This window comes from Neofelis nebulosa, chromosome 13 (assembly GCF_028018385.1).
Source record: "Neofelis nebulosa isolate mNeoNeb1 chromosome 13, mNeoNeb1.pri, whole genome shotgun sequence".
Taxonomy (NCBI): Eukaryota; Metazoa; Chordata; class Mammalia; order Carnivora; family Felidae; genus Neofelis; species Neofelis nebulosa.
The window spans coordinates 6,043,235-6,104,722 of NC_080794.1; the positions used below are offsets into that span (position 1 = coordinate 6,043,235).

At 46.9% G+C, this 61,488-nt stretch overlaps 1 protein-coding gene, 2 long non-coding RNA genes and 1 other non-coding gene across 7 annotated transcripts in view; 1 reads left to right on the forward strand and 3 right to left on the reverse strand.

Annotated features, from left to right (window-relative positions):
- Nucleotides 1-9,752, forward strand: part of LOC131492560 (uncharacterized) — a 15,799-nt gene extending 6,047 nt beyond the window's left edge. Inside the window, exons 1-4 of one of the 2 annotated variants that reach the window (XR_009252138.1) lie at nucleotides 2,532-2,608; nucleotides 3,344-5,976; nucleotides 8,887-9,037; nucleotides 9,264-9,752. This is a non-coding gene — a long non-coding RNA (uncharacterized LOC131492560). Of the gene's footprint in view, nucleotides 1-2,531; nucleotides 2,609-3,343; nucleotides 5,977-8,886; nucleotides 9,038-9,263 lie in introns of those variants that run through there. The other variant, XR_009252139.1, reaches the window with a different exon arrangement.
- Nucleotides 9,753-20,878: 11,126 nt separating this feature from the next.
- Nucleotides 20,879-56,577, reverse strand: TOMM20 (translocase of outer mitochondrial membrane 20). 3 transcript variants are annotated; one of them, XM_058696191.1, is made up of 5 exons: nucleotides 56,303-56,577; nucleotides 50,767-50,813; nucleotides 48,219-48,300; nucleotides 22,366-22,536; nucleotides 20,879-20,989 (listed from the first exon to the last, which is right to left on the reverse strand). In XM_058696191.1, exons 1-5 carry the CDS (start codon nucleotides 56,421-56,423, stop codon nucleotides 20,949-20,951), a joined length of 462 nt encoding a protein of 153 aa, XP_058552174.1. In that variant the 5' UTR covers nucleotides 56,424-56,577; the 3' UTR covers nucleotides 20,879-20,948. The 3 variants fall into 3 exon arrangements, with proteins under 3 accessions (XP_058552174.1, XP_058552176.1, XP_058552175.1); XM_058696193.1 differs by lacking the exon at nucleotides 20,879-20,989 and adding an exon at nucleotides 44,683-44,825 and having other exon boundaries at nucleotides 21,288-22,536; nucleotides 56,303-56,571; XM_058696192.1 differs by lacking the exons at nucleotides 20,879-20,989; nucleotides 22,366-22,536 and adding exons at nucleotides 40,210-41,477; nucleotides 44,683-44,825 and having other exon boundaries at nucleotides 56,303-56,569.
- Nucleotides 55,745-55,879, reverse strand: LOC131493759 (small nucleolar RNA SNORA14). The gene has a single exon (XR_009252845.1). It is a non-coding gene; the product is annotated as a small nucleolar RNA SNORA14 (small nucleolar RNA).
- Nucleotides 56,578-59,469: 2,892 nt separating the features above from the next.
- LOC131492355 (uncharacterized) lies at nucleotides 59,470-59,864 on the reverse strand. Its single transcript, XR_009252026.1, has 2 exons — nucleotides 59,761-59,864; nucleotides 59,470-59,525 (listed from the first exon to the last, which is right to left on the reverse strand). It is a non-coding gene; the product is annotated as an uncharacterized LOC131492355 (long non-coding RNA).
- Nucleotides 59,865-61,488: the final 1,624 nt, after the last annotated feature.

Here is a 61,488-nt window from a genome sequence, read left to right on the forward strand (position 1 = left end):
GTATATTGTTATAACTGTTCTCTTTGATTATTAGCTATTGTTGTCACTCTCTTAATGCGCCTCATTTGTAAATTAAACATATCGTACGTATGTATAGGAAAAACGTGGCACACATACAGGGTTCGGTACTGTCTGCAGTTTCAGGCACCCACAAAGAAGGGGGTCTGACTGTAGAGCAACCCCAGGCTGGTCTGCTCCCCGCGTCATAAACCCACAGTGACAGAGCCCCGCTGCAGCTTAGAGATCAGGAGTCTGATCCTCCTTGAAAAAGACTGGGTTTGAGCACTGGAAGGGTCAGGTGAATTCAGATCTCCTGCTGTACGACCCACCCTCCTTCTCCGTGGTCTGAGAGGAAGAGCTCAAGAAACACAGATGCCCAAGCCCCAGAAGTAGCCTCCTGGAAGCAGGCATCTCCAACTCCCCATGTCCAAGACCATCCTTTGTGTCTCCCGTCCATGCGTCTTCCTCAGTCTCCCCGCCTTAGTCCATGGCCCTGTCCTCCAGCTCAAGCAAACGCCTAGAAATCATCCTTCATGCCCCACATCGAGTCCCTCACAAAAGGGTGTCCGTGCTACCTCCCCAGGAGGTCCTGACTCCTGCACCACCCCCTTGCATCCAGAATCACACTTGGTCCCCTGGCCCGTGACCAGGTCCCTGCACACCCCCTCTTCCCATCATCCAGGAGCAGCGTCCTTCTCCTCCACCTTGGGACAGGCCACCCTCACCGTCCTCTCGGGGCCCCTGCACAGCTGTCCCTCCCTCTGGAATGCCGGTCCGGGTCTGACTCCTTCTCCTCATTTGGGATTAGCCCATGGAGACTCCTTCTCTGATTCCTCTCTAAAGCTGCCCCTCTCCCCCACCCTCCCCTCCAGCCAATCTCTGTCCGTCACAGTATCTGCACTTTCCTCATAGCACCTGGCACCCTCCGAAATTACTTCTTCTTAATGTTATGTGTCGGTGATCTGTCTCCTACAAGCTCCTCAGGCCAAAGGCCACGTGTCCTCACTCGCCATGTACCCCTGGTGCCTGGAACAATCCCTGGGCCGGCACAGGATGCGGCACAGGGATCTGCGGACCACCTCTGAGAGTCCCGCAACTTTAAGCCAAAGGACGCCTCCCGGGTCACCGGTGTCAACACCTCAGACCAACGACAGTAACTGAGCTCCTGGCGGCCCCTCAGTGCTGTGGGAGAAGCCTGACCCTCCCCCACTTCTAGCCTCCTTCTCCAAAGGGCCTCACCACGCTGCCCAGGACCCCCCGCCCCAGGAGTTAGGGACAGGGCACCCACCGGCCCTCCGTGCCCCAGAGCCCCGGGCGAGAGAGCACCCTCTTTCCTTTCCTGGCCTCGCCACCTGGCTGGGCAAGCTTTTCAATCTCCTCATCCGTAAGACAGGGACAGAGAATGCTTTGTCACCCCACCTACTTCTCACGGGTGTTATGAAACAACTGTTTGCTCGGAAAACACTTTGAGCAACTTGGGTAAAGGTGCCTGTGGCTCAGATGACTCCTGCTGCACTCGATCCAGGCGGGGGGGGGGGGGGGGGGGGGGGGCTGTGCCAACCAGGCATCCGGTCACCGCCTTGGCCGCCTGAGGGATGGGAGGCAGGAGGCGCGGCAGCCTCTCCTGTGTCACCGAGCCTGTTGGCCGTGCTGTGGTCCCAGAATATGCCCACGAGGGGTGTGTGTGTGTGTGTGTGTGTGTGTGTGTGTGTGTGTGCGGGCGCGTGCGCATTCCTCGGCCTGCCTGACCCACTGATTTCAGCAGAATATGAGCTCTCCATGGGCCTGGACGGAGGCCACCGGACGCCCAGCCCGCCCGCTTGTCAGGAAGGCGAGCTGCGGGTTACCTGGGGATAACCTGTCTGAGCTCAGGCCGCAGGGGCGGGGACGGCCGCCCCGGTGCCAGCCTCGCAGGCAGGGAGCCGGGAACAAAGGAACCCTGTCTTGGCTCCTCGCCTGGCGAGAGCCGATCTTAACCTGCAGGCGCTCAGGTGCCCCTCACCGGCGGCAGCCGGCAGTGGCCACCACGTTGCCATGACAACCGTACCTGGCTACCCTCCCTCCGCTCCTGGGAGGGGCGGGGGTGGGGGGGGGGGGCGGACCGCCCCATCATGGACCAGGCACATCCGGGGCCTCCCAGCGCAGCTCGAGGCTGAGCAGGGGGCAAAACCCCGGCCTGGGCGGTGCGAGGGGACAACGGTCCCGTCTGCCATTCAGTCCACACCGAGTCTCCGCTTCTGGCCGGACGCAGGGCTCGGAGCCCCGACAGGCCTCGCTCCCTGCAGCCCCCTCCCACGGGCTGCTGCTCCCCTAGAGCGGGTGGCAAGGCGCTCAGCAGACAGAGAACAACAGACAGCATGTACATTTAATTATAACTCTCCCGGATAGGAAGGGCTGGCTATATACAGTGCGTCTGCCTGTTACTAATTATATTTATTTTCAAACGAAGAAGGGGGGGGGGGGAATCTTCTGAAGATGAGTCAGAAAAAAAAAAAAAAAAAAAACCTTCATTGTTATGAAAGCGGAGGAACGTCTCCTGAGGGTGTCTGTAACGCATCGCTGTCACGGCCTGACAATGGAAAAGCTGAGCGCAGAGCCAAGCTAGCCGGTAAACACCTCGTGGCGGCTTTCCTGGCCAGGGCCCTGCGAGCCGGTACCTGCGCCACATGCCCAAGCACGATCAATATGAAAGGCCTTCTCCCTCCCGGACGGAGCCGCCGCTTAGAGCCTGGCTGAGCATCCTATTCCTGCAAAGACGGGGCCGTGCGGCATCTGCTGTCACCTTAATTGGGAGGCAGCGTTCCAGTTGAAACACAGCAAAGGTTTCTCCCTCATCAAAGGAAAAGCGTCCTGACCAGATGGCTGAAATGAAAAGGCTTCGTCTTCAGCCTCCATGCAGCCAACGGTGTTATTAATAACAGCACCAAGAATGCCACAAACCAAACGAGAGCACCTAGAAACCCAAAATAGTCACCCGCATGCAGGCCAGAAGTCGCCGGCACTTGGGGGGCAGGCGCATGAATCTCTGGTTTCAGGGGGAGACGCGGCCGCACACACGGGGAACTCGCGTCCGTGTCTGTGTCCGCCGTCTGTGCGAGTCAGGTGCACATGGCTGCTTTCGGGGGGCCCGTCCGTCAGGCCCGCTCTGCCTGTCGGCCGCCTCTTCCTTTGAGACCACACGGCTGCCCTGCCCCCTCCGCACAGATACACCCATGGGGTGAGGGCCACAGGGAGCTCGAGGGGACGCATGCGCCCCAGGGAGCCACCCAAAGACACAGTGTTCACAACGGGGTTTCCAATAATTTTTTAAATAGCCACACTTGTTTTGTTTGCTTTCTTCCAGGAAGGCTGCCCTGTTCTGGAAAAGGAGGGGGAGGCAAGAAAAATGTGAGTTCATTTCCTGAGTCTTTTAAATCTTTCTCCGTAGACGGAGCACCGAGGAGCCGTGGCCGGAAGGCAGAGCGGCCTCAGGCACGCAGCACACATGGAAGGAGGTTCGGAACTTGTCCCCGCCGCGTGCTCTTTCCAGGCCATGGCAGGACGCTGGATTTAGCGATGAGACCGCACTGAAGGATCCGGATGCACGTGGGCTCTCCACCTCCCTCCCAAGAAAATGGTTTGAAGGCCAGTTGCTTTCACAATGGGTTTTTCCCGTTTGCCCAGGCAAGGCTGGACTGTGAAATCGGTTCATCCGAAAGAGAGGGCAGAAAATGGATCCGATGCCGGATTACCGGGGACACGGGAGAGTTTGGAAGGAGCCAACGCTTGTCAGAGTGCCTTTCCACACACATTATTTTACCCACTTCTCAGAGCAACCCCGTGCAGCACATGGCCGTGTGCCCGTTCCACAGGCGAGGCTCTGGGGGTGAAGCAGCAAATCCAAGGGCACCTCACCTCCCCTGCAGACAAATCATCTTTCCTGTCGTGAGCTACCTCCCCTTCGTTGCTGCAGTCAGCATCTTACGCCAAAGTTCTTCGTGGGATGGGCTGGCCCACATCCATCTGCCCGTCTCCCCAGCCAGGATGAAGACACCATGAAGCTGGGGACTTTCCTTGCTCACAGATGTGTGTGGTGGCCCGTCACGACCTTGAGCACAGTAGCTCTGTAGTATGTATCTGTCCTACGAAGGAAGGACTGAATGAATGAAAGAGTCCCGCCCCCGAAGGAGGAAAGGGGGTCCAAATGAGAAGCATGGCGATCTCTGGCGGGCCAGCTGAGATGCTACAAGGGTCATTCTGAAGCCAGGGGCACAGGATGCCCCAAGCTGAGCAAACCATGACCTGGAGGACCCAGCTGTCAGGCAGTGGAGTGGCCTTTGCCCCTCATATCCGGGCACCGTGGGCCCAAGCACAGCACATGCGGCCAGAGCACCTTTAGACAGATGCACCCTCAGGAACCCAGAGAGCCCTGCTTTTCCCTGGAAGTGGCCTGGCAAGTCAGGGGCAGGGTCTGGCATCAGACCTGTCAGTCCTTCCCAGAAATTCCGAGCGGCCCATGGATTAAAGCGAGGACCAGCTTTTGGAACAACGGTCCCCGTTCTGGTTTTGCCTCACAGAGACGATGCCTGGCCTCACAGTTCGGGAGCCTGGCCCCTGAGTAAGTCTCCCTAATCCTCACTGTGCCTTCCCCCTGCTCTCCTCTGAGACCCCAAGGTGGCTTCAGTGGACGGTCAGACAGAGCAAAGTGCAGCAGACGGAAGGCCGCACAGAAGACAGGCCTGGAAAGAGGAGGCTCCCCCACCCCGGCCGTCGTGCCTCCCTGCAGGCTGATTTTGCTCTGACAGTCTTGCGGGTGTTTGTCTTTGATCTTGGTTGTCAGCATAAGCAAGTGTAAGTGCTGACTGTGCCTGGCCTTGCCTTCAACACCACAACTGCTGGGGACACCCAGGGCCCTGCCCTCAGAAGGTTCCCAGTCCCAAACGACGCCAGGCAGCAAACCAAGCCCCCCACCCCCCGCCCCCAGAGCCCAGAGGCACGAGCCAGGCTGCCTGCCACTCAGGGCCCACTGCTCCTCTGGGCAGATGTGAAGAAGCTGGGCGCTCCCAGCCTCAAAGGGCCAATTCCTCCCTTTTGGACTCTTAGTTTCTGGTTCTGCTGGGTCACGGTTTAAGAGGAAGTAGATGCCGTCATCTCTAGGACAGCAAATGGGGGACTCGTAACAAATCACCCGTAATGAGACCGCATTCTGTTCCGGGTCACACAGAGTAAACATTAGAAACCAGACTCGGCACATCTCCTTTCTTCTGACAGGTGGCCCTTTGGAGCTGTGGCAAAAATGACCAGTCTGGGGCCCAGAGGGCCAGGACCGCCTGCGGGCACAGTGCGTGATGCGCGGCAGAGGAGACCTGGGGACACCGGCACTCACCCCTGGACCGTGCCTTCCACGACAACTTCCCTCCAAAAGGCCATTTGGCTACAACGTATCATATGACTTGTTCTTAGAGTTACATTTTAACTGACAAAGTTTAACAACAACTATGACTTATGGCCTTCTAAAATTGGCAGCAGAAAAATGAACTGAGGAAGTAATGGAAAAAAACCACAAGTGAAGCCACTCTGTATTATGCACAATTTCTGTTGTGCTTTTTTTTCCCTTCCCAGGCATGTGTGTGTGTGTGTGTGTGTGTGCGCGCGCGTGTGTGCGCGCATGCGCGTGCCCATGTGTGTGTCTGTGTGTGTGTTTTCGAAGGGTAGCAAATATTTTCCAGATACACTGTCCTGGCGTTCCCAAGCACATATTTATGCCAAGTTTATAAAAAGCAGCTGCAGACAGGGTTGACTGAAAGGATTGCTCTGCTGTCTGGCTTCCAGAAGGTGCTTCGGTTCTTAATCTGTCACCAGGACAGCCTTACCTCCCAAAACTCTCTGACCCGCGCTGCGCGTCTGGAAGAGGACAAACCCGCGGCACAGAGTGACCTGGACGAGCGCTCGCCCCTGGCTCTTCTGACCTTCCGCATCACGCGTCTGGTCCGCAAGGTGCTTGATCGTTTTTAGTCATTCAAAATCCTCACACAGATACAAAAAGGGAAGTGTTCCAAGACTCATTTCACAGATATCTGGAGGGCTCGGAGGGCCATCGTCAGCACCAGTTTCTGAGGGTTTAGAACGTCTGGGGGAGCCCTCCGTGCATAAGCTGTGTCAACCTGCCTTTGCAGCTGCTCACTCTGGGTTCAGCAGGACACCCTTCCTACGGCCTAAGACCCTCCAACCCTCCCCTTCACCCCTCCGTGGCCTCCCCCCGCTTCTGCTCGGCGAGAAGCTCCAGCCTCCACTTTAGCATGTTCGTGTTTCCTCACCACACACCCTGCAACCCCCTGGGGCATCCCGAGAGACTGCTCACAGGCACCCAAACCCAGACTCTCACTGGCCTGGGGTGGGGACTCCACTCGCCTCCCTCCTCCATCACAGGCTTAATGAAGACAATAGTCGCCTGCTTTGTAGCTCTCCTGGGGGTGACTAATTGGTTAATCTTGGGAAGGCCCTTTGAAGATGAAAAGCTGGGTATTACTCATAGGGTTGGAGGCACGCACCTGCCCCAGTCGGGGCCTGAGTCAGCAGAGAATGACCTCCCACCTGCGGTCAGCCTGGATCCCCCACTCAAGGTCAGCGCTGGCTGGCAGGAGGGGCGTGGCGAGCACCGGCCAAGGGGAAACCAGGAGGCCTCGGAGGCCTGTGCTGTGTGGGCCGCTCTGAGTCAGGGGACTGCTTCACTGGCATTTACAAGTTTAACAAGCCTTCAAAGGACTCTGCCAAGAGGGCAGCACATGTCCGAGAATATCAGGCAAGACAGTATTTCCTGGTCATTGTTCAGGGAAAATGCCTTCCTCACAGCTAACTCCTCCCAAGCAACAGCGTTTTCTCCTTCCTCCTGGGGAAGGCGAGCTGGGGCAGCCGTGGGTGGCTCTGTGGTGGGCAGACCTGAGGTCCGCGGTGCCAGGGTGGGGCATCGGTGCTTTCCCACCTTCTCTGGCTCGTGGTCCCCACCACACACATCTCTGAGAAAGAGGAAGTGACAGCAAGAACAGGGAACCAGAAGCCAAAACAAGGGATGAAGGCAAGGGTCGCTTATGACCACGCCCCCACCCACCCTTGACCCGGTGGGTCGAGGGGGATTTTGACACAGTGGCAGCTGGGAAGCCAAGAACAGAAAGCCTTTAATCCGTGCAACCTAATGCCAAGATTCCGCCTGAGAGAGCTCACTTCCTGCACTGTCTGCACATTCCTCCCGTTCCTCCCAAGCACCTTCTCCCAGTGACCCCTCTCCATGCAGCCTCTGCTCTCCCCCCACGGCCAACTGCTCCTTTCTTCCAGAAAACAAGGCCTGCGGCCAGAAGGATTCCACGCACTTCTGTTTCTCTTTAAGATCCCTAGGTCCTTAGGAGCTTTTCATGGCCCTTTCTCCTCCGGCAGATTGCCTGGAACCCCAGAGCAAACCCCCCCCCAACCCCCGACACACAGAATGATAAAGATCTGGAAAAGTAGGATGGAAGGATGGGGGTGGGGGGGACCAGAGCGGTCACTAAATCTTAACACCCAGCAGGGAGTGGATTGCAGAGGGGCGGCGGGGGGGGGGGGGGGGGGGCAGGCCAGCAGGAATGGGCTAGGAAATGATTTTGTTCTGCCTCTGTTTGGAAGGAGGTGCTTGGAAATGACAGTTTGGAGAAGATGGGGGGGGGGTAGGTAGTGTTTCAAGGGAGGCGGCCGTTCTTCCGCAGTTCTAACAGTGCCATCAAGTGGCTCTGCGTGCAGATGCAGGACAGAGCCTCCAGACAGCCCGAGCTGACCCCGTGGATGGAGGAGCAACGGGGCTTTGTAAAGGACAGTGGCCAGCGTCTCACCTCAGCCACAGAGCCAAGCGCCTTCCCCTGGAATGGTCTGTGGGGAGGGGAGGAAGTTTCCCCCCAAGTGTATGTCCCCTAAGGGAAACAGGCCATCACGTTCACCGTGCTCCTGTAAGATGCTTCATTTAGCCTCTCGGCCCACACACTGGGACATTGCTGGGAGGCGCGGGGACAAGAGTCACTGTACCATGGGAGGCACCAAAGCACATTTTCAACCTGACACATGGTCAGTGACCACAGCAAGCCTGCCTGTGCCACCCGGCCCTTGTCTGGAGATCCTCGGTGAAGGAGAAATGAGGACTGAAGGGTGGTCTGGTGAGCAGGGCAAGACGTGGTCTGGTGAGCACGCCAGAGGAAGCTTCTGGCCAGGGACACAAGCCGCCTTCTGGTGTTAACACTGACTTTCGCTGTATTCCTTTTTTCTTTTTCTTTTTAACTCTGCAAGTCAAAACCAACTCACCTTAGAAATACAAAAGTGATTTTCTTTCTAAAGAGGAATTTAAAAGAAACAGAAGGCTTTCCCAGCAGTTTTGTGTTTGGGTTACTGGGAATGAGGAGGAGACAGAGCCGGGGGGGAGCGAACGTTCCACAAGGAGTCAGGGCCCCGTGCCATTCCTAGCCCCCACACTCAGCTGCTGCGTGTATGTCTGAGGAGGTGACCTCACTCACTAATCTCATTAAAAAAATTTTTTTTTGATGTTTTTATTTATTTTTGAGAGTGAGACAGAGAGCAAGCAGGGGTAGGGGCAGAGAGAGAAGAAGACACAGAGTCCGAAGCAGGCTCCAGTCTCTGAGCTGTCAGCACAGGGCCCGACACGGGGCTCGAACCCACGAACCACAAAATCATGACCTGAGCCGAAGTCGGACGCTCAACTGACTGAATCACCCAGGCGCCCCTCTAACTTCATTTTCCTACAAAAACCGGGGGCAGAAATAGATCCACAGTTTCCAGAACTACACTCCCAGGCCCCAGGGGAGGGTTGGCAGTTTGGTAGAACTTTGGTCCCCATGCCTTTTACCAGAACAACTCTGTCTTTATCCACAGTATCGTGGCGACTTTTCAGATACCTGTCCAGACCATGACTCTCAGAACTGTTGGCCACACCGGCAGAGTTAAGGCCCCAACATGGTGTTTATACTTCATGACCCCAGACCCGGACTACAGTTGAGTACATAAGAGATGGGCAGCTGCCCAGGTGAGCCAATCTGATTCTCCCTCCCCAGAATTTGAAACTGGGTCGGGCTGGGTCAAAGTTGGTCTCTGTTAGAGCTGAGGCAGCTATATTGGGTCAGAGGACAGAGGGGCTCAGAGTGCCAGCCCCTCCCTCAGATCCCCTCTGAACCTTCACTGTGTTCCCCTACGATATATTGCTGCTATTAAAAAAGGTTGGTTTTTTTTTTTTATGTTTATTTATTTTTAAGAAACAGAGTGCTAGCAGGGGAGGAGCAAAGAGGGAGACACAGAATCCGAAGCAGGCTCCAGGCTCTGAGCTGTCAGCACAGAGCCTGATGCGGGGCTCGAACTCACGAACCATGAGATCATGACTGGAGACGAAGTTGAATGCTTATCCGACCAAACCACCCAGGCGCCCCAGCCCCTGCGGACAAGACCATCTAAACACTTCTTCCCAGATCTGAGAAACAATAAGATCACCCAACCCAGTGCAACAAACCTCATCTCCCAGAGCCACATTCTGTTTTTGAAAATAAAGGGAAGTTTCTAAACAGACCATGTTACCTTATGAATTAAAATGTTTAACAGACTAGGCATATAATGGATCAGTAAATATTCACATTATCATTTCTATTACTGGTGTGTTCAAAACTTATTTACAAATCAATCATACTTTCTTGTTGCTATAAATTTTAACTTCAAAAACATTTTCTTGTTCGTATCTACTTGGACCTCATTTATCAATAATGTGGGTTTTTTTTAACGTTTATTTATTTTTAAGAAACAGAGTGCTAGCAGGGGAGGAGCAAAGAGGGAGACACAGAATCCGAAGCAGTCTCCAGGCTCTGAGCTGTCAGCACAGAGCCTGGCGCGGGGCTCGAACTCACTAGCTATGAGATCATGACCTGAGCTGAAGTTGGACGCTTAACCGACTGAGCCACCCAGGCACCCCAATAATATTTTAAATTTTTATTTTGTCCTGAAATCTTCCATCCAAGGACTTACGTATCTATAAATATGCTAGTGCATTCATTCATCCATTTTCTTAGATGCTCTGAGTTTACCAAAGAATAGATCCCTTCACTAAGATCTTACAGGGTAGAACTTGAAGAAACCATAATTGTAAGTGCATATTTCCTAAATTAGGTCTTCTTATATTATAGAAGACCCGTGCCTCACTCCACAACAGATTAAAGAATCACACATTCTTGGGGCGCCTGGGTGGCGCAGTCGGTTAAGCGTCCGACTTCAGCCAGGTCACGATCTCGTGGTCCGTGAGTTCGAGCCCCGCGTCAGGCTCTGGGCTGATGGCTCGGAGCCTAGAGCCTGTTTCCGATTCTGTGTCTCCCTCTCTCTCTGCCCCTCCCCCGTTCATGCTCTGTCTCTCTCTGTCCCAAAAATAAATTTAAAAAAAAAAAAAAAAAAAAAAGTTGAAAAAAAAAAATTAAAAAAAAAAAAAAAAAGAATCACACTTTCTAAACTTAGGAAAAGGCTCTCAAGGTACTTGAGTATTTGTCAAACTCTGGGTCATGACTCAAAAGTGAGCCCTGAAATCAAGTCAGTGTACCAGAGGGGCACCTGGCTGACCCAGTCGGTTAAGCATCCGACTCTTGGTTTTGACTCAGGTCATGATCTCACAGTTCATGGGTTTGAACTCCACATCGGGCTCCGCAGCTGACAGTGCAGACCCTGCTTGGGATCCTCTCTCCCTCTCTTTCTGCCCCTCCCCCTCTTGCACCGTCTCTGTCTCTCTCAAAATAAGTAAATAAACTTAAAAATTTAGTGCACCAGAGCCAGCACTTTAGAATTGCTTTTTTTTTTTTAATTTTTTTTAACGTTTATTTATTTTTGAGACAGAGAGAGACAGAGCATGAACGGGGGAGGGGCAGAGAGAGAGGGAGACACAGAATCGGAAACAGGCTCCAGGCTCCGAGCCATCAGCCCAGAGCCTGACTTGGGGCTCATACTCACGGACCGCGAGATCGTGACCTGAGCTGAAGTCGGACGCTTAACCGCTTAACCGACTGAGCCACCCAGGCGCCCCTAGAATTGTTTTTTAAAACTGAGAGGCTGTCACACGCAGTAAGGCTGCATATTGTTATGTAAAACACATCCGATTTCAGGTATATAGGTGTGTGGGGGCGCGTGGGGGCGTAAAGATGTCAAATGCACATCTCGCTGGGGACATCCGAGTGGTCTGTCGGGACCACCCCTCCTCTTCCTCACCCCTTGCCTCCCCGGCCCCCCCCACAACACACGTGCACGGCGACACGTGCACCCAGCGACACCCCCACGTCGTCCCACCCGCCTACAGTTCCAGCCGGACCGCAGGAATTCCCACCCGACTGTGACCAGGCCTGCTGCTGGCCAGGCCCGCCTCATTTGGTGCCCAACGAATCTCTGTTGCACTTTCAGTTCAGGTCTTGGTTTTGGGGAGGGGGGCGGGGGACGAGGGGCAGGTGGCTACTGGGATTAGCGAAGCCCAGGAAGCAGGCTCGGAACCCCTGAGCGCTCTTGTCATGCTGGTGCTGGGCCGGGAAGAGGGGACCTGTCCAGCAGCCACTCTTCTCACAGGCAGGCCGGGCTACACAGGGTCCTGGCGCATCATTGAGTTTCACCCCTGCCAGTACAGCAGCAGCCTCTCACAGCCTTGGCCGTGTCCGCGCAATAGCAGAGAATCTAGCTGAAAAAATCAATACAAAAACAACCATTTTACCCAATCCTGTTTTTCACTGGCATCAGTGAACCCCAGGATGGTTCACGGCGTCGTACTTTGCCACTCAAAGACGAAAGGAGGAGGTGGGCTCACCTGGGACCTTGTTAAAAGGAGAATCTCAGCCCCCACCCAGGACCTAATGAATAAGAATCTGCAGAGACCCCCAGAGACTCGTGCAAGCACTTCAAGTTTGAGGAGCCCCGATTCAAAACTGCCGGTCCCCTAACTAACTTGACACCGGCTGCTGCAGCCAAGACATCGGTGAGCCATCGGTCCCCTCTGCGTAAGCACTGTCTTCCACCCATTGTATTCCCTTCCTTTTGGCAATGAAACGTGCTTTGCTTTAGGAAGAGTGATTCTGAGTGTAGTTGTCTTCGGTTCTTACCCACATCTTTGGTAGGCAAAATAAAACGTGCTTGCCTACACCCGCCTTATCGGTGAATTTTTCTAACCCGCGATCCCAAAAGCCTGGGAACAACTAGCGAAAAGGAAGCCAAGAGTGTCTTACTGATGTGTGTGCCATCTAAAGCAGAACTGGAGAGCGAGCTCCACGTTAAGACCGGGTGGGGGGCCAGCAATGTCTGCGTAATTGTGCATAGCTCCGGAAACTCCAAGAGGGGTTGCTCAGACACAGGCCCGGGAAGGGAGCAGGCCGGCTCGAACACGGCATTCCAGTCGCCAGGGATCCAGCCCAGCCCAGGCTTGCCCATCCCCGCTGCACCCGTGCCCCTGGCACATCCACAAACTAGAAGATCGCTGTAAGAGCGTCGTGGGCTTACAAAATGGCACCTCCAGCCAGAGCAAGCTGGACGCAAAATCTGGTCAAAACAGGCCCAGCACTTGGGCCTCCATAAGAAGACAGCCTCCATAGCTGGAGACCCAAACACGTCCGGGTCTGTTTTCTCCAACATTCCTCCTGAGAACTGGAGGGCCTGTGACGAGCAGGAACCAAGCAGAAGGTGGAGAAATCATGCAATGGGGTGAAGAAGAGCGTTCTTCCTGAGTTGATGGAGTACTTGGAGCGACTCTGTGATCCTCAGGAGGACCAGACAAGGGTCTGGTGTAGTGAGGAGGACAGAAACGCCAGGAAGCAGGCAGCACCTGAGCTGCGTGGCCCTTCAGAGGGAGAGATGCAGAGAATCCCAGGACACTGGGAAGCCCAGCTCCCTGCACAGGCATCTGGCCCTCTGGTCCTGACCGTCTTGACCGGAGCGGGCCGGCCCTCCTTCCCAGTGTCCTGGGATTCTCCACATTCCAAAGCCCGCAAACAACAAAGGCAGTTTTGTGGCATTTCAGAACAAGCTTGGAAACTTTTAAATGTCAGAATGAATGATGTGGAAAGACTTGTGGGAGAAGCAAAGAGGCAGAGGCTGAGCTGGGAGAATGGAAAGGCTCGGGGGTGCCACAGGGGCCGCTGGTTAACACGTCTGTGCGGCTCAGAAGTCTTTTAATAAAAGGGATACTCAGAAGCAGAAAAACATCTTGAGCTGTCACGAGAACCAGTGATGTGGCAAAAATGTGAAGATTAATGTGGTCCCGGCGGGGAAAGCTGGGGCGCACGTTATTGATTTTATTGAGGGTCTGCTGTCTGAGGGGGAGAGCATCTGATTTGCACAAGGATGTCACAGAGCAAGGAGCGCTGTCACCCCATCTGACCTGGCCCCGGGATCGGTATCTGAAGACACATGCAGTTCTGTCTTGCTAAGAACGGGAGGCCCCGTGACCCGGAAGTTTCTCACACTGGAGGCCAGATTTGTCATTCGATCTCCACCATCCACGTTAGCCCCTTGAGAGGGGATGGGACACTCTGGCTCTCCAAGCCCTTTATCATTTGGGTGATGATGCGTCATGCACCATGAGACAGGGCACAGGAGGGCCGGCCGCCCCCTGACCTCAGCCTTCGCATCTGTGAACGACAGGCCTAGGCCGAGTTAATGGTGACGTCCCGTTCGCGAGATTATAGGAGCTGCAGAAATAAGAATGCTGACGTTGAACCTGCTGAACAGGAACTCATAATTCCAGCATGTTCCAACCTCCAGAGAAGGCCTCACATACATTGTCTAAACCTCGTAACAGTCCCTCAAGTTAAAAAGTTCCATTTTATACACGGAGAGATTGAGGCCCAGAGAGATAGAGGAACTCAGAACGAAGGTTGTCACAACCAGTCAGCGCTCCCTCTAAAACCTCAGCTAGCTGCAGGAAATGTCAGGCAAGAAGGTGGTCATGGCCAGGGCCGTGGACCTCAAGCGGTGGGCCTTTTCGCTGTTCTCTCCCACTAATAAAGGCTCAGCTATGCTCTCCTGCAAAAGCTCCTCTAGGCCCATGCCCTCTGGGGACATCCCCCAGCTTTCTTAGCCCCTAAGCCCCAAGAGGAAACGAATTGTCTCTTCTCACTGGGGAGTGAGGTCTCCCCAGTGCCTGGCTTGTGTTAAACAGAGATCTGGGACTGACCCCACCCATTCATCCGGATGCTCCAGTCCTGACCCTTCCCTTCAGATCCCTTTCTTAATTCTGACAGTTCCCACGGGCCCTGCCCCAGCCAGTCCATCCCCACCCTGGCCCCAGAGCTGGTGGTCAGCTTCACCCCTGCTGGGACTAGGATGTCACCCCCCACCCTCACTGAGCACTTCCTTGCCCAGAGCCCCGATGCCCCGACCTGGATGATGGCAGCGGGGAGGACAAGGAACAGAGCCTCAGGGCCCTTATCTTCTGTCCTGTCACTAAACTACAGCCAGGGGCACCCTGGTTTAGCATCCGACTCTTGATTTTGGCTCAGCTCATGATCTCACAGCTTGTGAGTTCAAGCCCCACGTTGGGCTCTGTGCTCACAGTGCAGAACCTGCTTGGGATTCTCTCCCTCTCTCTCTCTGTCCCTCCCCACCACATGTGCATGCATGCTCTCTCTCTCTAAGTAAATAAATAAACTTCTAAAAATAAGTAAAATAATAAATAAAATAGAATAGAATAGAATAGAATAGAATAGAATAGAATAAATAAAATATATAAAATAAATAAAATAAAATAAATAAAATAAATAAAATAAAATAAATAAAATAAGTAAAATAAATAAAATAAATAAAATAAAATAAATAAGTAAAATAAAATAAAATAATAAAATAAAATAAAATAAAATAAAATAAAATAAATAAAAATACAGCCAACCACCAGGTCCAGAACGGGAATCAAACCCAGGGCCCAGGCCCCCGATGCTGCCACACTGTCTCTCTGCTGTGTGTGTGTTTCTCCCACGCACACTCACACTCACTGCTCAGACAACCAGGAACAGTGGCTGACCCCTGAGACCTCTGGGACCTCGCCCCCAGGCCTCCTCCCCCAGGCACCCTGCACCCCCATCTACACAGCCTCCCAGGGGGAGGGTGTCCTAGCTCGGTCATCAGCCATTAAGACAATAAACACACTTTAAAAAGACCCTCATCTCCCTCATAACCAACCCCCTCCGCGAGAACACGGAGACCGTAATCACTGCAAGTGGACAGCCGGACAGGCTGTCTCATCCTGTCTCACCCCGCAGCACCTCTGCCTGTGGGCAGGAAGGGGGGTGTGGGGCAGGCTCCGCGTCACCCGACATCCTGCCCGAGAGTCGTATCCAAGGCCTCCCAACTGCACGATCACCTGCCTGCACCCACACCCGCACCCGGCTCCCCACCCCCCCACAGTGCCAGGTGGCCTCCACAGCTAATGCACCCACTGGTCCAAACCTCAAAAGCACCCCAATCGGCAGTAACCTGGGGAATCGGTGCATCACCTCCGCCCAGCTCCCGATCACTAGGTGCACCGGTCACGGCCATGACCACCGTTTGTGCAACTTCCCGCTGAGCAGCAGCTGGCAGCACTGACCACCTGAGGCGCCCTGGCCTTCCCAAGGCACGTGTGTATGTGAGGTCGACACGGCCCAATCCTCCTTCAGAGAAGGGACCGCAGCAAAGCAGCCGCTCCGGAGCAAAGCTGCAGCAGGCGAGGACCACCACCGCCTGGCTCTCGGGACACCATGGGTCCCCATCCGGGAAAAGTGACCATGGCAACTGATTCCTTCCAGTGCATGTGGCCTGGACATCAGGTTAAGAGGGAGGAGGCCAAGGGGCACCTGGGTGGTTCAGTCGGTTGAACGTCCGACTTCGGCTCAGGTCATGATCTCGAGGTTCATGAGTTCGAGCCCCACGTCGGGCTCTCTGCCATCAGCCTGTCAACACAGAATCCGCTTTGGATCTCTGTCCCACTCTCTCTGCCCCTCCCACACTTGCGCTCTCCACAAAATAAGTAAATCTTGAAAGAAGAGAAGAGAAGAGAAGAGAAGAGAAGAGAAGAGAAGAGAAAAAAAAAGAAAAGAAAAGAAAAGAGAAAAGAAAAGAAAAGAAAAGAAGAGAAGAGAAGAGAAAAGAAAAGAAAAAAGAAAAGAAAAGAAAAAAGAAAAGAAAAGAAAGAGGAGGGAAGCCAAACACCCCTTTAGCTGAGTGCAGACAGAACTCAGTGGCACTGCCTGCCCTGGATAAGGGACAGTGCCCGCCTCTCCAAGGCCCAAGGCTACCGGGGCAAGCCACCGAGGCACCAGCCTGTGCCCAACAGTCTCTAGGCCTCCCGCTGTCCCAAAGTCAGTTTTCCCAACACGTTCACCAAAAAGTCATCTTACCGTGGGATAAACTGGGTGAAACACAGACACAATCTGCCCTGAAGAACCTTGCTTCTAGCAGTCATGGGCGACCGTGAGGCTGGCAGTCAGCCCCAGCCACGAGCCGCCTGCCAGAGGAGGCCCTGTCCCCACCATGAGGCTGAAAGCGAGGCTCCAAATGGGCCTCCCCCTGCCACAGGGTGGGATGCAACAGTGTCTTCCCGGAGGCAGCGTCAGCCGTCTAGCACAGAGCCAGACCTGGAAAGGACTGGGCAGAGGAGGTGGCCACAGTCTCCTTGTTAGCCTGAGACAATGAAGGAGACCAGCCAAGCCAGCCTGCCTCTGGGACAGAGGTGCAGACAGAGCCCGATGTGGGGCTCGAACCCATGAACCGTGAGATCACAACCTGAGCCAAAGTCGGACACTCAACCGAGTGAGCCACCTCATAGGAGGGGAGCACAGGCTCAGAAGCCCCTGCTCCCCCACCCCCTGCTGAGGGAACCGTCCAACGGGCCTGAATTTGCCCCTGATTCTTCCAGCAGCAGCTAGAGAATGGGGAGAGCCAGGGCCAGGTGGACCTCGGCCTGCTGCACACCCTTGCCAGGCCTTAACACCCCCACCCTCTGTGCCGGCTGCCACATCCATGAAATAGGGTAACAGCTCCTACCAAATGCCTAGGACACTTGGAAATAACGCATGCAAAGCACCCAGCTCGGTGCCTGGCATGCGGTGGGTATTCACAAGCGGTAAGCACCATCAGCGTAAGGACCACAGCGTAAGCACCACAGCAAAGCACTGCCGATGTCTCTGGCTCGAAGGAGCACCCCCGAGTCTCAGGGGCGTCTGAGTCCACGACAGAGTGATGAGCCTTGCGGGACAAAGGATGAAATGCTGATGGTCTGAGTAGGGCAGCGGGGGGCACAGGGCCCAAAAGGCTCCTCCTGCTCCTTCCTGTCGATCTGCTCAGAGCAGATGCTGAGAGAAGCAAGCAGATCACTCCTGCCCCAGCCCCCCTGACCTCCTCCCCCGCCCTGGATTCCTTAGGGGACATTCCCACCCCATCCCCACAAGGCAGCCCTCAGTGGCTCCCTCACAGGTACTGCTGGGCGCTTAGGAGTGCAGGGCCCCGATCTTTAAAGAACCACTGCCACACTCTGGCAAATGTACGCAAATCCTCTCTGGTGCTCTGGGCCTGTAGGACAGCCATTGAGTGTCCTGTGCTTATGAAAGGCCAAATCCAAACAGGGCCGAGGCCAGGCCAGCCCTCAGTAAGTCCCAGGCATGCATCAGCAGAAGGGTCACCGGCAATGAGCTAAGAGTGGCTCCTTGTGGGACCAGAGCACCTGCAGGCCCAGGGCTGAGGAAGAGGACACACGGGGTGAGCGGTGTGGCCCCGCGGAACGTCCGGATGAGCAAATGGAGGATGTAGATGCTGACAGCCGGAGGGACTTTCAGGAAGACTCAAGTCTACCCTGTACCCTGGGAAGGGGCTCACAGAGCCCACCCGATGGACCGGCGACAGCACCTAGCGGAGCTCCCCTCTGGGGCCACAGTGGGGAGCTTCGGGCAGCCAGCTGGACCCGCCGTGCCCCAGACTCGGCCAGGGCCAGGCTGCTCAGGACGCCTGCCCAGGAATCTGATTCGCTGAGAGACTCAGTCTCTTCCTCGAGAACCAGCATGAGAAGTGCACCCTCGGGAAGCAGTCCCACCTTCCTCCGTGTGGATTAGGAAGCAGAAAGTCTGCAGAGAGGGCTCAGGACAACAAACGTAAGAGCTTTGCAAGAGACAGAGAATAGAAACTAAGAGAGACACTCCCAGCCTCCCCACCGATTTTGTGAGCTACCCGATGTTTTTCTAAGAAACGCTTTTTTTTTTTTTTTTTTTTTTTTTTTTTTAACTTAACGACGTTTGATGTTTGGTGTTTGCAACAACAGCAACAGCAGCCAACAAAAACCCAGACTGGCCATGCGTGTCATCACAGTGAATTCCCGTAACATAACCCTACAGGGCAAAACTGTTATTTGCCTTGAAGACACAAGAAAACGAAGGCAAGCTTTCCAGAGCTTAGATCTGCTCCTGGACATTCAACCTTGGAAACCCACTGTCTTCACTACAGTGTCGTATGCCTCTCTGAGGATACCTCCCCTCAAGCATAAAGAAAGGAAATGGAAGGTGATGTCGTCCACATCTAAGTTTCTGCTACTGCCGACACATCTGTGCTCGCTCTAGGATGCAGCCATTGCGAAGGCGGTGTGCCGGGAAGGAGAATGGGCCCACCGGCCCTGAAGCTGCTGCAGGGAATGGCCATGACCCCTCTGAGTCCAAAGCCAACGCCACGCCCGGAAGGGAGCAAACACGCCCTCAAACGGTGGCCCACCCTCAAGTCTCCATTGCTCAGGCCTTAGCTCCTGGTTCACGTTTCTCTCGTGGCCCTGAGCACACGTGACCATAATCATCTGCTTGTGTTCCTTGTCTCCAGCTAGATGATGAGCTCAGTGATCGGGGAGGGACCACTTGTTGGGCGGTCTTTGCCTCTGCTGCAATGCGTTGTGCACAAGCAGGCCCTCACTAAATGTTTGTTGAGTGAATAAAAGAGTGAATGATACACATGAATATGCACGTCTCCTACTACGAACTTAGGGAATTATATGGGTAGTGATGGCAAGAGAAACAGTGAAGCAGGAAGGCTCGGACGTTGCACTACCTACAACTGACACTAGATGGCGCTCAAGCACACCAAGAAAGTGCTTCTGAGAAAGACCAGATGTGTGTTTTTTGTAGAGGGTTTTTAAGGAACGTCGTACATGTTGATCTATAAGGACTCCCTGAGTGAAAAATCTGTCTTGCACAGATGAGCCAGCCTCAGCAGGACACACTGTACTAATCAAGGTTCTCCAGAGAAATAGGATCAATAGAATATGTATACAAAGAGATTTCTCGGGGCGCCTGGGTGGCGCAGTCGGTTAAGCGTCCGACTTCAGCCAGGTCACGATCTCGCGGTCCGTGAGTTCGAGCCCCGCGTCAGGCTCTGGGCTGATGGCTCGGAGCCTGGAGCCTGTTTCCGATTCTGTGTCTCCCTCTCTCTCTGCCCCTCCCCCGTTCATGCTCTGTCTCTCTCTGTCCCAAAAATAAATAAAAAACGTTGAAAAAAAAAAAAAATTCAAAGAGATTTCTCACAGGGAATTTACTCCTAGAAACATGGAGGCTGACAAGTGCAAAATCTGCAGTGTGGGCTGGCAGGCTAAAGATCCAGGAGAGCTGATGGTGCAGATGAAGTCCAAAGGCCATCTTCTGGCAATCCCTCTTACTGAAAGAGGCAGGTTTTTTTGTTCTATTCAGGCCTTCAACTGATTGGATGAGGCCCACCCACATTAGGGAGAGCAATCGGTTTTACTCAAAGTTCACCAATTTAAATGCTAATCTCATCTGGGATGCCTGGGTGGCTCAGTTGGTTAAGGGTCTGACTCTTGATTTTGGCTCAGGTCATGATCTCACGGTTCATGAGATCAAGCCCCACATCAGGCTCTGCAAAGACAGCACAGAGCCTGCTTGGGATTCTCTCTCTCCTCTCTCTGGCCCTCCCCTACGCATGTTCTCTCTCTCTCTCTCTCTTTCTCTCTCTCTCTCTCTCTCTGTCTCTCTCAAAATAAATAAATAAACATTTAAAAATAAAAGATAAAACAGGAGTGCCTGGGTGGCTCAGTCGGTTAAGTGTCCAACTCTTGATTTCGGCTCAGGTCATGATCTCATGGTTTGTGGGTTCAAGCCCTGTGTCAGGCTCTACACTGACAGTGTGGAACCTGCTTGAGATTCTCTCTCTCCCTTTCTCTCTGCCCCTCCCCTGTTCTCACTCTCAAAATAAAAAAATAAACATTAAATTTTTTTTTAAAAATAAAAAATAAATGCTAATTTCATCCAAAAATACCCTCCAGTTGACACATAAAATCAATCTTTCTCCTTCTCTCTCTCTCATCCTCTCCTAACAACTGTAATGAGTGCAAAGTGCTAGAACAAAGATCTGTTTCACCCCGAAGAAATCCAAAGGCCACATGGATCAGTCAGTTCTTCCCATGTGCACCTCCCAGAAAGCAACGCAGGAAACGTGACGCATGAGCCTAATTATAAACGAAGAGCCTAGTTATAAACTAAGCTTCTGAGGGCATTCTCCTAACCTACCTGGCTTAACTACGCTGTTTGCAGAATTTTAGGCGATGTTTCAAAATTAGCTGATCATCCCCGAAGGCCTGTGAATTGACTGTAAGTAATTTAATTGGAGATGAGCAAGTGGGAAGACAGAGGGAGAAATTTTCCTCTCTTAGCTAACACAGCTAAAATCCCAGATAGGAAAGAGCCATTAGTATATCCGCTAATTGGAGTCATGTTTACATTCCTGTTGTCAACTGGCAACATTTGCTTGTTTCAAGGAAGTCTCCCTGGGTTTTGTGTAATTGTTACAACCTCTACAGAAGGCAAGTCCTGGGTGTAGCCCCTGACTGGGCAATTTCATAAATGATCCTTGCTCAAGCAAAGCACACATTTATTTTAGCTGCTACATTATTTTCTTCCATAAAACAGTCCATGGCACTGCCATCAGTCGAGTTGCGGTATTCTTTCCCGTTGAGAGTAGACAACTGTTCTCAGGGGGAAAAAAAACCCCTTTAATCTGTGTGTATGCATTATCATAGCATAATAAAAGACCTTTAGCATAATAAAAGTTAGCAAAATAAAAGACCTTTTGTTTAAAGCGAAATCAGTCCATTTGTGACAGACTCATAAAAACTACTGGAAGTATGAAAAACCATGTGTCATCATGAGACCCACTGTACTTTGCAACCCAATGTTTGAAACAAGGCTTCTGACTATGTAAGATGAATAGTGGCCTAGTGGGGTGTCTGTGTTGGGAGAAAGCCATCGCGGCCTGGAGAGACAAAGCAGCCGAAAATGTTCTTTATTGTGGTGATGTCCTTCTACCATGGCAGGCGACCTAAGGCATATTCTTACCAGGTCACATCCTAGTCCCCAACAGAAGGCTAAAATAACTAAGACCAAGTCTAAGCAACAGTCCTCACCTTGGAGAGGCGACTGCTGTCCACTCACATATGTTCTGGGAAGCCAAAAGGATGCTCAACATACGACTCCAAGTCAAAATACTAAAGTCCAGGGGAGCCTGGGTGGCTCAGTGGGTTAAGTGTCCGACTTCAGCTCAGGTCATGATCTCACGGTCTGTGAGTTTGAGCCCTACATTGGGGCTGACAGCTCAGAGCCTGGAGCCTGCTTCGGATTCTGTGTCTCCCTCTCTGCCCCACCCTTGCTCATACCTGATCTCGGTCTCTCTCAAAAATAAATAAACATTAAAAAAAGGTTTTTTTAATAAAATAAAATACTAAAGTCCAGACCATAAGAATAACACAAGAGAGAGACTGAACAGATCATACAGGAAAGGTTACAAATCATTTCCTTCCTACAGTCAAATTAGTCTCCTATACGGCTTTTCCAGAAGAAAAAAAAAAAAATAATAATAATAATAATAATAATGCTGGCCATTACTAAGGTGCAAATAGGACCAATCTAGAGAGGAAAATATCCCAAGCAGGAGTAAGACCAAAAGGTGCCCTCCTCCCCCTCACTTTGGGGGATCAACAGTTCCCTGCAGGTACTCTGTAAACTTGAAGTTTAGGGGTGGGGAGGAAGGGGTCACCCTGTCAACATTTTCTTTTCCCAAAGCAGCGGTGACATTTGTCAGGAAGGCTCCCTGCGGGGGCCAAGTGAGCGGCTCTCTGGCCAGCCCTCCGCTCAACACCTGCAGCTGCTGGCCGGTCTGGCTGGGCTCCCGCTTCGTCAACAGGCAAGCCCAGGAGAGCAGGGCAGGGGCCCGGCCAGCGCCACACCCGCCCGGCCTAAACAGATGTGCTTCCTCCGCTTGTCAACACAGGAAAAAGAATGGAGTGTGAAACCCTCAGGATCTGTGTGAGAAACTACGTGGTCTGGGAGGAAAACCTCGGAAAACCTTTTTGATGCAAAAACCATTGTGAAATGGGTTTCGGCGAGCAGGATTCCACTTTCCCCGCCGTGCAATGCGCTTTCTTGCAGTCAGGCAGGAACGCTGGCGTCACCATCTGATCCGGCTCGCTCCTTTTCCACAGAGTCAGGCTGGGGCGGGGAGGGCTTGCAGATGACTCTAAAAGAGAAACAGAACTAAATTCCAAGTGTCTCGACCCTTTGTTCTGACTAATTGATGATGTGATGGCAGTGGATTTTTTGCCTTTCCGAGTTCAGCTTCGCTGCCTCCCTCGAGGAGTACACAGTGAAATGTGATTGCGGCACTGATCCCAGCCCCCCGGATATTCTGAGAGTTTCGTATTTAACTGCAAAGAAAGGGCAGCAGGCCATATGGTGTCTCTAGGCAGAGAGGGGATAAGAGCTCTTGTTGGAGATGGACAGAGAAAACAGAGGAAGTGGACAGCTTAAAATGAGCTTTGGAATCGTTTTGTCTGTTGTTGATCCTTCCTTACTGTTTAATCCTGATGAGCTAGCAGTCTGTAAACAAGACTTTCCCTTTTGCCTTGGCCACCAGGAAGCTCAGAGCTACATTCTGGGTCCAATTATAGTAGCTTTCCTTGGCCTAAGCTTTCTCTGCATGGTGTTATTGCAAATAATTTCTGGATGTAGGTAGGAAGACGGCATTTGTGATATTCTGGCTATCCGCTATCTATTCCCCTCCTTTTGTTAACTGGATACCAAATTCCCTCCAGGAAACTATGTTTCCCTAGCCCTAGCCCATGCACTTCGGGGAGAGGGTCCCACCTCCATCTCAGGGGAGAGGCACATAACCTAGACACAAGTCAGTCCCTTGCTCTATCCTCTATCTCCCTCTCCACACGGCATTGGGTTACAGGTGGGCAGATGAGCCGGTGAGATACCAAGGACATTTTGCCAGGAATCAGGGCACTGACATCGTTCCCACTGGACTTGAGGTTGGAAAGACGCTAGTCTAAAGCCCTTACTGCTGTACCACGACCACAAGGGAAGCATCTGCCTGAAAATGGAGCTAAAGCTCGAGGATCCGTCCCTGCAGGACCAAGGGAGACGGGAAAGAAGGTCCAGGCTCATCCCGGTACCTGATGCTCACCGGCCCTGTCTAGGAAACAGCAGAGCCCCGTTCCGCTACAGCATGATCTGGATTTGCTGTCACAGTGGAAAGCATCCCAACTGACACAGGAGGTAGAGGCAAAAAGCCCACGCTTCGTTTTCTCTTACTGTGAGAATACTGCGCGGTGGGGGCAGGAATTTTGAAAACCACAGGAAACCGTAAGAAAAAAAAAAAATCGCCCCAGATCCCACAACCTAGAGAAAAGAGCAAAATGGAGTTCCCAGAATTTACTCTGAAGCCAGGGGGAAGAAAACACCATTCGTGAACACCTTCAAACACGCTGTCACACTGAACCCGACAGCATCTCGAGCTATCCCATTTAAGCCACATGGAGGGAGAGTCATTATTTCATTTCTGTTTAGCTTTGGCACATAGCTCTGTCAGGCTTCTGAGTTCAACTTAAGCTTTTTTTTTCAGCCTTCAAGTTCAAAAGGCGTTAATCTGGCCCCGCACCAAAAGCCTTTTGGCCAGAAACAGCTGAGCTGTTTGAGAGCACCTGCAATGGGCTGCATTTCAGGCGGACCTGTCGTCTCTCAGGAGCCACGATGGGAGCACCGCGCCCGCCCTGCCGCCGCTGTGGTTCTCTGCACGGGCCTGCCAGGTAAGCCGGGCCCCCCACCGCCACCCCCAGGACCTCAGGGCCCTCGCTGGCCGTCTGGGGTCCTCTGGCTCGGCAGGCAGCCACGATCGGGCAGGTGGCTTTGAATCGACGCTGCTGCAGCTGGTATCCCACAAATGCTGCCAATCATGCTTTCTGTTACTTTTCCATTACTAGAATTTTTCAAACATACAGAAAGAATACAGTATAACAAACACACATGCATCGCTTCCATTTCACAATCGTTTACGTTTTGCCAGCTTTGCTTCATTTATTTCTTTTCTGGCTGAAGTGTGCAGTTTTGAGGGTTTTTTTGTTTTTTTTTTTATTTTTGAGGGAGTCACAGAGAGGGACAGAGGATCCGAAGCAAGCTCTGTGCTGACAGCAGAGAGGGCGCCGTGGGGCTCGAACTCACAAACCGTCAGACCGTGACCCGAGCCAAAGTCGGACGCTCAACCGACTGAGCCACCCAGGCGTCCCTGAAGTGTTTTAAGGTAAACTACAGACATATTACGCATGGATGTGTCTGACTGCTCCTTCGCAGTGCAATTTCCTCTTTTAACTTCCGATTCACATTAAATATCTAAGGAGGACAATGTAAAATGATTGCCACCATTTATAAAATACCTGCACTTCACGAATTGCTCCGTTCATTCATTCTTTCATTGGCCAGTATTTATTGAGCACCTATTAGGCCACAGTTTGAAGGCCCGGGGATACAGTGATACACAAAACCGGGGGTGGGCGGGACCCCAGCTCTCACGGATGGAGGGCTTCTTCTGTGGTGGAGATGGGCATTAAATAGATCAACAAAGTAGCGTGGAACCAGAGTGATGGGGGAGGTGTTGAGGACGGACTGGATTCAGGGCCATGCAGTGTATGCAGTCAACAGGGTTTTTGGACAGACCGGATGTGAGGTGTGGGAGAAAAAGAGGGGTCAAGGATGACGGACATTTTTGGCCTGAGTGTCTGGAAGCCCGAAGGAACCATTCGTTAGGATGGAGATGACCCCAGGGACAGCGTTGCAGGATTTTTTACCTCAGGCACCGGGACTCGTCGTCTTGCCCCTTCGAAGAGTAAAGTGGTGAACGCAAAATGAGCGGCGGCAGACAGAAGTTCCTGAGACCGTAAGATCGGAAAGGAAGAAGAGTAGGAGAGCTCTCTTGACAGAGAGGCGACATTCAAAAGTGAACGGCCTCGAGTAGAGGCAAGGGTCCTGGTTTCCCACGGTTCCCCTTTGCTCCTTTTCAGGGTCGACCTCTACTGGCTGGAAAACGCTAGGTGCTGGGTTGTCCTTTTCCTGATTGGCTCATTTTCGTCATACAAGGAGAGGTCTGTGGCCACGCTGGTCCTTGTGGATCATCCGTTTTCTGGTCTACTTATTTTTAGTCAGGTCTCTTGTCAAATTCCCGAGGGAAACCCGAGGGGGAGTAGGTGGGGTCTGTGACGTTGAGAGGGACCTCATGCCTGAGGGGGTCTGCTGTGGTCAGGCTCTCCCAGCGTTGTTCCAAACTCTGTGTTTTTCTCCACCCAGGGACCTCTGGTCCTAATCTTTCCCTCTCTGCCTCTTTTAGCCTATGTTTTCCTATCCTAACAGCAGATCTGGAGGGGAAGATCGCAAGTTCAGTTTGGAATGCCAAGTCTGAGAGGTCACGCAGGAAGCTGGCTCTCTGTGTCTGGAGTTTAGTGGTGACGCGGAGGCTGGAGACGCGACTCTCGAGTGGTCAGCATCTACAGATCCTATCTTCAGCCCCGGGACTGCGTTAAGAGCACTAAGGAGCGAGTAACTGGCAAAGACATCCAAGGACTGAGCCCTGGACACTGGGAAATAGCAGCCAGTGTGGGGAGAAAGACTCCAGCATGTAGTGTCCTGAAGCCAAGAGAACAAAAAGGTTTCCAGAAGGGCGCGATCCTGTCCAGTAGTGCTGATAGGCCGTCGCAGATAAAGACTGAGAACTGACCCCAGAATTCAGCATCGTGGAGGTCACCGGTTTCCTTGGCAAAAGCTGCCTGGGTGAAAGGGCCAGGACAAAAGTCTGATAGGTGGGTCACGGGAGAAGTGGAGACAGCGGCTATGAACAGCCCTTTAGAGACATTTTGCTATAATGTAAAAGTGAGCAGAAATGGGATGCCAGCTGCAGGGGACAAAGGGTCGAGAGGTTTTGTTAAGACGGGATAAATTACACCATGTCTCTGCTACTGGAAATATCTAGCAGCGAGGGGGAGATGGTGCGGAAGGCAGGATGCATGACTGCAGCAAGGTCGACCAGTGGTCCAAAGCCAATGCCCCACCACCCCCCCTCCCAGCTCTGAGAGGTGCGCCCACAGTGTTGGGGGGATGGGCGTGGATACATAGATGGTGGGTGCAGTCGGGGTTTTCATTCTCTTTGGAAATGAATCCGAGGAAGCTCCAAGAAGTGAAGTCCTTAGTAAGCTGCAAATCTGGAACCCAAGACCCAAGTCTCTGGTTCCAAAATCTGTCCCACCACGGCTTCCCCTCTATTTTTGCACAGAACTGGGAAGTTAAGGAGTTAAAGAAACCCTCTGCCACGTTTTTTACTCTTTGCCTTTTACACAAAACATAGGTTGCTTTGAGGCACTTTGAGGCTCACGTTGGAATGAGGCCTCTTTGACAAGTCAGGGATCCTTCCAACTAGTTTCCTGTATTTCGCATTCTCATTTGGCCTCCGCTCCCACGTAACATTCAAATTTATGGGGCTCTGAAACAAGAGACTTGGCAAAAGGTTATCCTGGTACAATTTCCCGGATGCACTTTTATTTCCCCCTAAAAACATCCACGTTCAAGTATGTTCGCTTTGCCCTTGACGATCTGTGTGCACTTTGTACAGAATCTCAGCTCCGGGCTGGGGGAGGCGGGGGTCTCAGTTCCGCTCCCGAGCGCCCGGCGCGGGGACAGGGCCGCCGGCGGGAGCGCCGCCACTAGATGGCGCCAGAGCCCTCCTTCGCTCTGACTCCTGCGGGCTGCGAGTTCTCCGGGGGACCGCGGTCGGGACAGGCGCCGCTCACCACCCGCCGGCCTGGTGGGGCCTGGCGGCCCCTTCCCCAACTTGGAACTGGAGAAGGGGTCAGCTCGACGCCCGCTGTCTTCTCCGTCCACCTCTGGACTTAAAGCAGACCCGGGTCGCCTGGCAGACGATCTCCGAGCAAACAGGGTCAGAACAGCGCTGGCTGTGCAAAATTTGGATGGAATGCTGGGAGGAGGGAGGAATGTGGTTTTGTAAACATATTACCTGATACATGATTTGCTGATACTTGCCTATCAGAAAGCCTGGGCCAGTGTCCAATAACTCGGCTGCCTCGAGCCCTATGCAATGGAGATTGAATTTCCATGTGGCCCAGCTGGCAGCTTTAAAGCATTTTCAGATGAGGCATATGTATCCACACAGCTCACCTGTTACTTTTGTCTCATGGGGTCACATCACAAAGGCACAAAATATGACCCGCTTGCAGGTGCTTGAAAGAGAAGTTTGTGGCTGACAAATCCATCCTTGAAAAACTCCTCTGTGCCTCCAGGACAGCAAGTCAGGTGTCCTATCTCCACAAATGAAGAATACGGTCTGTAATTAGACTAACCCAGAACCCTTTGAAAACTGGTTAGGGGAGATGTTTTTTCTTGACTTGACGAGAGCTTATTCCTCTAACTGTAGGGTATCTGTCAAGTGCTTTTCAGCATGGAATGAACCACTGAAAAGTTTTTAAATCACAAACTATTTTAATCGCTTTAAATCACAAATTATTTTAAACAGGTCAGGGTTTGTAAGAATTGGTTACGATGGGTGTCTTCCAAGCATACTCTGACTCTAGGGCTGGCTTAGCTGTTTCCTGAAAACATCTGTATCACGTACCTTTTTTTTGTTTTTTTAAGATCTCAGTGATAAGTAATCTCTGCCCCCAGTGTGGGGTTTGAACTCATAAACCTGAGATCAAGAGTCACATGCTCTACTGACTGACCCAGCCAGGCGCCCCTCCTTATCGCAGATCTTAAGTCCCTCTGAGAAGGAAGTTTGTGTATCTTTGTTTTGGGAAAGGACAGCTGTGGTAAAGGAAGAGTATAATTGAAGAGATGAACCTTTATGGTGCCAAGTATTTTGTGTTGCTCAGGACACAGGGACCTATGTCCTTTTTTTGTTTTCTCTTTTTTGAGATGGGGGGGGGGTCTCATAGTCTCATAGGTTTGACTAACAACCTTTTCTGTCAGGCTCCACAAAATTGTTTTAATTAACGTCCTTTTAATTAATTCAGTTAGCTTTTACTGAGGTGCCCGTCTCGTGCTAGAACCCATGCTAGGCACCAGAGGGGTCGCAGTGAACAGAAGTAGCAAAACAGCACAGCCGTACTAGAGCTTACCTCCTTCCAAAGGAAGTTTTTAAACACACATCCTGTTGAGATGAGGACATTTATATCAGTTTGCTGTCCTCAAAGCATTGTGATGTAGTGTGGCTCAGGTACAAACCAGAAGATGAGCCTGAATGCATTTTTGTTTTAATGTTTATTCATTTTTGAGAGAGACACAGAGCATGAGTGGGGGAGGGGCAGGCAGAGGGAGAGAGATTGAGAGAGAGAGAGACAGAATCTGAAGCAGGCTCCCGGTTCTGAGCTGTCAGCACAGAGCCTGACGTGGGGCTCAAACCCACGAACTGTGAGATTACGACCCAAGCCAAAGTGGGATGCTCAACCAAGTGAGCCACCCAAGCATCAAGTCTGGATGCATCTTAATCACTAACTCAATGATGCTAAACAAATCACTGGATCCTTCCATGCCTCCCCCGTCACTGTGTCCTTTGTTAATAATATCCTTACCTTCCTCAGCTTTGTGAATTCAATGATGTAACACCTGAGCTGTCAAAACATTACACAAATGCAGTTTGTTTTTACAAAATACACTGTTTTTTATGTTATAACAGTACCTAAAGGGAGCATAAGATAAAGGAACATGATTACAAATGATTCTTAAAACAGAGGACTTGAAAGATTAGGCTAAAATTCTAACAGAGGATATCATTAATTCTCAGCTCTTACTGCTCTGAAGCACAATCTGAGGAATCCAGAATATTCTAAATATCTGTTAAAGGATCAGAGGTGAGGAATGTGGTTAGCCCCGAAAAGGTCCCTGACCCCCTGGCAGCCAGCCTCCCTTGGAGAATAGCTTCAGGCACATCTTTTTTGCATGCAAGGACTGGCATGCCCCGACCTGTTGGATGAAAACCAACACTGGGAGCTGGAGCAGCACTGATCTGACCAAGCTCAAGGCCGCGGGGCGGGGCGGGGCGGGGGAGGTGACACAGAAAGTCAACTGGCCTGAGGTGTCTCAGTGTGGGACTCTGTCCAAACACAGAGACATTTCAGAACGTCTTTCAGGAGGTATGATGAACGTGAGACACAGAGCTAACAGGACACTAGACGAGTGTCCTGAAGGAAGATGTGCTGTCTAGGCGGCCAGAGGCGTACAACGCATTCCAGACGAGGAGTCTGTGGGAGTGAATGGCTTCCCCTGGTGTTGAGATGACTTTGTGTTTTCCAGTCTCCTTGCTTCCCCCAGCATCCTGATGATGCCATCACCTAGAGGCTTCACGAAAAATGATTTTCCCACTTTCTTAGAAAAGAGGTGGGATTAAAACTATTTTAATTAAGTAAGTACAGTCAGATCTGTAGGCCCTTTTGCAGAAGGGAAGTTACACATTACAAAAGGAAGAACATGGAAATTCTGCACATTTCCTGTTGAATGTCCCCCTTTATTCAGAAAGCAGGCTGGCCGGCCATTTTGTTTCTATTAGAGAATCAACAGAAATATACTCAACTCACAGGCCCAAATAAACGGACAATGGGTCGACAACTTCGCCACATGGAAATTACAAGTCAGAACACCTCCCTGTCCACTCACTTCCCCCCCCTCCATGGACGTTCGGTGTACCTGTGTCTACTCTCAAAATCAAGGACTTTGGGTCCCGGAGCATTTGGGAAGAAATCTTAAGTTAGGCAGACAGCTGAAAGCATTAAGAGAAATATCTAGAATGCTGCTTGGTATTGTCTTTGATAAAAAAAATAAAGGAGTAAAAACCTTTTTGTAGAGGCGGCTTCTAAGCAACAGGCTTGACCAAGGGTAAACCTGAGTAAGGTCAAAGAGCCCACAGGGCTCACCGACCACCACAAGCTTCGGGCAAGCAGGCTCACTAAGTGACCCACCTGGTAATAGCCATAGGCTCTAATTAGCCAAATGGCTACTCACAACCAGGCACAGTTACCAAAAAAGGGAAAATTCCATCCATTCCCATATCTCCCTCACTCCACCCTGTGACTGTGGCCCCTCACTGCCACCTTGCTGCAGACAGTCTCTTTGCTGTACTGCCCATCTTGTGGTGTATTGAATAAACTTCTACGTCCTTTGTTCTGCCTTGATGGGAGTGGGTAGAGAGAGAATCCCAAGCATCCCAAGCAGGCTCTGTCAGCACAGAGTCCAATGTGGGGCTCGAACTCATGAACTGTGAGATCGTGACCCGAGCTGAGATCAAGAGTCGGGACGCTTAACCAACTGAGCCACCCAGGTGCCACCAAAATAAACTTAGAAAAAAATAATAATAAACCCAATGACTTAATAAGTAGCTTTTAAAAGAGGTATTATCACTCTTCACAACGATATTCTGTTCGTCCTTCCATGTACCTTCATGTGTCATGTCAAAAAATCTTTTATATTCGTTTCATTGTGAAAAATTCCCAGCCAACTTCTGATCATATGGATTTCCATTCATTAAGTATTTACTAAGCATTTAACTATGCTTTATGCTGAGAAACCCAATCATCACTAAGACATACGTATTTAGGAGTGGTCTGGTGGGTGAACGGGACGTTACTAAAAAAATTACAGTAGATCTCGGTGAACGAGGTTGGAGAATTAGTCAAGTGTCTGATTATAAGGGCCTTGGATGCCACACGAGAGGGACGTTTCAGAGCAATTCCTGGGGCAGCAGAGTGGATCAGAGTCGATGAGGCTGCACAGTAACTATAATCAAATATCCTAGAGCAGCAGTGAGGCCAGAAAAGAGTGGAATGGATCAGACACACAGAAAGAATAGGAGGGGCGAGGTTTGGTCATTGGTGTAGTGTGGTGAATAGGTAACAGCCAAGTGGAGGACAGCTCAGAAGGAGCCTGTGCAAGGGAATTAATTCAATTCTGTACAAGTCACGTGAGGTGCCTGCACACAGCCATGTGATGCTGAGCAAGCAGGAACCCACACCCACCCGAGCTCAGTGAGGGGACATAGGTACCAATGAAGCCAGAGAGCATGAAATCACCCAGGAAGAACGGAGAGATGGGAGCAATCCTAAATGAAACAGAATCTGGGAGAGGAGCAAGTTCTGGCAAAGGTACCGTCCCCATCCAGAGCCCAGCCCCCAGCCCCAGCCGCCACACTGCGCTAGCCCGAGTTCATCCCAGCCCTCCAGGTCCATGTGCTCGTCAGCCTGCCTTTCCAACACTCTGGCCCTGTTACCGGGTCCAGACTGTGACCGCAGCTTAGGGGTCATGGCATTCCTTCCTGAAGCATTAACTGTATATTAGTGACTTGGGAGGGAGCAAAGAGATTTTTATGTTAGACAATGCAAAGTTACAGAGCAGAAAACAAAAACAAAAACAAAAACAAAACTCTCATTTTTAGAAGAGAGAAGACATAATTTCAATAACGTTTTGTGCTTTCAATTCCTCAGGCTTTGTACCCTCTCAAGAAAGAAGCAACCACTCTACGTGTGACATGAATTATATATAGTGGCCATTTTGTTTTGTTTGCGCACTATGTCTTTCATCTTTGGTGAAAAGTACCTACGTTTTTTTATTTTTAATGCTTATTTGTTTTTGAGAGAGATAGAGGATCTGAAGCAGGCTCTGCACTAACAGCACATAGCCCGATGCAAGGCTTGAACTCAGGAACCATGAGGTCATGACCTGCGCCCAAGTCGAACGCTTAACTAACTGAGCCACCCAGGTGGCCCAGTACCTACATTCTTTAAAAAAAAAAAGTCGCCCCAATTCCTTTTACCCTATCTCTCAAACAGGCAGTCAAGTAAAGTGCAAGTTACCCTTATTTTAAACCCTAAGTCTTATTACAGTCAACTAACCCTCAACAAAGGTGCCAAGAATATACAAGAAGGAAAAAAACAGTCTTCAAAAACTGGTGTTGGGATAACTGGATATCTGCATGTAAAAGGATGAAAGTGAACTCTTATCTTACAACATATATAAAAATCAACTCAAAATGGATTAAAGACTTAACTGTAAGATCTGAAACCATAAAACCCCTAGAAGAAAACATAAGGGAGAAAAAAGGTCCTTGACATTAGCCTCGGTGATGATTTTTTCAATTTGACACCAAAAGCCAGGTAACAAAAAGGAAAAACAAGTGGGACTACATTAAACTAAAAAGCTTTTGCAAGACAAAGGAAACCACCAACAAAATGAAAACGCAACCTACTCAATGGAAGATATGTGCACATAAAATATGTGACAAAGGGTCAATAGCCAAAATATATAAAGAATTTTTACGACCCAACACTTAAAAAACTAACAATCTGATTACAAATGGGCAGAGGACCCGAACAGACATCTTTCCAAAGAAGACATTTTTCCGAAGACCTTTTTCCAACAAATACATGCAAAGATGCTCAACATCACTCATCGTCAGGGAAATGAAAATCAAAACCGCAATGAAAAACCACAAATCAAAACCTCACACCTGTCAGAAGGGCTAGAATCAAGAAGACAAGAAATAACAGGTGTTGGCAAGGATGCTGGGAAAAGGGAACCTTCGTGCACTATTGGTGGGAATGCAAACTGGTGCAGCCACTAGGACAGTATGGAGATTCCTGAAAAAGTTAAAAACAGAAATACCATATAACCCAGTAATTCTACTGTTGAGTATTAAACCCACCCCCCACAAATACTAATTCAGAAAGATGTACGTACCTCCACGTTCATCACAGCATTATTTACAGTAGCTGAGATATGGAAGACCAAGTGTCCATGGACGGATGAATGGATACAGAAGTGGTGCATGTATACACAGTGGAATATTACTCAGTGATAAAAAGAATGAGATCTTTCTCATGGATGATCTCATGAACATGGATGGACCTAGAGAGTATAGTGCTGAGTGAAGTAAGTCAGAAAAAGATAAACACCATGATTTCACTTACATGTGTAATCTAAAAAACCAAACGAACAAACAAATGAAAACTAGAAGCAGAGTCATAAATACAGAGGACAAACTAGTGATTGCCAGAGGGGAGGGGGGTGAAGGGAGGAGCGAAATAGGTGAAAGGGACGAAGAGGTACAAACTTCCAGTTAGAATTAATCACCGAGATAAAAAGTACAGCAAAGGGATTACAGTCGCTAATACTGTGATAATGTTGTACAGTAACTATACTTATCATGGCGAGCACTGCACAATGTATAGAATTATTGAATCACTATGTTGTACAATTGAAACCAATATAACTTGGTGTCAATTATGCTTCAGTTAAAAAAGTAAAACACCAGGGTGCCAGGGTAGCTCAGTGGGTTGAGCGTCAGCCTCTTGATTTCAGCTCAGGTCGTGATCTCACGTTTCATGAGACTGAGCCCCATGTTGGAGCTCTGCGTGGACAGTGTGGAGCCTGCTTGGGATTCTCTCTCTCCCTCTCTCTGCCCCAACACCCCCCTCTCAAAATAAATAAACTTAAAAAAAAAAGTAAAACACCAAAAATGAATTTACAAACATGATTGACATTTGAAATAGAGTTCTGGAAATGTTATAAGAAAAATCGTAAAGGTGAAATTCAGAATTTTAAAAGCAAAGTTATTAAGTAGTTTCATAACGTTTACAGTGGAAACATAAATGGGACTATATCAAAGTAAAAAATTTCCGCACAGCAAGAGAAACCAGCAAAGTGAGAAAGCAACCAATGGAATAAAAGAAAATACTTGCAAACCACCTCTCATCAAAGAGGTTAATATCCAAAAAAATATTGGGGCGCCTGGGTGGCGCAGTCGGTTAAGCGTCCGACTTCAGCCAGGTCACGATCTCGCGGTCCGTGAGTTCGAGCCCCGCGTCAGGCTCTGAGCCATCAGCCCTGTTTCCGATTCTGTGTCTCCCTCTCTCTCTGCCCCTCCCCCGTTCATGCTCTGTCTCTCTCTGTACCAAAAATAAATAAAAAATGTTGAAAAAAAAATTAAAAAAAAAAATCCAAAAAAATATGAACTCCTACAACCTAAAGCAAAAAAAAAACAAAAACAAAAACAGAACAAAAACAAAACAAAAAAACAACAACCCAATTTTAAAAACAGGCAAAGGCCCCGGTAGACATTTTTTTCCAAAGACATATAAATGGCCAAAAAGTGCTCCTCACTAACCATCTGGGAAATTGACAAGAGCACAATATAACCTCACACTTGACAGGACGGCCGTTATCAAAGTCAAAACGGCAAGTGTTGGCAAGGCTGTGGAGAAAGGGAGTCCGCTCCCTTTGGAACTGTCGGTGTAGTCACTGTGGAAGAGTGTGGAGATGGCTCAAAACCTTAAAAACAGAACTACCACGTGACCCAGCAATCCCACTTCGGGGGATATGTCTGAAAGAAATGAAATCATTATCTCAAAGAGACAGCTGCACCCCCATGGTCGTCACAGTATTGTTCGCCAGAGGCAAGGCAGGAGAAGACACTGAATGTCTGTCAGTGGATAAATGAAATGTTACAGGTGTGTGTGTGTGTGTGTGTGTGTGTGTGTGTGTGGTGGGGGTTGGGGTGGAGGTGGATATTCAGCCTTAAAAAAGCAAATTCTGGAGCACCGGGGTGGCTCAGTCAGTTAAGCAACCAACTCTTGACTTCAGTCCTGGTCATGATCTCATGGTTCGTGAGATCCAGCTCCATGTCTGTCATTGCAGAGCCTGCTTGGGATTCTCTCTCCCTCTCCGCCTGCCTCTCCCCTACTCACTCTCTCAAAATAAAGGGGGGGAAAAAAAAAAAAAGGGAAATCCTACCATTTCTGACACGGATAAACCTGGAGGATATTATGCCAAGTGAAATAAGCCCCAAACAAAAAGACCATGATCTCAATTATAGGTGGCATCTAAACAAACCAATCTTATGCTGTGGTGCCTGGCTGCTTCAGTCAGAGAACATGCAACTCCTGATCTCGGGGTTGGTTGTTCAAGCCCAGGTCGGTGTAGAGACTACTTTAAAAAACAATTTGGTGTGGGGGGGGGGGGGGTGTCCCTGGGTGGCTCAGTCGGCTGAGCGTCCGACTTCGGCTCAGGTCATGATCTCACAGTTCGTGGGTTCGAGCCCTGTGTCCAGCTCTGTGCTGAGGCTTGAAGCCTGGAGCCTGGTTCAGATTCGGTGTCTCCCTCTCTCTCTGTCCCTCCCTTGCTCATGCTCTGTCTCTCTCTGCCTCTCAAAAATGAATAAAGGTTAAAAATTTTTTTTTGGAAAACCAAATCAAACTCATAGAGTAGAATGGTGGTTGCCAGGGACAAGGGAGTAAGAAATTGGAAGATGTTGAACACACAGTACAAACTTCCAGTTATAAGTTCTGGAGCATGGGGACTACACGGTTAAATGTGTTGTATACTTGAAATTTGCAGAGTAGTTGTTTTTTTTTTTTTTTTAATGTTTGTTTATTTTTGAGAGACAGAGACAGAGAGCAGGCAAGGAAAGGGCAGAGAGAGGGAGACACAGAATCCGAAGCAGGATCCAGGCTCTGAGCTGTCAGCACAGAGCCCGACATGGGGTTCACTGTGAGACCGTGATGAGCCGAAGTCAGACGCTTATCCAACTGAGCTACCCAGGCACCTCTGCAAAGAGTAGATGTTAAGTGTTCCCACATCACACACCTAGAAAGGTAACATATCTGAGGTGACAGATGTTAGCCCGACTATGGGAATCATTTCATGTCCACTATACCCCAACATCACATCACACATCTTAAATATATAAAATCTTAATTTACTTATCTTACTTCAATAAAGATGGGGGGGGGGGGAGGATCCTGAATCTTCCATTTATCACGCAACACTGGCAGGTTTCTTTTTTTTTTTTTTTTAATTTTTTTTTTATGCTTATTTCTGAGACAAAGACAGAGCATGAGTGGGGGAGGGGCAAAGAGAGAGGGAGACACAGAATCAGAAGCAGGCTCCAGGCTCTGAGCTGTCAGCACGGAGCCCTACGTGGGGCTTGAACTCACAAACTGTGAGATCATGACCTGAGCCGAAGTCGGTCGCTCAACCAACTGAGCCACCCAGGCGTCCCTGGGCAGGTTTCTTAAGCTATGAGAGGGAAACAGCTACTGTCTGAGATAGTAGGGAGTGTGAGTGAATACATTCTGGAGTGAGGAAATGTTTGTCATCCTCTATGTGAGGCCTGGAGATCCAGCCTCTTTCAGTCTGTTAGTAAAAGTCAAACTAGCACAGTGAGATGCAGAAGTGGAGGGGACGGTCAGGTGTAGGGAGCTCACTCTAATCTGAAAGGCTAGACATACTTTTCCTGAGCCAACAAATGCCACTTCTGCTAATTCAAGTTGGGCTTCTATACTTGCTACTGGAGTCCTAACTGCAAGGGAAGCTTTTGAAAACTAGTGCAGGGCTCTAAAAAAAATGGCACATTGATATAATTTTTTATAAGAATCAGTCTCTGCTAAGACCACCAAGTTGTCCTCTTCAAATGCCGAACAGAGTGAGCAGCTGCATGTACGATGTCACTGTCCAGAGGTCACTGAGTGAGCACGTTCCACCTCTCCAGGGACTTGTCTCGTGCGCTCCTCTGGGTAACAGGCAACTCGTTCTGCTTTACAACTTCAAACATACCCACTCTGCCCAGGTACAAGCTGAAAGCCCTGCTCACTTCAGTCTAGCTAAGAAAAGGCAAGGCTACATGGATTTTAAGATCTCAGCGAAGCTCCAGTGGGATCCCGTTTTCTCCCCGAACGTGCAGGTCACATGCTGGCACGTCTCATGGAGGCACTGCTGAACACCAGGCACAGATTTTTCAGATCAAGCTCTAGCTTAAGCACAGCCTCTCTTACTCATTTTCTCCTCCCACCCCCGACTCCTAGCTTCTATATCCATAGTATCGGGAAGTGTTTGACTCCTCTATCAATACCAATGGAAATTAAACAAGAATTTAGTACCTCTGCAATGCCTCCTGGACTGTTTCCATAACACAGCTGTAAGCCTTTAAAAGTGAAGGAAAAGGTTCCATATATAAAATGTCCTGGGGGGGCGCCTGGGTGGCGCAGTCGGTTAAGCGTCCGACTTCAGCCAGGTCATGATCTCGCGGTCCGTGAGTTCGAGCCCCGCGTCAGGCTCTGGGCTGATGGCTCGGAGCCTGGAGCCTGTTTCCGATTCTGTGTCTCCCTCTCTCTCTGCCCCTCCCCCGTTCATGCTCTGTCTCTCTCTGTCCCAAAAATAAAATAAAAAATGTTGAAAAAAAATTAAAAAAAAAAAAAATAAATAAAATGTCCTGGAGACCTTCTAAAAGGAAAAAATCCATTTGATTTGCCCAGACACAAATATCAAATAAAAATTTTAGAACTCACAATCAAAATGCTTAGTGAATGTAAACTTTTTCTGTTATTTCAAGAGAGGGAAAATCTCAAGCAGGCTCTGCCCTGTCAGCTCACAGCCAGACATGGGGCTCAAGCACACAAACCATCAAGATGGTGACCTGAGCACACCCCAGGGAATGGAATTTCTGCTTAATTTATGTGTCTAGTTAATGGGCTATTTATGGGGGAAAAAAATCCTAAAAAAACATTTAAATGGACTGGCCTATCTTGAACATAAAGTCTGTAATGGACGGTCTTTATGCTTTGGATTATCGAATGAGTACTGGGTGTTCTTAAATAATCACATACTACCACCAGTTGGCCGGCTTTTTAATTACACATCTCATTTTTACAGAGTGCACCACTGAAGCACATCATCTGGGACATGAACACTCGCTATCCTGCAATAATTTCCTATTCATATTTTCTAGGTCACCCCTGACTGCTGCTGGGTCACATTCACAGCATGGCCCCAGTCCAGCAGCATCACTAAACCCTGGGAACTCATTAGAAATGCTAACGGGGCACCTGGCCGGCTCAGTGCATAAACCATGTGATTCTTGACCTTGGGGTCATGAGTTCGAGCCCCAAGTTGGACAGAGAGTTTACTTATAAGAAAATCACTTTTTTTTTTAATTAAAAAAAGAAATACTGAAAATGTGCTCCTGAGTCTGACCTGCTGCCCAGCAATGTGCTTTAGCAATCCTTCCAGGTACCTGTTAAACTTGGGTAATCACGATGACCCAGAACCCTCACCAGCTGACATTAAAGCAGGGCTTCTTAACCTGGGATATGAAGTCAAAGGCAAATGTGCCTTTTCCTGGGAGGAGCTGCCCAACTGTCAACCTTCTCTAAGGGATGTCAACCTAGAGGCAGGTACCACCACTGCCAGTCATCAAATTCAGATTTCACTTCTGCAAATACACACCAAGCCAACATGTTCTCCAAGCCCTTTAATAATATTCACTTAAAACAGCTGAGGCACAAGCAATAATAAAACTGCATTTTTCGTTACAAGAAAGAATTTTGTGTAATATCTGCATCATATACCAATTTTCTCAAACTCTCTTCGGCAATATTTTGTTAATACTCTGGTCCAGAAGTTGGTTCAACAAGGTCAGAAAAGCAGAAATTTAGTTAAAAAAAAAAAAAAATCAATTACCGAAGGGTAAGAGGACTCAAACATTTACTGAGTGCCTACTATGGCCACCGTACTAGGTTTTATGTACTTTACAGAAGTTCAATGTGAATGTTAAGTCCTAGTCATCTGTTAACAGGCTAGCGGGACACAGTCAGGTAAAGCCCATCTTAAGTGTGCTTTCACCTTAAGTACACCTGTGGAATCGAAACACCGGTCTTTCCCAAGGAAACGCACCAACATGCACAAATACATATTTCCATTTCCAAAGACAGTACCCAAGCATGCAACATTAGGACATGGGCACACTCAGGTTGTCACCACTCTACCTAAATCTTGGGCTGAGGACCACTGGGCCAGCATCGCTCCTACTGACTGCGTGGTTCTGTCACCATTTAAAACTTTAGATAGGAAATGGTGTTCAGCACATTAAGTATCTGGGGAAAACCTTGCTTGGTTGTTTTTTTTTTTTTTTTTTTAACAAAACGACTTTCAGAAGTGGCACCTGTTCTGAAAACCATCATTTAAGTAAGAAAATGACAGCATAAACAGCTCTAATGGGAAGATACCACAGGCATTTCAACAAGTATTACATCAAAGCTGGTTATTTTTCAGAAAACTAAGTGATACCCAGCTCAGACTACAGAATTCTCCAGAGCATATAGCCTTCACATCCTCCCACACAGCTAAGTTAACCCCTCACTCCTCCAACTAGTCCTTAGTTTTTCTGGGTCCATTCCTCCCTTGCCAAGCTGCCTGCCCCTTGTTCTTGCCTCTATATACTAACTCTAACCTATATTCTGGATGCCCCTGGATGCCCCTGGTCTCAACACTCCCTCTGGCTGGGGTGGGCACAGGACAAAAGCTTGTTTCCTACCGATGTGGTCAATCACTGACCAATCGCCATTGCCCTGCTTTGGATTTGGGATCTATTGGTAAAACTGACTGGCATGTTTGCACTGGTCACCTCCCTATCCCCACAAAAGAGCAGGCTGGGTGTTATCAAAAATAAAAGCACACTGTTTAAGGGTTCAGGATTACACACGTGGAAGATACACAAGGAAGAGTCCTTAAATGTCTGAGTCGCGTGGTCTGATGTTCTTTTACAGATGAGAATACTAGGAGGTAAGTTCAGAGATGTAATGTGACGTGCCAAAGGGTGTGGGGATGTCCAGAGGCAAAAACTTAGAGCCATACTGCAAACACTCTCCTTTAGATCTCAACCACAACAAAAACCCAAGGTTAAGGAAAATTTGTAAGTAAAACAAAATAAAAAGTCTGGTACCTAGGAAAAGTCTTTGGGATCTCTCCAGATTTTTAGACAGAGTAAAGGTAACCTATACAGGGAGGAATTGTTACTCAGTTCAACAGATGACAGCAAGTACCAAGGATCTTTATTCTCAGGCCCGATGTTGAATCTGTGACTGCAGAAAACACGTCACTATTTTGAGAACACCTCCATTCTTTCCAAGTCTTCAGCTACAAGGTTACACCTCATTCTCATCGTAACAAGATAAATGAAAGAGGATTAAGGAGATACACTGAAGATAAAAGCAAAGGGAACAAACATTTTACAAGCGTATCATCCCAGCTACCTAAAAGTTAAGTTTCAGATTTACGACAGTGACAGAACCATAGGATTTCGGTGAAAACCAACACAAGTCAGATCTTTTAAAAAAGGTGGGGTGGGGGGGATCAACTCAAAAATACAAAGTCAGGCAAGCATGCAAAATTCAGAGTATAAAAAAATGCAAGGCCTGGTTGTCCAAACATATACCTCAGGAAAAGGTGGATTTGAAAATAGATGCTAAACAGAAACAAATGAATTAAAAGCTGAAAGGGACACTTCTCTGAATTAGCAGACCAACTGCCTCATTTATAAAGAGGAAAGAGGGCAGACAGTAATTGGTGAAGCTCACACGGCTAGAGTAAGAATGACACAGATCTAATTCCCAGTGCTATCTGCAACTACATACAGCTAAAATACATGGAGATAAATATCCAGAACACATTAAGCCCACTGGTTTAAACAAAACATTTCAAGACAAATACACAGGGAGGTGAGTTAATACAGCACAGCAGCACATCTCATGTATTAAGAGATTAAAAGGAAAGAAATGACCTCTCAAAGATTTTAATGCTTAGTTTTGATAAAGCAGGCTTCCATCCAATTCTTTTATGTAGAACAAAATGAACTAGCTTTAAAAAAAAAAACAAAAAAAAAACGTGCATTCTTCAACTTTCTCCTACATTTTCTTGGCCTATCTTTCAAAACTAAGCACAGAGTATTTTTAACGTAAGAAATGTGACGCTGTATGTACATTTTAATTGCACATTTTAGGAATAAAATAAATCCATGATATTTCGGTAACTCGTAGTGTATTTATAAAATGAAAAGACTTCTATCAAAATACACTTTTCACTGGGAAAAATAAATAAAACAGATAAATGGATCTACACAAAGTAAAAATTAACTTTGGTAGATTTCAGTGTAGGACAGTCCATAACCAGCCTATTTGCCCTTATTCCCCCAGAGCTGCTCATCTTCCGAGTTAAGATTTTAAAAATATTTTTAATTGAGATTATGTTGATATTGGTTTTTCATTCCACATCATCTTCAGCCAAGCTCTGAGCACTTACAATTCTCTGAAAGAGAAAAAAAAAATTTAATTTTTAAATGTCCTTTACAGGAGGCAAGAATATACAACGGGAAAAGACAGTCTCTTCAACAAATGGTGCTGGGAAAACTGGACAGCTACATGCAAAGAAATGAAACTGGAACACTTTCTTACAGGATACACAAAAGTAAACTCGGAAAAGAATTAAAGACCTAAGTATGAGACCTGACACCATAAAACTCCTAGAAGAAAACATAGATCGTAATCCCTTGGGCACTGACCTCAGCAATGTATTTCTAAGCATGTGTCCTCATGCAAAGGAAACAAAAGCAAAAATAAACTATTACAACTATACCAAAACAAAAAGCTTTTACACAGCAAAGGAAACCAACAAAATGAAAAGACAATGTACTGAACTGGAGGATATCCATAAATGATATATGCAACAAGGAATTAATATCAAAAAAATATAAAACACTCATACAACTCAACACCAAGAAAAAAACCTAATAATATGATTAAAAATGAGCAGAGCACCTGAAGAGACATTTTTCCAACAGACACATGCAAAGAGGTTCACCATCATTCATCGTCAGGGAAATGCAAATCAAAACCACAAGGAGCATCACCTTACACCTGTCAGAATGGCTAGACTCAAGAAGACAAATAATAAGTGTTGGCAAGGATGGGGAGAAAAGAGAACACTCGTGCACTGCTGGTGCGAACGTAAATCGGTGCAGCCACTGTGGCAAACAGTAAACAGGTTCCTTAAAAAATTTAAATAGGAATACCATACGATCCAGCAATTCCATTGCTGGTTATTTATCCAAAGAAAATGAAAATACTAATTCGAAAAGATGTACACAACCCTATGTTTATTGCAGCATTATTTACAATAGCCAAGATATGGAAGCAAACTATGTGTCCATCAATGGATGAATGGATAAAGAAGTGGCATATATATAATTTAATGGACTATTACGCAGCCCTAAGAACGAGATCTTGCTAATGGCAGTATGGATGGGCCGAGAGAGTATTATGCTACGTGAATTAAGCCAGACATGGATGAACACTATCTGAATTCACTTATATGTGGAATCTAAAAAACAAAACGAACAAAAAAACAGACAGAGACCCATAAACACAAACTGGCAGCTGCTAGAAGGGAAGTGGGGGAGGGGGCATAGGCAAAGCGAGCGAAGGGGAGTGGGAGGTACAGGCTCCCAGTTATGGAATGAATGAGTCACGGGAATAACAAGTACAGCATAGGGAATATAGCCCACGATCGTTTAACAATGTTGTGTGGTGAGACAGAGGGTAAACACATCAGTGAGAAAAGCAGACCATAAAGTATACCTGTCAAATCAGTAAGCAGTACATGTGAAACTAATGTAACATTTTGTGTCAACAACACTTCAATTAAAACCAGAATTTCTTTTTCAAGTTTTTTGAGTGAGTGAGAGAGAGAGAGAGAGAGAGAGAGAGAGAGGGAAAGAAAGAATGTGCACACATGTGCAGAGGAGGAGCAAAGAGAGAGAATCCCAAGTGGGCTCCGCACCAGCACACAGAGCCTGATGTGGGGCTCGAACCCACAAACCATGAGATCGTGACTCAAGCTGAAATCAAGAGTCATGTTTAAACGAGTGAGCCACCCAGGCACCTCCCAAAAAAAATCTTAAGGGGGGGGAGATGTCCTCTGCAGTCAAAGAAATCAAATCTTGCTAAAGTTTACCCATTCTACAATTTCAACATTTAACACTCTTAAACACTGTTATCAAAGAAAATAATGATCATGCGGTCAGTCCCATTTCAAAATCCAAGTTAATAAAGGAAGAATAACATGCACTGTTTTAGAGGTTGGTCAATTATGTAACTAAAACCAAAAAGAATTTAAGATCTCTTTCACTCCCACATAAACTAAGAATACTGATTTTTTACTGGTCATCTTAGCCTCCAAACATTTCCCTTTTTGGCCTGAAAATGCTCCGAAGTCCTCATACAAGAAAGTACTTCCAAAATTAGCATTTGAAAATATGTCAAAATAATATGAGATAAGTTAACTAAGGAGGCCATTTTTATAAAGAGGAATTCAGGCTTCATCCCAAACTCATCCATATTTCACAAGACCTCATCACCCTGAGGTCAATCTTCCAAAAGCACCGCGCTATGCTGCGTTTCCAAGAGTAGACACTATAAGAGGATTCTAATACAGACACGCTAGGAGCCACATTAGTCTAAATAAAAAGGTTTAAGACCAAATCTTTGGTTTTTCAACCCTCTCCCTTAAATCTTCGGGGCCTTGTATTCTTTCTAGTCCCTTCTCCAACTAGTTGAATAAAGATCAGTTTGAAGAACTAACCAGTCATTTTATTAATTTTTAATCACATCAACTATGGGAATTAACACATGAATACACAAACTGTTCCAAAAAATAGATTCATTTCAGTTCCTGGAGACGATTAAAAATGAACAGAATGCAATTTTAATCAACTCTTAAGTTATAGGTCATCTTTTATACAAATGGTACTGTGTTCAATACAGATTTGAGGATGTAGTTAAATAGCTCCAAGCTCAAAGCCCACCTTGGCAAAAGCGGAGGCACTGGGGCCTTTAGACGAGTGAGGTCAGAGGCAATCTACAATCCTTTGTGATCTAGTTTCGGGCTGTGCCAATCTTAGCTCCTCTGTCCTCTGCCAGGCCACTTCGCTGAATGCATGGGCTCACAGAAGGTAGAAAGCTTTTAGAAAGTAGCTGAGAGGGGCCTGAATTTTGGTATGTGAATACCAAGGTCTGAGATTTAATACTGAGACGCACTTCCTTCTTTTGTTTGTTTGAAGTAGGCTTCACACCCACGATAGAGCCCAAAGTGGGGCTTGAACTCAGGACCCTGAGATCAAGACCTGAGCTGAGATCTAGAGTCAGATGCTTAACTGACTGAGCCACCCACGTGCCCCTGAGACACACTTTCTGATCCACACAGAGGGCACAATGACTAGATCTTATGACCGCTCACTCAAACGTTATCAGGGAAGACCATTTTCAAGCACAGGTATCTCCAATTCTGATTTCATCCCAAGAATGAGTTTCAGAATTTCATCATGTTCACTAGACTAGTTTTTCTTTGTAACAGTAAGAATGGCCTCTATGGTTTCACTAATTTTTAAAAGTCCATGTCCCTAAAACATTTCTTTTTTTATATTCTACTCACTTTTGTTAACATTTCAAATCCTCACCTGACTAATTGTCGGAAGCTTGGTCAGAAGCATCTGGAACACTGGCGGTGGAAGAGTTTGCTGTAACACTTGCAGCAACTGCTGCGGCTGTCCACACACCGCAATCGCATTTGTCAGATGGTCTACACCCTTCTCGTATTCACCTGGAAGATTTACATAAAAGTAATGTGACCTGGAAAGCCTTTGTTTGCCTCTGTCAAAAAGTCAACTGTACAGCCTTCACTACGTTTCCAAGTGATCATGACCAAAAACATCAAAGAAGTAAAAACCTGGAAATAATCTGCGGTACCTTCATATAACTATTATGAAACCATTAATAAGAACGAATCAGATCACATGCACAGATATGAAAGGATCCTCAAAACACATACAGAAGGGGAGAAATTAAGTGCAGAAATATGCAAGTATATTACTGTTTACAGACTTAGAATATTTCTGCAACATATTAAAAATTGCTAACAATGGAACAGTACTTTTCTATGAGAAGAAAGAACTGAAGACTGGGGACTGAGGTGGAAAAGAAGTCCAAGTTCACTTTACACTAATCGCTCACACTATCTGAATGGCATCACAAGCAGATGCAGAAAAAACCCTAGGAGGGTGGTGCATCCGGACGGCGAAAGACTCCCGTCCTGTCCACCCACCACCCTGCGCATCTCTTTCATCTCCCTGCTCCGGAGTCACAGCCTCTGTAAGAAACCAGTAAGCGAAGTTTTCTGACCCTGAAGAAGAAAATGACCGAGTAAGTGACTGAAGAATGGTGTATGAAGAGGAAATGCCTGCTTTAACATTTTCACTTGAGAAAATCTGAAGACTGAGGTATTCAAACTGAAGAAAGTACAACTCTACAAAGAAGTATTTAAAATAGGAAACACAAAAGACTGAGGTGCCTGAGTAGATCAGTCAGTGGAGCATCTGACTCTTAATTTTGGCTCAGGTCATGATCCCAGGGGTCGTGGGATCATGCCCCACGTCGGGCTCTGAGGTAAGCGTGGAGCCTGCTTATAATTCATTCTCATTCTCTCTCATTCATATTCTCTCTCTCTCTCTCTCTCTCTCTCCCCCACCTCTGCCCTATCCTCCCTGCCCCTCTCCTCTGCTCATGTTCTCCCTAAAATTTAAAAAAAAAAAAAAAAATTATAAAAAAGAAAATTAAGACTTAGGTCTTCAGCCTGGGCTTTGACTTTCATCAGGGGACAAATGACTCCATTAACTTGGAAATTAAAACGCCACTTGGCCACTGAATCCTCATGCCGTTGAATTTACAGGCAATGTAGGGGATTTATACTGTTGCCTGGGGATATTAATTCTGATTATTAAATGGAAATAAAGCTACTACTGGAGTGTGAGTGTAGAACACAGGGGATTCTGAGACACCTCCTAATATTTCTAAAAATAATGCAAACAGTTAATGACCAACCAAAGCAATTCAATGCAGATGAAACCATTTCCTCTCTAGTTTGTAGACCTGAGCCCATTCAAGGTATCCTAAGATGAGATCTGGCTCAGTTAACAGAATATGCTTATGGAAGACCCCTAGATGGAGGAGACCATGTGAAATGAAGTTTACTGCCTAAGTCAATTATGCCTTCACTTGGCTTACTTTGATGTTGACTTTTCCCCTAATTCTAACCACCTGACTCTTCAACCTTGAGCTGGGCTGGTAGTTTCCACTGGGGAAAAAAAGCAGCTTGGCAGAGTTGTTAAGTAACCCTCTGTATGGCATTGAGTTAAAGTGTGGAACATGAACTTGGGAAGAAAAATAACTCTTCCCTGTCCCTCCTTGACCTTCCCCCTCAACCACCATGAGTTACTGTCCTTCTCAATCTGGATCTAACAGTTCAAGTCAGACAGATGGCCACAACACATGGATCTTCGAGATAATCCAAATAGAAGTAATTAATGCACTATACTCTAGTAGTTTGGACTATAAGTAAAATAATTTAAAATAATGTTTATATTTTGGGAGAAAGAAGAAAACTTTGATAGACATATTTATGAGCATCAACAAAAAATTTTGAGAATTTGTTTGCATGAATCGATATACAACCTATACCCTTAGACACAGATATCCCTATCCATGCAGATTTTTCTGTTCAGATATTTAATACAGCCTCTTAAATGAGCCCTATGAGGATTTAAGTGCTTTACTATCACCCTATGATTAAACCTCACATGTTTCTTAATGAACTGGGGTAAAAAAAGCCAAGATTATTTTCTAGTAAGCCATTCCCATTTTCATTTATAAATATTATCGGCCTACTATACCATCCAAATAAAACAATTATTTCTTACAGAAAAAAATCAAAGCAAAGAAATTATTGGGAAGGGAGAAACGTGATCAAAAGTAACACATCACCACCACCTCAAACCTTTAATCTCTTTCCATAAAAACAGGTAAAATAACCACAAATGACCTACACTGTGTAGTTCAATACTATCCAAATCTAAGATACAGCAATGAGCATAAAAAAAACTTGACACTTGATACCATTTTTATCAACGACAGCAACTACTACTTCAAAGCTACTTTTGAAATAAAAGGTAATTTGACACTAAAAATTTACAAATACATTTAAGACTCTAAATTACTGAATTATAGTTTTCAATTTGTCAGTGTGAGCATTTTAACTTCGTAATAGTAATGTTTTTAAAAAAGAACTTTTGTTTTTAGTTTATTTGAGAAAGAGAGAGAGAGAACGTGCGTGAGCAGGGTAGGGACAGAAAGAGAGGGAGACAGAGAATCCCAAGCAGGCCCTGCACTGTCAGCACAGAGCTCGATGCAGGGCTTGATCTCACACACCATGAGATCATGACCTGATCCGAAATGAGTCAGTCGCGCTCAACTGAACCACCAAGGAGCCCCTAAAAACAGAACTCTTAACCCTTAGTTGAATACATAATGCACAAAGCCTAAACTCTAGATCAGATTCAGTTCACTGGTCCTGAAATTAAGCACCGTGAACTCACTGTGTGACCCTGACAGGTAAATTAACCTTCTCCAGGAATTGTATGACCCATTCCTTCCTATAAATACTGGAAAAGACCTACTAAAGATTAGGTGAAGAAGCTGAGGAAGCATATTCTTCCAGTTACTATTTATATATTGCATTAGGACTATATTCTCTAAACTGCTAAAAAATACCTCACTTGTAAAGATTACTTACTATAGTCTCTGTATCATGTATCAAGTAAACCTAAAATTTTTTTAATTTTTTTTAAAGAGAGCGAGCGCGCACGCACTAGGTGGGGAGAAGGGCAGAGAGAATCTTAAGCAGGCTCCATGCAGTGTGCAGACGGACATAGGGCTCATGACCTGAGCTGAAATCAAGAGTCAGACACTTAAACTGAGCCACCCAGGTGCCCCAAGAGTCAGTCTTAAATAAAATAATCCTCCCATTATTAAGTGACTTGTCTTGAAATATTAGAATACCTTTCTTAACAGCTGCTGTACTACACACAAAAAAGTCCCTTACCACCACAAATTTGTATTAGTGTGAGGAATTCTAATTTCCTAGTCTTTTAATGATTATTACCTTGGGCTAGCAACTCTTCACCAAGCTGTATTTCTTCAAGGAAGAATTTCTGAACAGCTTCTGCATCTTTAAGGTCAGGTAACTGTTCGGAAACAGAATATTTAATACATGATACCAAAATTATGCTGGGAATATAACCAATACACAGAAAATCATTGCACTAAAAACAAAAGAACAAAAAACTGAAGAGCTCATTATAAAAAATGATAAATTTACTCTTCAATACTCACAAGCATTAGTTTAGTATCTACATTTAAATGAATGCAAAAAAAAAAAAACTTACTGATTAAACTGAAATTAGAACAGTTCTTAGAAAGCTGTGCATCAAACTTAAAAAATGAAGAGTACAATTATCTATACCATAAAATATGCAATTTACTATTTACACTATTTTGATCCCCATTATTATACATTTTTATATAACTATAACCAACTGTTCCTCTGATCCATCATTTTGAATAGATTTTACATGCATCTAAAAGATTACATGTAAATGGTAGGAGACTATTCCATGGAGAAATACAGGATTGCATAATCACAATCTGTTTGTTGGACATCTGAGCTACTCCTAATTTGTCTAATACAAACTGTTAATAAGCTTTTGTCTAATTTGTCTAATACAAACTGTTAAGCTTTACTTAAGTTTTTGGTTTTGTAGTTTGTTAAATATTATCAGACTACGGTAATACATAATGGCACTAGCTATAGGACTTACCTCTTTATTATTTTTTTTTAAGTTTGTTTATTTTGAGGGACAGAGGAACAGAGAGAGAATTTCAAGTAGGCTCCACACTGTCAGCACAGAGCCCCACACGGGGCTCAAACCAACAAACCCTGACCTGAGCCAAAACCAAGAGTTGACTGCTTAACTGAATGAGCCACCCAGGTGCCCCAGGACTTGTCTTTTCAAAAAATGTAAACCTATTATTAAAAAGTCCTGTTTTGGGGTGCCTGGGTGGCTTGGTCGGTTAAGCATCTGACTTCGGCTCAGGTCATGATCTCACGGTCTGTGAGTTCGAGCCCCGCGTCAGGCTCTGTGCTGACCACTCAGAGCCTGGAGCCTGTTTCCGATTCTGTGTCTCCCTCTCTCTCTGCCCTCCCCTGTTCATGCTCTGTCTCTGTCTCAAAAATAAATAAACGTTAAAAAAAAAAAAATTTTTTTAAATAAAATAAAAAAATAAAAATAAAAAGTCCTGTTTTGGGGCACCTGGGTGGCTCAGTTAAGCCTCTGACTCTTAACTTTGGCTCAGGTCATTATTTCACGATTCATGAGTTCAAGCCCCGCATCAGGCCTTGAACTGACAGCACAGAGCCTGCTTAGGATTCTCTCCCTCTCTGACCCTCCCCTGCTCATGCTCTTTCTCAAAATAAATAAACCTAAAAAAAAAAAAAAAGGGCTGTTTTATTTAAAAACCTAGACTTCTATTACTGGGAGTTTTTGATTCCTGACTTCTATACATTCTCATTACCAACAAACACACAAAAAATTTAAATTTCTGAAAGTAGAGGCATCTTTCATCAACCAGCCCAACACAGGCAAGAATGTGATTACACCTGAATCTGAAAATACACAGGGTGCATGTGTCTATACCTACTTTCTCATGTCGAGACAAAAAAGGTTACTGAAATATCATGAACATACTACGTATTTCAGAAAGGGAGTCTGGACATAATGGAACAAAGTGGCCACCTCTCAGTTTCACTTCCCTATCATCATGTCCAGTCTTTTAGCTATGTTGTGATTACTCAATTGTATCACAACAACAAAATATAACATTTATGGATTTCATTTTTCCTTGCTCCAACTTGGTATTTTCTTCTTTTCTTTTTCTTTTTTTCCAACTTGCTTTAAAAAGAACCACTACTGATCCAGTAGTCCAAGTCCTGGGAATCCAAGCAATGGAACTAATTCTAATAAAAAAGAAAAGGTATATGAGGTATATGTGCAACGACTAACATTTACTTACTTGACTTACACATGTCACAGAACATTTTTTTATCAAGCAGAGAAACCTATGTAGTCATTAAAAATAATCATGAACACAGGATCTATGAAAAGAAAAAAGTAGAAAGATTTATATCTATATGTACATATTACATCAAGGTAAAAATGTGCCACACGGTGGGATTCTGGATCAGAGGGTATGAATGATCCTATATAACTTCTGAAACAAATCGCATGTGGTTCTTTTAAAGGAAGCTGAACAAAGGAAAATTAATAATTAATGTTGTATTGTATTATTCTGAAGCAGCTGAGTGAGAAAGTTTGAACCTTTTGATAGAATTGTTTTCTGGAGAGTATCATCTTATTGCCCCTTAAGTATTGCTCATGTAATAAACTGTCTGCGGTTAGGGCCAACAGGGAGGAAATAATGATGGACCGGATAATCTGCAGTTGAACTGACTTAACTATTCCGAGAAACAACAAATTGTATTTTAAAATAAAAAAATCAATGCCTGTTATCAACTAGCTTTCTCAAAATACACACTTCAAGTGAGGTATGAGGTATATTCTACAACCTAAACAAAAAAACAGATTAAGTATTACCTTGGAAAGTCCAGCTCTCTCCTTGGCAAGCTTTTGTTTCTTTCTTCCTGCAAGACATGGAATATTTTCACGTTATCGTCATTAAAATGGGAATCAAAAGAAGTCAAACTGCTGTGACAGTCATATATGCTATTTGAGAAACATCCCTGAGTAGGGCTCTCCTATTCTCCTGTCTCCTTGTGATTTGTCAAGGTCTTATAAATAGTTCTGGTCAATGAGCTATGGACAATGTGACATTTCTGAGCAAGAGCTTTTTCCTTCCCTCTGGGGCACCAAGATCAGCAATTTTCAAGACAGACAGTTCTAAGAGCTGATTAATTAAATATCACAAGCAGAGCAAGCCCCCTCCCCCCCCCCCCAGTCTATACAGGACATGAAACACAAGCAAGAATTAAGCCACTGCTGTTAGAAAGTATTATAACTGAAATATAACAGATTTAATCTTTACTGCATGCTGAAAGCTATCTGACATTCCTAAATGGGAAAAAAAGAGGGGGTAAGAAGACAGTGTTCAGAAATGCACTGCAAAATTCTTAACTACTGCTGGCTGGTTAAGGAAAAAAACCACTGCTGGGGAGCCTGGGTGGCTCAGTCGGTGAAGCGTCTGACTTTAGCTCAGGTCATGATCTCACAGTTCATGAGTTCAAGCCCCCTGTGGGGCTCTGTGCCTACAGCTCAGAGCCCGGGACCTGCTTCAGATTCTGTGTCTCCCCCCGCCCTCCCCTCCCATGCTCACACTCTGTCTCTTTCTCAAAATTAAACATTGGAAAAAAATTAAAAGAAAAAAAACTTCTGCCTACACTCTGGAAGTTGTTTTGTTTCTTTGTCTTGTTTTTGATATGAAAAGGCAATACTACCTATCTCAGAAGCAAGTGATGTTTAAAATCTTAATCATCAATTAGTCAACCCTTAAGCCAAATCAATAAAGGACACCAACGGTATTTTAAATTGCTATTTAATTATATGCTCCACATGACGGAGTGTTAGCACAGAGGAAGCACTAGCTGTGTTTCTACCCCAGCTCTTCTCACTACTAGTGTGACCCAGGACAAGTTACAGGAACCCGTACCCCACTTTCTCCGGATGTAAAACTGGTCTCGAACAGTACATGCTTCACAGCATTCTTGTGAAGATTAAATGAGTTAATGCATGTAAAATATTTCTTAACTGTGCCCGGTTTATCACGTGCCATACGAGGAGTTGGTAATGAACGACCTCAGTATGCATGTGGTACCGAGACAGTTCGATACCAGCTCCTCAGCTCAGGAGTTGTGCCATGCTGCATTACTAATCGTTAAAACTACCGGTAACACGGAGACTGTGGCAGAGCTAAGAAAGGTAAGACTCAAATGCTTATTATGTGGGTGATCTTTGGCAAACAAATCTCTTAACTCTGCAAAGATTAAGGCATGTTCAATCTTACTACTACGAGGAACAAAAGCCATAAAGGACAAGCAAACGCCCTCTGAAAACCTTAGTGTTCTATAAATCCAAGTCTAATCAGTGCGTGACTGAAGAGGTAGTGACCTGTTTGCCTAACTGCAGGGAGATGGGTTAATTTACCGTGGTCCAGGAAATTTCTTATCTCCCCTTACAAACTGGGTTTAACCACACCAGTAGCTCTTGCCAACTCTAGCCCCCAGTGTACCTAAAGTGCTACCTCTAAGACTTAAATACAATTCTAGCAGTTTCAACAAAACAATATAGGTTAAATAAGCTGATCTTGTATGTAAATTTGAAGACAGTCCATCGCCTCCTGGCCTTTTGGCTAAGATCAAGTGAAGACAGCCCATTTTTCTTTTTTTTTAAATGTTTATTCATTTTGAGAGAGAGAGAGTACACACATGCGCACACACAAACAGGGGAGGGGGAAGAAGAAGGGAGGATCCCAAGCAGGCTCCCCCTTGTCAGGCAGGGCTCAGATCTCAAGGAAGTGTGAGATCACGACCTAAGCCAAAATCAAGAGTGGGACCCTTAACCCACCGAGCCACCCCTGCGGAGCCACCCAGCCGTCCCCCGTTTGTCTGTCTTTAGGCAGAAAATAATGAATACCATACTATATCAAGTAATTACTAAACATCATCAGTGCTGGAAGGAGATTGCCACGACCAGAAGAGGAGTGGAAGACTGCACAGAAGAGCCAGACATGAAGACAAAGGAACACTCAGATGTGAAGGGTAAGCACTCAGTAAGTTTTAGATGCCACACGCCAGACACTATTCTAAGTATCACCTGGCTTACTTACTCCTCACAGGAACACTAAGACAGGTATGATTAGCATTTCCACTTGAGAAAATTTACCAAGGTCCCAACTAATAACTGGCGGAAGGGCAATTCAAAAGCAAGCAGCTGAATTTCAGGACGTGTGTACTCAAACATTACTCTGTATTGCCTCTATGTGCTGCCGAGAAGTCGTTAAGAGTGGCGACAATACGGACTCCATCTTTGGCCTTCCGTCTTGTTCAAGCTCACTGGATGACCTCTCCTGGGACTGTGTGTTCCTGGACCCTTGGAGATTAATGCACGTGCCTCAGAAAGGCCCAAGGTGAGGACTGGGGAAGGCTTTTTCTTGGCCCCCCACGAATCTGAGAGAGAGAACATAGTCTTTCTCCTTCCTGACACACACGTAGTGCCACAATATATAATTAAAGGTTAGCTGTCATTTAGGTCAATGCAAATGCTTTGAGATGCATGCGAACCCTTCGATCTTGCAACAATGCCCTTCTGCTAGTCTCTTCACTATAAAATCTGCGGACGAAGGTCTGGACTTTGCGGGGGAAAATCTGCAGCCGGATCACCATCTGACTCCCCCCACCCCTGTTAAATTATGCTGAATAAAACTGTAAACCCACGGGGTCACCTGCCTGATTTTCCAGTTTCAAAGTGCCTTCTCAGTTTGCAGAACAACTCTACTGTCCCTCCTCTACCTTCTAACAGCCGTGAAGACATTCCCATAAAAAAATAAAAGGTACCTCAGAAATGAACAAGGCAAGTTTGTGGAATAAACAGGTACGTACAGTTTGCTAAGCCAGAATTTATGAAAAAATGACAAAAATAATGAAACCCAGTAGTTTAAGAACTTGTTTTCCATTACTATCCAATCTTTTTTTTTTTTTCAACGTTTTTTTTTTTTTTTTTGGGACAGAGAGCATGAACGGGGGAGGGGCAGAGAGAGAGGGAGACACAGAATCGGAAACAGGCTCCAGGCTCCGAGCCATCAGCCCAGAGCCTGACGCGGGGCTCGAACTCACGGACCGCGAGATCGTGACCTGGCTGAAGTCGGACGCTTAACGGACTGCGCCACCCAGGCGCCCCTATCCAATCTTAATAGTTGCTTTTTTTTTTAATAGGATGGAGAGGAGTGATCGTCGTTGAATGTCTGACTGATAGAATTACCAATTTTAAGACGGTTTAGTTCCTTTAAATTTCTACCGGTAAGATTCTAGCTTTAGTTTCTTGAGACAATTTAATTGTCACCTTATCAGTACATAATACTATCTCTATGATAAAGGGAAAGATGGTAAGGGCCTGAAAAATCATGGGAGTTACACATTCAGCTAGCAAATTCAGCCCTTGACTCAGTATTTACTAGAAATTAGTCCCAAATGCTACTGTGTAAACCTAACAAGTTAAAAGAGACTTTATCTACTTCTTTTAATTTTTTTTTAACGTTTATTTATTTTTGAGACAGAGAGACAGAGCATGAACGGGGGAGGGTCAGAGAGAGGGAGACACAGAATCTGAAACAGGCTACAGGCTCTGAGCTGTCAGCACAGAGCCTGACGCGGGGCTCGAACTCATGGACCGTGAGATCATGACCTGAGCCGGGAAGTCGGCCGCTTGAGCACCCAGGCGCCCCATATCTACTTTTAAAAATACACGTAAAACAGGAACTTACAGATTGTAGAATTACTCTGAATATAAGTTTTACTTCCTAAAGAAAATGTCAAATAATAATTACATTCATAAACAATCTTTAGCATCTATCAGTTACCATGTGCCAGGGATTGTACTAAACTCCGTATGTATTATAACATTTTACAGAAGAGGGAAACTAAAGCTTTAAGTCGGTTGCCCAAGGTTACTCAGCTAATAATTCAACTGACCACTGAGACCAGTGTAGACCATTGCTAATGCTAGAAAAAAAATTGTGGATTGAAGATGATGGAAAAGGGATTATGAAAATAATCTCTCAACTTGTCTAAAAGGACGGCTTTTATGATTTCTTCGGCCAAAAGTTAGTTTTCTCAAGGTTTCTAATAGGATTGTAGTGTTTCCAAAGCAAGAAAGGATTAACCTACTCTTTATAGAGCTCTGTAGCCATACCACCACCACCATGCCTCCAACTATTACTGAAATGGAAACTACAAGAAAATAATCTGAATTTCTAGTTAATGTTTACAGCCAGCCTTTGCAGAGGGGCTTTCTCTAGGTCAGGAATGCTGGTGGGCACTTCAAACATCTCAATCTTCACAAGAACAACCAGAGGCAGGTGGCATCACCTGATTTTACCAACTAAGAAAATTAAGATTCGGAGAGCCCAAATTATGCAGCTGATGCGCCTGGAAAACTGAGTTTCTGAATCCAAAATGGCACCCTCCCCATCTATCTAACTGTAAATAAAATAAATTCTCTGTATCCCTTCCCTCCTAAAACAGAAGACAGCTGGAATTAGGTGTCCTACTGTAGATGGCACAAGATCATCTTCTAGCCCCAAGAGGGCAGGTCACTAGCCACGTGGGGCACTGAACACCTGAGACAACCAGCTACAGCTTAATCAAACAGTAAGTGTGAAATAGACGAATCATTTCTTCCTACATTCTGGGCTCTAATTTTTAGAAAGCGTTTTGACTGAACAACCCAGAAAAGTTACAAAAATATTTCTTATTGCTACAAATTTGCTCTTGGAGGCCTCCGGAATTCAAAGATCACAAAGGTTTTGGTGGCACGACCTCCCTCGTTGGAAATGTCTCGTAAAAGATGTCGCAGGTATGAAATAAGACTGAGCCACAGGAGAAGCGCAGCCCTTTGGACTCCCCTGCAATTTCTATAGCATTCACTCATATCTTGGAAGCATTTTCAGGAAAGCTACCAAGAGGGTTTAAGAATGCAGCAGCGATACGGGTGCATTTGCGGAGCCAAGTTTCATGCACAATTTTGCAAAATACAAATCACACGACTCTCGAGTTATGAACAGAGGTTTAAACAGGTGAACTGCAAAAGGAGCCCCCCCCCCCCCAAATCATAACACAAACCAGAGTGCATTCATACGGCAAATGTTTGGGGAAGACAAAATGGGAAAAATCGTCCCTCCAAAATGGAGGCAATCATGCGGGGCCCCAGAGGCAGAAGCGGCACCGGGAGCGCGCAGCCGGCGCCGCCGCCTTTTTCCGCCTGGGAGGCCCGCGGCCGCCCTGCACCCCCGACGCCCCCCGCACCCCCGACACCCCCCACACCCCCGCGCGCGCGGCAGCGAGGAGCAAGCAGGCGGAGGCGGGGAGAGGCTGCAGGCCCCGTGCCGAGGGGACCCACTCACGTTCTCGAAGCCTGTTCTTGAAGTTGGGGTCACTTCGTCTCTTGCGGTCGAAGTAAATGCAATACCCGATAAAAAGAGCCCCGCAGACACCGGCGGCGATGGCGCTGTTCCGGCCCACCATCTTCTCTCGACCGAGGAGCAGGAGCGAGCGCCGCGGCGTCGGGCCCCGCGTAGAAGCAGTTGGCCGAGAACCCTCACAGCGGACCGCGCCGCTGCGACCTGTCGCTCGCCGCGAGGGACGCGGAAAGGCCGAGAGCACGCACTTCCGGCCCCAGCCGTGCGAGGCCCTCGGGCGTGTCCGCGGCAGTGCCTGAAGAGCAGCGCCGGAGCCGCTTCTGCGCCTGCGCAGGGGGCCTAAACGCAGTCGCCTAGGCGCCTCCGGGCGGGGTGTGTGGTGGTGTCAGCGTTTTGCGAGTGACCTCGCACTTCCGGTAGAGCCGCTGAGCGTGACGTCGCGAAGGCGGCGCGTGGCCGTCAGTCACATACTCAAAAGACTGTAGGTGACTTCTTTCCTTGTGCCAAAGATGGAAGGGAGTGGTGACAAATGCTTCGTGTTACTGTTGTGTAATATAGACAACCTGTGACTCGTTTGAATTGAACTGAACTTGCTTTTCAAGTTGTCACAATATGCTGTACAGCGAGCAACATAATCTAGTGATTCAGTGTTGAAAGAATATTACAATACAACCTTGTAAGAAAATTTGGAAGAAAATTTCGCTGGTTCCTGGAAAAACATAATGAATAAAAAAGATGAAAGATGGGAATGCAAGCTGGTGCAGCCACTCTGGAAGGCATTATGGAGGTTCCTCTAAAAATAGAACTACCCTATGACCCCAGCAATTGCACTGCTAGGGATTTATCCAAGGGATACAGGTGTGCTATTTCGAAGGGACACAGGCACCCCGATGTTTATAGCAGCACTATCAGCAATAGCCAAAGTATGGAAAGAGCCCAAAGGTCCATTGATGAATGGATAAAGAAGATGTGGTATAGACAATGAAGTAGAAAAAGAATGAAATCTTGCCATTTGCAACTACATGGATGGAACTGGAGGGTATTATGCTAAGTGAAATTAGAGAAAGACAAATCATATGACTTCACTCATGAGGACAAAACAGATGGACATAAGGGAAGGGAAACAAAAATAATATAAAAACAGGGAGGGCGAGAAAACTGAGGGTTATAGGAGGGGTTGTGGGAGGGGGGATGGGCTAAATGGGTAAGGGGCACTAAGGAAACTACTCCTGAAATCATTGTTGCACTGTATGCTAATTTGGATGTAAATTTAAAAAAATAAAACAAGTTACAAAAATGAAATAACGTGGGATGCTAAGTAGCCACACACTCAGGATTAGAAATAAAGTGTAATACATGGGATGTTCATAAAATTTTAGGGATGAATGAAAATTTAAATTTTGAGCATAGTGAAATGGTCCAGTATTATTTGCCTAATGTTTATATACTATGTAAACATACTGGAAGAAACTTACAAAACTAAATAGTGTATATTCAGAACATTATTTTGTGTGATAAAAATTTTCAAAGAAAAAGGAATTGATCTAAAAAAAGGTGAAAGAAAATCGAAAACATGAGTTGTCTTATAATCACTGGAAACATTATATATAGTAGTTTAAAGAGACAAAACCTTGGTTAGGAAGACATTAAATAACTATAAATTGAGAGGGGTAGAAGAGAGAAGGGACCTTCAGGGTTGTGTCATAAGAATGTGGCTGCCTCTGTCCCCAGTCATAGAAAGGGAGCCTCTTGAACCCTGGGAGTGACAGCGATGTCTCTTACTCAAGGTGAGCCCTGGCAGTTTATGCTAAGGAGTCCACTCTGATGGGGACTAGCCAGGCCAGGAAGACCAACCATGTGGTTAGAGGGTTGAGGCTTTGATCCAGGTAATACCACCCCTACCTCTGGGAAGGTTGGGGGTTTGGAGCAGAGGCAAGCTGGAGATTGAAATGGCCTACATAATGAAACCCAAATAAATACTCAGGACCCAGAAGCAGATGAGCCTCCCATGTTGACAATACACTGTGTAATTCTACACCAATGTGCCATGTGCTAGGAGGGTGAGGTGTTCTGACTCCACAGGGAGGGGACAACAGAAGCTTCATCTGTGGGACTCTCCCAGACCTCTCCCTGTGCATCTTTCCCTTTGGCCAGTTTGTTTGTATTTTTTTCTTTCTTTCTATTTTTCTTTTCTTTCTTTCTTCTTTCTTTTCTTTTTCTTTCTCTTTCTTTCCTTTTCTTTTTCTCTCTTTCTGCTATAATAAAACTGTAATCATAATGGGGTGCCTTACTGGCTCAGTCAGAGGTGCATAGGACTCTTGATCTTCCGCTTGTGAGTTCCAGCCCCATGTTGGGTGTAGAGATTAAATAAATAAAATTTTTTAAAAATTAAGTATACCATGTTCCTGAGTTCAGTCCTTACAGCCAATTATTGAATGTGAGGTGGTGGTGGGAACCCCCAAACTAGTAGCAAGCTGGTCATAAGAGAGTGATCTGGAGACACAACCCCCGCCCCCCAACTTTTGTCTGCTGTCTGAAGGCAGTCTTGTGGGAGACTGTGCTCAACCTACGAAGTTTGGCCTAACTCTGGGTCGTTGGTGTCAGAAGTTATTGTAAGGGTACTTATGCAAGGTTAGGGCTAGAGCCCCTAACCTAGCTTAGGAATTCAGGAAAGCCCTTTTGCTTAAGTGATGATGAATTTGATACCCAATGCAAGACCGGAAATAGGACCAAAGTTATGTATGCATTACCTGGACTTGGGCAGAGAGGGAAGGGTATGGAGATGCATTATGCACCAAAGATAGTAATTGAGATTTACACACAAGAGAATAACACAAAAAGCTTTTCCTTATGTGCTGCACACATACGTTCCGATTTTTCCTGTTCCAAAATTTGCCAGTGAACCTCAGCTGTTAAGAGGTATATCCTGAGCCTCAGACGTGTTGGAACAGAAAAGACTCGTCCAAGGCCACACAGATGACATGAGGCCTAGAACTTTCCTCTCTTGAAAACTTGAACAGACTACACGGCCATTAGATTATGACTCCTGAAGGAACAAAGAGCTATCCCTGTGTTGTGCATAGTAAACATGGTGTAAATGTTCAGGTCACTACTATGAGGTTCAATACACCAGGCAACATGTTTATACAAAGTACAGTTAGAGCAACATCTGTGCTTTATTCCTTAACCATTCTACATTCTAAAACACCTGTTGTGGGGCGCCTGGATGGCGCAGTCGGTTAAGTGTCCGACTTCAGCCAGGTCACGATCTCGCGGTCCATGAGTTCGAGCCCCGCGTCAGGCTCTGGGCTGATGGCTCGGAGCCTGGAACCTGTTTCCGATTCTGTGTCTCCCTCTCTCTCTGCCCCTCCCCCGTTCATGCTCTGTCTCTCTCTGTCCCAAAAATAAATAAAAAACGTTGAAAAAAAAAAATTTTAAAACACCTGTTGTAAAATGCAAGCATAGAATCCTAAAATAGAAACAGCCTGGAATCCCCTATGCACTCGTTTGTGAGTGAGATCATTAGCGGGTTGTGGAATACCCTTAGTGGATCATAACTGGTGTTTTTAAATTTTTTTTTTTAAATTTTTTTTTTCAACGTTTTTTATTTATTTTTGGGACAGAGAGAGACAGAGCATGAACGGGGGAGGGGCAGAGAGAGAGGGAGACACAGAATCGGAAACAGGCTCCAGGCTCCGAGCCATCAGCCCAGAGCCTGACGCGGGGCTCGAACTCACGGACCGCGAGATCGTGACCTGGCTGAAGTCGGACGCGTAACCGACTGCGCCACCCAGGCGCCCCAGTTTTTTTAATGTTTATTTATTTTTGAGAGACAGAGAGAGAGAGAGCATGAGTAGGACAGGGGCAGAGAGAGAGGAAGACACAGAAATACGAAGCAGGCTCCAGGCTCTGAGCTGTCAGCACAGAGCCCGACAGGGGGCTGGAACTCAGGAAACTGGGAGATTGTGACCTGAGCCAAAGTCGGATGATGCTTAACTGACTGAGCCACCCAGGCATCCCACAACTGGTGTTTTTAAAAAAATAGAATTTGAAATATCAGAAAATGACATGTATAGTAACGACCAGTAATGTCATGTGAAACTTTCATGTCAGTTAAATATATCCATCTATGTACTGGTCACAGAGTAAAGTTAAAGCCCCTTATTTCATCCATCAAGATATTTAGATAAAGAGGCTGAGAGGCTTGTCCAAGGTCATACAGAGAGGTGGGTCAAGAACCAGATGCCCTTACACTGCAGTCCATGGCTCTTTACACAAAAACCTAAAGACCAAAAGGAGCACCCCGTGTTAAAGACTAAAATTATGTATTTATGTATACACTGAATTTTACATAATAAACACCAATATACACTATAAGATATACACCATAAAAATATATGCTACATATAGTTTACATCTACAGCGATAGTTCTATCTGGTCTATAGGTGATGCACCTTTTTTTCTTTTTACTTTTTTTTAATGTTTGTTTATTTTTGAGAGAGAGAGAGAGAGACAGAGTGCAAGCAGGGGAGGAGCAGAGAGAGAGAGGGAGACACAGAATCCGAAGTAGGCTCCAGGCCGCCAGCACAGAGCCCAACGCAGGGCTCGAACCCACACACTGTGAGATTATGACCTGAGCTGAAGTCAGATGCTCAACCAACTGAGCCACCCAGGTGCCCCAGTATAGGAGATGCATCTTTAGGGGCGCCTGGGTGGCTCAGTCGGTTAAGCGTCCGACTTCAGCTCAGGTCACGATCTCGCGGTCTGTGAGTTCGAGCCCCGCGTCGGGCTCTGGGCTGATGGCCCAGAGCCTGGAGCCTGCTTCCGGTTCTGTGTCTCCCTCTCTCTCTGCCCCTCCTCCGTTCATGCTCTGTCTCTCTCTGTCTCAAAAATAAATAAACATTAAAAAAAAAAAAATTTTTTTTTTAAAAAAAGGAGATGCATCTTTATACAACTTTAACTGGTGAAATATGCAAAAATGCTCAAGATGATCAAGTATGAAGTATTTACTGAACCATACTTACAAAAAACCAGATTCTAAGCACCATAGGGGATACTAAGCATAAAATACCCAGTCTCTGGATACAGTAAAATAGAGCTCTGATTTCTACAAATTACAGTTTAAAGATCATGAGGTTTCCCCGGTGCCATGACCACAAGAAGGGATTTT

What these genes read in the sequence shown, in the direction of transcription:
- TOMM20 (XM_058696191.1), bottom strand. Translation starts at nt 56,423, where the DNA reads ATGGTGGGCCGGAACAGCGCCATCGCCGCCGGTGTCTGCGGGGCTCTT. An exon ending in CAAGAACAGGCTTCGAGAAC is followed by an intron (nt 50,814 to 56,302) that starts GTGAGTGGGTCC and finishes CATGTCTTGCAG; the next exon opens with GAAGAAAGAAACAAAAGCTT. An exon ending in ATGGTTTTTGCATCAAAAAG is followed by an intron (nt 20,990 to 22,365) that starts GTTTTCCGAGGT and finishes CCCTGAGAACAG; the next exon opens with TTGTCTACTCTCAACGGGAA.